We start from the raw sequence: 72089 nt of genomic DNA on the forward strand, positions 1-72089 counted from the left end.
CCACAGTGTCTGGAAGAAACCAGTGATTTTTCAGAACAGCGGAAGGTGCCCAAAATTGGCACTAGAGTATTTTTTGTCACTTCAAAGCACCTATGGACATTCCTTTGCTTTTCCAGACAAAAGTAAGCTTAGGAATGCTGTGCTTCTTTCCAAGCCAGGCTGCTTGCCTCTGCCACCTTATTGCCAGTTACATTACAGTATATGACAAGAGTTTATTAATAGTGTACTGCAGTCAACATCTGTGCAAGTGTGACGATGGCCCCCATGCAGAAAAAGGTTGAAAAGAAAGGCAATGAGAAGGAGATGATTACAGTGGAAGTTAAGAAGGAAATCATCGAGAAGTACAAACAAGATATGTGAGTGGCCAAAATTGCAAGATTTTATAAGAAGTCTACATCTGCATCACATCTGCAGAGGAGGAGGAGAAAAAGGTGGAGGAATCCCTCAACTCAAATGAGATTAAGGAGATGTCTAAAATGTGGGAGACAGTGCAAAATTTTGTAGAAAAGCACAACCCAAATAAGGCTGGAGCAGTGTGAACAATGAATTTGTTTAACGACAGGACATTGTCACATTTCCGCAAAATCCTCAAAAGGTGGCAAAAGCAAGTGTCATTGGATAGGTTCCTTGTTAACGTTGCATGAAAAGAAAAAGATTCCATTGAGCCAAGAGATAGCAGGGATTCCATTAGTGATAGAAAGTTGTCCTACACAATAACCCTCCTCTCTCTTGTCTCCCTCACACCAGCCACGAAAGTTTTCAAAGGTAAGTGCAGGTTAATTTGTTTATTTTTCTTTATATTTTGAATTTTATTTATTATTTTGTACCATATTATAGTATTGTAATCATTTTTATATGAATATTTTTGGGTTGTGGAACGAATCATCTGAGTTTCCATTATTTCTTATGGAGAAATTCGCTTTGCTACACAAGTGCTTTGGATTACAAGCATGTTTGCAGAACGAATTATGCTCACAACCAAGGTTTTACTGTATATCCAAAATAATATAATTTAAATATGAAATCAAATATTGAATATTATTAATAAGATATTTAACATTATTTTTTGCATACTAACTCTTTGAAATCAGTATACATTTTATACTCAAAGCACATCTAAAGTCAGAGCAGGCACATTTCAAATACTCAACAGCCCTATGTGACTAGTGGCTACCCAAGTGGACAACATAGCTCTAGATTGATAGATGATAATTTTGTGAAGTGATTCTTTTAATCAAGGAATCTATTTCTGGCAAAGTAAGACCAAATATGGAGACTTGCTGTTTATCACTGAAACACAATGAACATTTAATAACAACATTAAAAATGAACCACCAAACTAGCAAAGACTATTATTATGACAGCATGTTTGCAGTTTCAGTGGTTTTCTTATGAGTTTTGTAATGGTGACGGCAGTCTTAATAAAACTACTAATTATTTATGTACTATTTGTTCTATTATTTGGTTAGGTTGGTTTTACAGTCAAGCACCTTAAAAGCCTGCCAAAGTGAAACCGTATTTTTAACCTATTATTATACTCTACTTATTTAAGATGGACGGTGTTTAAATCATTTCTGGCTTTACTTTCATCACAAATGCAGAAAATTTCACTGCCATTTTTAGGATAATTGCTTTTTCATTTTATGAGTTTTACTTTCATTACATCTTATTCTAGATTCAGTTAATAAATGCTTGTTGAGCCGCTTCTGTAAGTACTGGAATACAGTGAGAAGAAATACAAGAACTCTGTTCTTCTGGAGTTTCCATTCCAGTCAGGGAGATGCTACAATGACGGTATTTTAAGACACTTTGTAAAATAAATAAGTCATGGAGATGAAAAGTACAGCATAGGGAATACAGTCAGTAATATGGTAATAATGTATGGTGACAGATGGTGACTATGCTTATCATGGTAAACATTGAATAATGTATAGAAATGTTGAATCACTATGTTGTACACCTGCAACTAATATAACATTGTAAGCCAACTATATGTCAATAATAAAAATAAGTAGAAAAATACTTCAGAGCACACACTGTGATAGTAAATGTGTATCGTTTTGTTAAACTTCAATTCTAAAAACAATCAGTTGCCTTAATCAAGATTCTATATTCCTGGAGTGGTCAGTTAGCATAATACCACAGACTATACTCCAAAGGAGGCTAAGAAATTCTACTACAAGTTCTTCTGTTACCCTATCAAGACCAACGTGCCATGCTTTGTTAATTAGCACACTGAAAGTCAAAAAACAGGATTCTGATGAAATCGGTGATCTATGAATTAACATGATGAATGTGTGAAATGAGCTTTCCCTGATAAAGGTAAAGCTACTCAAGAAATATGGACTGGATAAAAGCATTTTAGAGTCACTGTCCACATTTACATAAACAAGGTATTAGAAAGCATCAAGGCCCTGAGTTACTAGGAAGATGGCGGCATAGGAGGACACTGGGCTCACCGCGCGTCCTTCTGATCACTTAGATTCCTCCTACACCTGCCTAAATAACCCAGAAAACCGCCAGAAGACTAGCAGAACAGAGTCTCCGGAGCCAAGCGCAGACGAGAGGCCCATGGAAGAGGGTAGGAAGGGCGGCGAGGCGGTGCGTGCTCCACGGACTGGCGGGAGGGAGCCGGGGTGGAGGGGCAGCCCGCCGGCCAAGCAGAGCCCCGAGTCTGGCTGGCAAAAGCGGAGGGGCCGGACAGAGTGTGTTCCGACAGCAAGCGGGACTTGACATCTGGAAGGTCATAAGTTAACAGCTCTGCTCGGAAAGCGGGAAGGCTGGAGGACAGAGGGAGGGAGAGTTGCTGAGCCCCGGGACGACAGAGCTCAGTTTGTTGGGGAACAAAGGCGCTATCCAGCGCCATCTCCCTCGCCCACCCCCCAGCCAAAATCCCAAAGGGAACCGGTTCCTGCCAGGGAACTTGCCTGCACCGCGCAAACACCCAGCACTGTGCTTCCGCGGATCCATCCCTACGGGGCAGGTCTGACTCCCTCCTGGTGCCGCAGGGCCCTTCCAGAAGCGGATCATAGAAGGATAAGAGAGCTGAGCCTGCCCCTCCCGCCCCTGTGCACCTGGCCGATCAACCCCAGCTAATGCGCCAGATCCCCAGCACCACTAGCCAGGCAGTGTGCAAGTAGCCCAGACAGGCCACGCCACCCCACAGTGAATCCCGCCCCTAGGAGAGGGGAAGAGAAGGCACACACCAGTCTGACTGTGGCCCCAGCGGTGGGCTGGGGGCAGATATCAGGTCTGACTGCGGCCCCACCCACCAACTCCAGTTATACACCACAGCACAGGGGAACTGCCCTGCAGGTCCGCACCACTCCAGGGACTATCCAAAATGACCAAACGGAAGAATTCCCCTCAAAAGAATCTCCAGGAAATAACAACAGCTAATGAGCTGATCAAAAAGGATTTAAATGATATAACAGAAAGTGAATTGAGAATAATAGTCATAAAATTAATCGCTGGGCTTGGAAACAGTATAGAGGACAGCAGAGAATCTCTTGCTACAGAGATCAAGGGACTAAGGAACAGTCACGAGGAGCTGAAAACCGCTTTAAACGAGATGCAAAATAAAATGGAAACGTCCACGGCTCGGATTGAAGAGGCAGAGGAGAGAATAGGTGAACTAGAAGATAAAATTATGGAAAAAGAGGAAGCTGAGAAAAAGAGACATAAAAAAATCCAGGAGTATGAGGGGAAAATTAGAGAACTAAGTGATACACTAAAAAGAAATAATATACGCATAATTGGTATCCCAGAGGAGGAAGAGAGAGGGAAAGGTGCTGAAGGGGTACTTGAAGAAATAATAGCTGAGAACTTCCCTGAACTGGGGAAGGAAAAAGGCACTGAAATCCAAGAGGCACAGAGAACTCCCTTCAGACGTAACTTGAATCGATCTTCTGCACGACATATCATAGTGAAACTGGCAAAATACAAGGATAAAGAGAAAATTCTGAAAGCAGCAAGGGATAAACGTGCCCTCACATATAAAGGGAGACCTATAAGACTCGTGACTGATCTCTCTTTTGAAACTTGGCAGGCCAGAAAGGATTGGCATGATATTTTCAGTGTGCTAAACAGGAAAAATATGCAGCCGAGAATCCTTTATCCAGCAAGTCTGTCATTTAGAATAGAAGGAGAGATAAAGGTCTTCCCAAACAAACAAAAACTGAAGGAATTTGTCACCACTAAACGAGCCCTACAAGAGATCCTAAGGGGGATCCTGTGAGACAAAGTACCAGAGACATCACTACAAGCATAAAACATACAGACATCACAATGACTCTAAACCCGTATCTTTCTATAATAACACTGAATGTAAATGGACTAAATGCTCCAACCAAAAGACATAGGGTATCAGAATGGATAAAAAAACAAGACCCATCTATTTGCTGTCTACAAGGGACTCATTTTAGACCTGAGGACACCTTTAGATTCAGAGTGAGGGGATGGAGAACTATTTATCATGCTACTGGAAGTCAAAAGAAAGCTGGAGTAGCCATACTTATTTCAGACAAACTAGACTTTAAATTAAAGGATGTAACAAGAGACGAAGAAGGGCATTATATAATAATTACAGGGTCTATCCTTCAGGAAGAGCTAACAGTTATAAATGTCTATGCGCCGAATACCGGAGCCCCCAAATATATAAAACAATTACTCATAAACAGAAGCAACCTTATTGATAAGAATGTGGTAATTGCAGGGGACTTTAACACTCCACTTACAGAAATGGATAGATCATCTAGACACACAGTCAATAAAGAAACAAGGGCCCTGAATGATACATTGGATCAGATGGACTTGACAGATATATTTAGAACTCTGCATCCCAAAGCAACAGAATATACTTTCTTCTCGAGTGCACATGGAACATTCTCCAAGATAGACCACATACTGGGTCACAAAACAGCCCTTCATAAGTATACAAGAATTAAAATTATACCATGCATACTTTCAGACCACAATGCTATGAAGCTTGAAATCAACCACAGGAAAAAGTCTGGAAAACCTCCAAAAGCATGGAGGTTAAAGAACACCCTACTAAAGAATGAGTGGGTCAACCAGGCAATTAGAGAAGAAATTAAAAAATATATGGAAACAAATGAAAATGAAAATACAACAATCCAAACGCTTTGGGATGCAGCGAAGGCAGTCCTGAGAGGAAAATACATTGCAATCCAGGCCTATCTCAAGAAACAAGAAAAATCCCAAATACAAAATCTAACAGCACACCTAAAGGAAATAGAAGCAGAACAGCAAAGGCAGCCTAAACCCAGCAGAAGAAGAGAAATAATAAAGATCAGAGCAGAAATAAACAATATAGAATCTAAAAAAGCTGTAGAGCAGATCAACGAAACCAAGAGTTGGTTTTTTGAAAAAATAAACAAAATTGACAAACCTCTAGCCAGGCTTCTCAAAAAGAAAAGGGAGATGACCCAAATAGATAAAATCATGAATGAAAATGGAATGATTACAACCAATCCCTCAGAGATACAAACAATTATCAGGGAATACTATGAAATATTATGCCAACAAACTGGACAACCTGGAAGAAATGGACAAATTCCTAAACACCCACACACTTCCAAAACTCAATCAGGAGGAAATAGAAAGCTTGAACAGACCCATAACCAGCGAAGAAATTGAATCAGTTATCAAAAATCTCCCAACAGGGGCGCCTGGGTGGCGCAGTCGGTTAAGCGTCCGACTTCAGCCAGGTCACGATCTCGCGGTCCGTGAGTTCGAGCCCCGCGTCGGGCTCTGGGCTGATGGCTCAGAGCCTGGAGCCTGTTTCCGATTCTGTGTCTCCGTCTCTCTCTGCCCCTCCCCCGTTCATGCTCTGTCTCTCTCTGTCCCAAAAATAAATAAACGTTGAAAAAAAAAATTTTTTTTTTAAAATAATAAAAAAAAAAAATCTCCCAACAAATAAGAGTCCAGGACCAGATGGCTTCCCAGGGGAGTTCTACCAGACGTTTAAAGCAGAGATAATACCTATCCTTCTCAAGCTATTCCAAGAAATACAAAGGGAAGGAAAACTTCCAGACTCATTCTATGAAGCCAGTATTACTTTGATTCCCAAACCAGACAGAGACCCAGTAAAAAAAGAGAACTACAGGCCAATATCCCTGATGAATATGGATGCAAAATTCTCAATAAGATACTAGCAAATCGAATTCAACAGCATATAAAAAGAATTATTCACCATGATCAAGTGGGATTCATTCCTGGGATGCAGGGCTGGTTCAACATTGGCAAAGATGAAGTCTAGCTTTCACTTTTTGCAGATGACATGATACTATACATGGAAAATCCAATAGACTTCACCAAAAGTCTGCTAGAACTGATACATGAATTCAGCAAAGTTGCAGGATACAAAATTAATGTACAGAAATCAGTTGCATTCTTATACACTAACAATGAAGCAACAGAAAGACAAATAAAGAAACTGATCCCATTCACAATTGCACCAAGAAGCATAAAATACCTAGGAATAAATCTAACCAAAGATGTAAAAGATCTGTGTGCTGAAAACTATAGAAAGCTTATGAAGGAAATTGAAGAAGATTTAAAGAAATGGAAAGACATTCCCTGCTCATGGATTGGAAGAATAAATATTGTCAAAATGTCAATACTACCCAAAGCTATCTACACATTCAATGCAATCCCAATCAAAATTGCACCAGCATTCTTCTCGAAACTAGAACAAGCAATCCTAAAATTCATATGGAACCACAAAAGGCCCCGAATAGCCAAAGTAATTTTGAAGAAGACCAAAGCAGGAAGCATCACAATCCCAGACTTTAGCCTCTACTACAAAGCTGTCATCATCAAGACAGCATGGTATTGGCACAAAAGCAGACACATAGACCAATGGAATAGAATAGAAACCCCAGAACTACACCCACAAATGTATGGCCTACTCATCTTTGACAAAGCAGGAAAGAACATCCAATGGAAAAAAGACAGCCTCTTTAACAAATGGTGCTGCGAGAACTGGACAGCAACATGCAGAAGGTTGAAACTAGACCACTTTCTCACACCATTCACAAAAATAAACTCAAAATGGATCAAGGACCTGAATGTGAGACAGGAAACCATCAAAACCCTAGAGGAGAAAGCAGGAAAAAAACCTCTCTGACCTCAGCCGTAGCAATCTCTTACTCAACACATCCTCAAAGGCAAGGGAATTAAAAGCAAAAATGAATTACTGGGACCTTATGAAGATAAAAAGCTTCTGCACAGCAAAGGAAACAACCAACAAAACTAAAAGGCAACCGACAGAATGGGAAAAGATATTTGCAAATGACATATCGGACAAAGTGCTAGTCTCCAAAATCTATAAAGAGCTCACCAAACACCACACCCGAAAAACAAATAACCCAGTGAAGAAATGGGCAGAAAACATGAATAGACACTTCTCTAAAGAAGACATCCGGATGGCCAACAGGCACATGAAAAGATGCTCAACGTCGCTCCTCATCAGGGAAATACAAATCAAAACCACACTCAGATATCACCTCACGCCAGTCAGAGTGGCCAAAATGAACAAATCAGGAGACTATAGATGCTGGAGGGGATGTGGAGAAACGGGAACCCTCTTGCACTGTTGGTGGGAAACCAAATTGGTGCAGCCGCTCTGGAAAACAGTGCGGAGGTTCCTCCAAAAATTAAAAATAGAGCTACCCTATGACCCAGCAATAGCACTGCTAGGAATTTACCCAAGGGATACAGGAGTACTGATGCATAGGGGCACTTGTACCCCAATGTTTCTAGCAGCACTCTCAACAATAGCCAAATGATGGAAAGAGCCTAAATGTCCATCAACTGATGAATGGATAAAGAAATTGTGGTTTATATACACAATGGAGTACTACGTGGCAATGAGAAAGAACGAAATATGGCCCTTTGTAGCAACGTGGATGGAACTGGAGAGTGTGATGCTAAGTGAAATAAGCCATACAGAGAAAGACAGATACCATATGGTTTCACTCTTATGTGGATCCTGAGAAACTTAACAGAAACCCATGGGGGAGGGGAAGGAAAAAAAAAAAAAGAGGTTAGAGTGGGAGAGAGCCAAAGCATAAGAGACTGTTAAAAACTGAGAACAAACTGAGGGTTGATGGGGGGTGGGAGGGAGGGGAGGGTGGGTGATGGGTATTGAGGAGGGCACCTTTTGGGATGAGCACTGGGTGTTGTATGGAAACCATTTTGACAATAAATTTCATATATTGAAAAAAAAAAAAGAAAAGAAAGCATCAAGGCCCATTGCCTGTGCACTTAAGGATAGCACCCAAAGCTTGATCCCTGAACATTTCTGGGTCCAACTCTTCAGAGAATTTCTCATGGCCTGACCTAACCACAGGTAATAAAATCCTGCCTGTGGGATACTGTTATGCCTCTGCCAGAACAGAACCTTTCATACAAGGTGGAAGACAAAACATCTGAGAAGACAGAGGCCTGCGGCTCTAAAAAGCTTAAAGAATGGGTTGAATTAAGTGTTTTGTACCTGCTTGAGAATGAACACTTATTTAAGATCTGTATATGTGGCAGAATATGGTCTGAGACTTGCTTTCATTATGACATAGGAATGAGGCTGTAGGTGACTAGCAAGCCAACATCCACTAAAAATTTCTTCAGCAGCTACTATTTTTAAATTTTTTTATGTTCATTTATTTTTGAGAGACAAAGAGAGACAGAATGTGAGCGGGGGAGGAGCAGAGGGAGAGGGAGACACAGAATCCCCAGCAGGCTCCAGGCTCTGAGCTGGCAGCACAGAGCCCAACGTGCGGCTCAAATTCACAAGCTGTGAGATCATGACCTGAGCTAAAGTCGGATGCTCAAATGACTGAGCCACCCGGGGGCCCCTTAAGCAGCTACTATTATCCACCAAAATGAACCTTAAAATTGTACATGACTAAGTGACACAGGTAAGTACATTTAACATGAGACAGTCAATAAGCACACAGAAGAATAAGTAAATAACATAGGTTCAGATAATAATGACTATAAAAAAAATAAGGGGCAAGAATATAGAGATTGAGAAGCCAGAGAGAACCTCTCTGATAAGTTAATACTTGAGCATAAGCAACCAAAGCCAAAATTGGCTTTTATTTAAGTTTTTATTTGAATTCCAGTTCGTTAACATAGAGTGTAATATTGGTTTCAGGCACACAATATAGTGATTCAACACTTCCATACAACACCCAGTGCTCATCATAACAGGTGCACTCCTTAATCCCCATCACCTACTTCACCTATCCCCACACCCACCTCCCCACTGGTAACCGCCACTTTGTTGTCTATAATTAAGAGTCTATTTCTTGGTTTGCCTCTCTTTTTTTCCCTTTGTTTATTTGCTTTGCTTCTTTTTAAATTTTTTTTAATGTTTATTTTTGAGACAGAGAGAGACAGAGCATGAGCAGGGAAGAGGCAGAGAGAGAGGGAGACACAGAATGTGAAGCAGGCTCCAGGCTCTGAGCTGTCAGCACAGAGCCTGACGCAGGGCTAGAACTCACGAACTGTGAGATCATGACCTGAGCCGAAGTCAGACGCTTAACCGACTGAGCCACACAGGCGCCCCTGCTATGCTTCTTAAATACCACATGAGTGAAATCATATAGTATTTGTCTTTCTCTGACTTATTCCGCTTAGCATAATACTCTCTAGCTCCATCCATGTCATTGCAAATGACAAGATTTCATTCCTTTTTATGACTAATAGTCCATTGTATCTATATACCACATCTTTATTCATTCATCAGTTGATGTACATTTGGGCTGTTTCCATAACTTGGCTAATATAGACAATGCTGCTATAAACATCAGGGTGCATGTATCCCTTTGAATTAGTATTTTGGCATTCTTTGGGTAAATACACAAAAATAAATTCATAATGGATGAAAGACCTAAATGTGAGACCCGAAACCATAAAAATCCTAGAAAAAGGATACCTACAGACTAATTTACCTGATGAACATGGATGTAAAAATCCTCAACAAGATATTTGCCAACCAGATCCAACAATACATTAAAAAAATTATTCGCCATGACTAAGTGGCATTTATACCTGGGATGCAGGGCTGGCTCAATATCCGCAAAACAATCAATGTGATTCATCACATCAATTAAAGAAAGGACAAGAACCACATGATCTTCTCAATAGATCCTGAGAAAGCATTTGACAGAATACAGCATACTTTCTTGATAAAAACTCTCAAGAAAGTAGGGACAGAAGGCTCACACCTCGAGATCATAAAAGCCATATATGAAAGACCCAACATTAATATCATCCTCAATGGGGAAAAACTGAGAGCTTTCCCCCTAAGGTCAAGAACAAGACAGGGATGTCCACTCTCGCCACTGTTATTCAACAAAGTATTGGAAGTCTTAGCCTCAGCCATCAGACAACACAAAGAAATAAAAGGCATCCAAATAGGCCAGGAGGAGCTTGAACTTTCACTCTTCACAGATGACATGATACTTTATGCAGAAAACCCAAAAGATTCCACAAAAAAACTGCTAGAACCAATCTATTAATTCAGCAAAGTTGCAGGATATAAAATCAATGCACAGAAATTGGTTGCATTCCTATACACCAATAATGAAGCGACAGAAAGAGAAATCAAGGAATCGATCCCATTTGCAATTGTACCAAAAACCATAAAATACCTAGGAATACGAGGTGAAACCAAAGAGGTGAAAAATCTATACATTGAAAACTATAGAAAGCTTATGAAAGAAACGGAAGAAGACACAAAAAAAATGGAAAAATATTCCATGCTCTGGATAGGAAGAATAAATATCGTTAAAATGTCAATACTACTCAAAGCAATCTACATATTAAATGCAATAGCTATTGGGGCGCCTGGGTGGCTCAGTCGGTTGAGAGGCCGACTTTAGCTCAGGTTCATGATCTTGCGGTCCGTGAGTTCGAGCCCCGCGTCGGGCTCTGTGCTGACAGCTCAGAGCCTGGAGACCGTTTCGGATTCTGTGTCTCCCTCTCTCTGACCCTCCCCCGCTCATGCTCTGTCTCTCTCTGTCTCAAAAATAAATAAACGTTAAAAAAAATTAAAAAATAAAAAAAAATAAATAAATGCAATAGCTATCAAAATAACACCAGCATTCTTCACAGAGCTAGAACAAACAATCCTAAAATCTGTATGGAACCAGAAAAGACCCCAAACAGCCAAAGCAATCTTGAAAAAGAAAACCAAAGCAGGAAGCATCACAATCCCAGACTTCAAGCTATACTACAAAGCTGTAATCATCAAGACAGTATGGTACTGGCACAAAAACAGACACTCAGATCAATGGAATAGAATAGAGAACCCAGAAATGGACCCACAAACATATGGCCAACTAATCTGTGACAAAGCAGGAAAGAATATCCAGTGGAATAAAGACAGTCTCTTCAGCAAGTGGTGCTGGGAAAACTGGACAGCGACATGCAGAAGAATGAACCTGGACCACTTTCTTATACCATACACAAAAATAAACTCAAAATGGATGAAAGACCTAAATGGGAGACAGGAAACCATCAAAACCCTAGAGAAGAAAGCAGGCAGCAACCTCTTTGACCTCAGGTGCAGCAATTTCTTGCTTGACCCATCTCCAAAGGCAAGGGAATTAAAAGAAAAAATGAACTATTGGGACCTCATCAAGATAAAAAGCACAGTGAAGGAAACAATCAGTAAAACTAAAAGGCAACCGACGGAATGGGAGAAGATATTTGCAAATGACATATCAGATAAGGGGTTAGTATCCAAAATCTACAAAGAACTTATCAAGCTCAACACCCAAAAAACAAATAATCCAGTGAAGAAATGAGCAAAAGACATGAATAGACATGTCTCCAAAGAAGACATCCAGATGGCCAACCAACACCTGAAAAAATGCTCAACATCACTCATCATCAGGGAAATACAAATCAAAACCACAATGAGATACCACCTCACACCTGTCAAAATAGCTAACATCAACAACTCAGGCAACAACAGATGTTGGCGAGGATGCGGAGAAAGAGGATCTCTTTTGCACTGCTGGTGGGAATGCAAACTGGTGCAGCCACTCTGGAAAATAGTATGGAGGTTCCTCAAAAAATTAAAAATAGAACTACCCTACAACCCAGCAATTGCACTCCTAGGTACGAATCCAAGGGATACAGGTATGCTGTGTTGAAGGGACACATGCACCCCAATGTTTACAGAAGCACTATCAACAATAGCCAAAGTATGGAAAGAGCCCAAATGTTCATCGATGGATGAATGGATAAAGATGTGGTATATATATATATATATATATATATATATATATATATATATATACACACACAATGGAGTGTCACTCGGCAATCAAAAAGAATGAAATCTTGCCATTTGCAACTACATGGATGGAACTAGAGGGTATTAAGCTAAGAGAAATTAGTTAGAGAAAGACAAATATCATATGACTTCACTCATATGAGGACTTCAAGATACAAACAGATGAACATAAAGAAAGGGAAGCAAAAATAATATAGAAACAGGATAAGGGACAAAACATTAAAGACTCTTAAATATGGAGAACAAACTGAGGGTTACTGGGGGGGGATTGTGGGAGGGGGGTTGGGCTAAATGGGTAAGGAACATTAAGGAATCTACTCCTGAAATCAATGTTGCACTATATGCTAACTAACTTGGGTGTAAATTAAAAAAATAAATTAAATTTTAAAACATCCTAGATAAGAACACAGGCAGCAACTTCTTGGACACTGGCCATGGCAACTTCTCTCTAGCTATGTCTCCTGAGGCAAGGGAAACAAAAGCAAAAATAAACTATTAGGGCTACATCAAAATAAAAAGCTGTGGGGGTGCCTGGGCGGCTCAGTCAGTTAAGCATCCAACTTCAGCTCAGGTCATGACTTCATGGTTTGTGGGTTCAAGCCCCGCATCAGGCTCTGTGCTGAGAGCTCAGAGCCTGGAGCCTGCTTCAGATTCTGTGTATCCCTCTCTCTCTGCCCCTCCCTTGCTTGCACTCGCTCTCTCTCTCTCAAAAATGAATAAACATTTTAAAAATTTTTTAAAAATAATAAAAAGCTCTGCACAATAAAGGAAACCAATCAACAAAAGTAAAAGGCAACCTATGGAATGGGAGAAGATATTTGCATATGACATATCTGATAAAGGGTTAATATCCAAAATATATAAAGAACTTATACAACTCAACATCCAAAAAATGAATAATCCAATTAAAAATGGGCAGAAAATACGAATAGATATGTTTCTAAAGAAGACATACAGATGGCCAATAGACACATGAAAAGATACTCAACATCACTGATCATCAGAAAAATACAAATCAAAACTACAATGAGATATCACCTCACATCTGTCAAATTGGCTAAAATTAGCAACACAGGAAACAATAGGTGTTTGTGAGGATGCTGAGAAAGGGGAATCCTCTTGCACTGTTGGTGGGAAGGAAACTGGTGCAGCCACTATGGAGAACAGTATGGAGGTTCCTCAAAATAAAAATAGAGCCACCCTACCACCCAGCAACTGCACTATTGGCATTTACCCAAAGAATATGTAATTGCTTTTAAACAGCGGGTTGGTTTCCCCACATCATTCCCCCCTCCTCAAAGCAATCCCTGAATTCTTCTAACAAAATAAACCTCAACAATAAGTCTCCAATTATATTCCAAAATAAAATTTCATTGAACCTGAGCCTAAAATAATAAATCACAAGACACTACAAATACAAGCCACTGTGGGTAAGAATCAGAAAAAAGAAGCAACAGAAAATTGGCTTATAAAGATTACAGGGGCGCATGGGTGGCTCAGTCGGTTAAGCGTCTGACTTCAGCTCAGGTCATGATCTCATGGTTCTTGAGTTCGAGCCCCACATTGGGCTCTGTGCTGACAGCTCAGAGCCTGGATGAAGCCTGCTTTGGATTCTGTGTCTCCCTCTCTGCTCCTCCCCCACTCACATTCTGTCTCTCAAAAATAAACAAACATTAAAAAAAACCTTTAGGGGCGCCTGGGTGGCGCAGTCGGTTAAACGTCCGACTTCAGCCAGGTCACGATCTCGCGGTCCGTGAGTTCGAGCCCCGCGTCGGGCTCTGGGCTGATGGCTCAGAGCCTGGAGCCTGTTTCCGATTCTGTGTCTCTCTCTCTCTCTGCCCCTCCCCCATTAATGCTCTGTCTCTCTCTGTCCCAAAAAATAAACAAACGTTGAAAAAAAAAATTTAAAAAAAAAAACCTTTAAAGATTACAAATACTGGAGTTATCAAATACAAAATGCAACATAAGTAAATAAAATACATTAGAAGAAATAAAGCGTGGTATTGAAATGTTTAAGGCATAAAAGACTATCAAAAATGATCAGAAAATATACTGAAGAATAACTTCTACAACTAAAAATATTATAAAAATTAGATAGAGTAAATGGACAGGGTAAAGAACAGCATACTGGGGTGCCTGGGTGGCTCAGTCAGTCGAGTGTCTGACTTCAGCTCAGGTCATGATCTCACAGTCTGAGAGTTCGAGCCCCGTTTTGGGCTCTGTGCTGACAGCTCAGGGCCTGGAGCTTGCTTCGGATTCTGTGTCTCCCTCTCTCTTGGCCCCTCCCCCACTCACACTCCGTCTCTCTCAAAAATAAATAAACATTAAAAATTTTAATTAAAAAAGGAACATATTAGACACAGGTGAAGAAAGAATTGGTAATGATGAACTAGGTAATTAAACCTAACTCTCTAGCCAAGACCAATTAGAAAAGCTGAGAAAAACTTATTTTTATTTTGATTTTTTAAAGGCAGTGAAGACATACTACTCAGTGATGGATTTGGGGAAAGGGAGAATGGACACAGAAGAGCCAAGAAAAGAAGGAAAGAAGGATAGTGAGCAAAGGAGATGAAAGAGAGAATTGGGGAGTAGCACTATTTAAAGAGATAATGGCTGATAATTTTCCAAACTGAGGAAAGACATCAAGCCAGAGATTCTAGAAGCACCATTAATCCTTAGACGAATGCAAAGAAAACCATCTGTGATGGTTTATTTTATGTGTCAGCTTAGCCAGGCCATGGTACCCAGTTTTTGGTCAAACATCAGTCCAGATGTTGCTGTGAAGGTATTTTTTAGATGTGTTAAACATTTAAATCAGTGGATTTTGAGTAAAGCAAATTATCTTCCATAATGTGGGTGGTTCTAAATATATCATACATACATCAAATGTAAATACAAATTAAAAGATTAAAAATAAATATATGTTGTTTATAAATGATACACCTTAAATATAAGAATATAAAATGTTGAAAGAAGGTAAAAAGATGTATCATACATACACTAACCAAAAAAGGCTTCTATATCTATATTAATATCAGACAAAATAGACTAATGCTGAAAGCATTAACAGAGTTAAAGACACATATTTCATAACAATATATGATTCCGTTTACTATGAAGATATAACAATTCTAAATTGCCATACGTGTTATAACATGCCTTCAAAAATATATACAGCAAAACTTGACATAACTAAAGGATAAAAGACAAATCCACAGTCTTAGTGGGATATTTTAACTTATCTGTGTCACTAACTCATAGAAAAAAACAGATCAAAAAATCCTTAAGGAGAAGCTTTGAAAAGCATGGCTAACAAACTTGACCTAATTTATAATATGGAGAGGACTACATAGGTAACCGCAAAACTGCAAAGCACACATCCTTCTCAAGCACACTTGGAACATTTAAAAAGCTGACCATATATGAATGTATGGTCTCTGATGACAACAGAATTAAGTTAGAAATAAACTACAGAAATATAGCTAGAAAATCTTTCATATACAATATTTGGAAACTAAGCAGTACTTAAATGACCCATGCATGATTCAAAGAAGCAAACACGACAAAAATCAAAGTATTTTCAACTGAATGATAATTTCAAAAACCAATGTATCAAAACTTACGCATGTAGCTAAAGCTACATTTTAGGATGAAATTCACAGAATTAAACGCACTATTAGAAAGAAGGCCTGTAAAACAATGATCTAAGCATCTCAAGAAGTTAGAAAAAGAAGAGCAAATTAAAACAAAAAAAGGAAAGTTACGGGAAAAATTTAGGGCAGAAATAATAACAAAGAAATCAATCAATCAACACACTCCTGAAAAACAAGGTGGGGGAAGTCATTCTATGGGACATCAACCTACTCTACTGCTACAGACAGTAAGACATCAGGGTATTGGCACAGAGACAAATAGAACAGGGGAGTAGAACTGAGAGTCCAGAAACAAACTCCCACACATATGCAGACACTTGATTTATGACAAGATGGTACTACAAGGCAGAGGACAAAGGGTGGTATTTTCAATGAATGGTGCTGAGTCCAGTTAATATCTACATGGAAAATATAAAAAACTTTTTTTTACTCCTATCTCCAACAGTATACAAAAATACATTCAATAATCTGGTGTACCTAAATATGAAATAAGAAAACAATAAATCTTCTGGAAGATAAGTTAGGAGATTTCTTCATGATGTAGGCACAGGGCAATAAGATTTTTTTTAATGTTTATTTCATTTTTGAAAGGAAGGGAGCCCACAAGTAGGGGAGGGACAAAGAGAGAGGGGGGCAGAGGATGTGAAGTGGGCTCTTAACTGACAGCAGACAACCTGATGTGGGGCTTGAACCCATGAACCGTGAGATCATGACCTGAGCCGAAGTCAGATGCTCAACCGACTGAGCCACCCAGGCGTCCCAGAGCAATAAGACTTTTAAACTAGACATAAAAAGCAACAACCACTAATAACCTATGTTACATTAAAATTAAGATCAACTTTTCATCAAAAGACACCAGTAAAAGGGTGAAAAGGCAAACTTCAGACTGGGAAAGATACTTGTAATGCATACAACAAAGGGCCCATACCTAGACTATAGAAAAGATTCCAATGAATCAATAAGTGAAAGACAAATGTGTTATTTCGGGGCCTCGCAGAAGCACATGCCAAGATGGGATTCAATGTGCAAGGATTTATTAAAGAAAATGGCTGTGAGAAAAATTTTACTTAATCCACAAGATAGTGTTTTAACACTTTCAGCCCCGTAAAGGACACAGAATTTTTTTAAATACTTTTCATTTATGTACATTTCTGTAGAGAAGTAAGAGACGTGTAAACATGAAATAAATTAGGATAAAATTCTGTAAGAGAAGTAGAATAGAATTAGGAGCTCACGGAGAAAAGTGAAGAACGTAAAAGTCACAGAGCTTTGTTTTGTTTTTGAGATCAAGAGAACGCGCGTGAGTGGGGGAGAGTGGTAGAGGGGAAGAGAGAGCCAATCTTAACTATGCTCCATGGCGGGGCTCAATCCCACGACCCTGGGATCATGACCTGAGCTGAAATCAAGAGTCGGACACTCAATTGACTGAGCCACCCAAGCACCCCAAACTCAAAGAGTTTTCATTTGAAATGACATGAGAAAAAGAGGCTGGAAGGGACTGAGTTTATTGGGAACTGACTAGATTACATTTTCTGATAGAGAGTTCAAGATAGAAACTAGTTTCAGTCCTCACTCCACCTCCAGGTTTGATGCAACTGAAAATTTATCCTGTCTACATGTGTAACTGAATACATTTATACTAATATGATATTTAATCAAAATGGAAAAAAATCAGTGTATCGAACTATAATATTCAAACATATGCTTTACTTTTTATACTTAAAGCCCTCCAGGAATTACTTAAAAAATTGAAGCTTTTATAAATATGATAAACATGACATAAATATATTTTTAAATGTTTTTAAACTCTCAATTTATATCCACAAAGGAGCTTGTACACTCCACAGCATCTACTTCATTCTGTGAAGTAACTGATACTGCACCAAAAAAGAAAAGAAAAAGAAAAAAGCCTAAGGAGAGAAGTGGAGTATTAGCCCATTTAGGACTGAGCACAAATCTGAAATGGAAATGTAAGAGAATAAGTAAACAGGTTGTAGAGACAGAATGAAGGGACTCTTTCTTAAGTGAAAATGTACTCATGTCAAGTACTTATAACCACTTCAAAGATGTTTATCTATATAAGAACATGTAAATACAAACATCTGTTTAGTTAAAAGCAGGTTATAAATCCAGTGCTTTAGAACTGAAATGTATTAACTACTATTCAAGCTAAGAGTCTCTAACCACACAAAATGTACAATGGGACATACAGGTTTGGGGAGTTTTTATTTTGCTTTGTTTTGTTCTACAAAAAAATTAGTTACTTAGAAACAGCATATGTAGAATCATACTACATTCTTCATAACATTAATCCAGAATATTTGACAAATGTAGTTTGATGTTTCAGAAAAAATCAAGGGCTTTGGATTCAAAAAGAAGTGAATTCAAATCATAACTCTCTAACAGAACACTTGTGTGGCCTTAGACAAGCCACTTAACTTCTATGGGCCTCAATTTTTTTCTTCTGTAAAACTACAGAAGCCAACATCTAACATAATAGGATGGTGGAATGCAGCTCTTCGTACCCGAGATATCAAAATAATAGATGTCAGGACACAAATGTGAAACCACACTTCATCATCCACCACTCCTAGAGAGTCACTAAGGAAACAGCCCATGACTCTTTTATCAGTTAGATTTTGCTGCATGACAAACCGCCCCACAAGTTGGTGCTTAACAATACAAACATACAGTATTTCTCACATTTCTGGGAACTGTCTTGGCAGTTCTTCTGGGCCAAGACCCTCTGGGCCAGCTTGGCTGGGCTAGATGATCTACAGGTCTGGCTGTCGACCTGATGTCAGATGGAGTGATAGGAAGAGCTTGGCGACATGACTCTAAACATCCAGCGGCTTAGTCACACAGTCATAATCACGGAGTTCCCAAAAGCAGCAAGAAAGGTCAAGCCCCATGGTGCAAGCACTTTTTTTAAAGTGTCCACTTGTAGCACATTTTCTATTGTCCCACTGGCCAAAGCAAGTCGCATGGCCAAGCTACCACAACCTCTGAATCGCTCAGAAAGATAAGAGACATAAAAAGAGGTTTGAGAACATAGTCCTTAGCTGCTAGTAAGAACTCAGTAAATATATGTTGAGTAGAATAATAAATGAATGAAAGAAAAAAGTGAGAGGATGGTGGTGCCTGCCATTAACCAAAATAGGAGGTTTAGATAAAGAAGCAGGCTGAAGATTTAGGAAAAACAGTGAATTCCATTCCAAACACATAGAACCCTGAGGTACTCGCGAGACACTCAATAAAGATATCCAATAGACAATTACATATACCTTTCTGGAAAGTTGCAAAATGATTTCCTGGAGCTATTTTAGAAGTTAAAAATAATTTTTTAATTTGGGTTTGTCCTTTATTATTATCCTTTATTTACAATTGTAATTTACATTGCAGTGAGCTTGAAATATCACATTTCCTTAAATCTAAGATGTATTTTCCACATTTTAACAGTTCAATTGATGTGTGTTATATCCATGTATTCATTTAACAGGGTAGTATTCTTTATGAAAAGCTGATATAAATCAATGTAGCATTTTAAAATTCAAGGCATCTTAAAATCAAGGAACTATCATGAAGCGTAAACTCTTGGCCTGTTGTGTCCAGGAGTAGATTTTAACCCATTAGGTAAGGCTAGTTTTACTGCAGACCCAATCAATAAGTCTCCCTTGATCTTTCTGCAAAACTGGTACCACATGCTCTTTTACCTGTCTCAGAAAAAGCCAGTACCATCCAGCCCGTATTTAAACTTCAAAACCTGACAGATATTTGATCACTTCTTCCTCATCCATAATAATCAGTCCATTGCCACGCACCACTGAATCTACCTCCCAAATATGACTCAAACATGAGTCTACCACCACCACCCTATATCAAGTGCCATCACCATGCACCTGATCTATTCTGATCGACTCCGTGCTGGTGTTCTTGCTTCCAGTCTGGCCTTCCTGCTATTCACTTTCAGCGTGGCAGCCAAAGGACTTTTTTCTTTTTTAATTTTTTAAGTTTATTTATTTTGAGAGATAGACAGTGAGAGTGGGGGAAGGGCGGGGGGGAGGGAGAGAGAGAATCCCAAGCAGGGCCCGCGCTGTCATCACAGAGCCAGATGTGGGGCTTGAACCCATGAAACCGTGAGATCACAACCTAAGCTGAAACCGACAGTCAGATGCTTAACCAACTGAGCCAACCAGGCACTCCAGACAAAGGACTTGTTTTTCAATGTAACCTACATCATATTACTCTCCTACTTAAAATTCTTCAAGTTCCCATTGTTCTCAGCATAAAATCCATAATGACATCCACAGCCTTCCATAAATTTCAACCCTGTAGACAACCTCTTTAACCTCATCTTGTACCACTTTCCACTTTGTTCCATTAAAACTCATCTACTTTCAGTTTTCCTAATTTTTTAAGCTTATTTACCTTGGGGGGGGGGGGGGGGGGGGAGAGGGAGAGAGAGAGTGGGAGCACAAGTCGGGGAGAGGCAGAGAGAGAGAAAGAGAAAGAATCCCAAGCAGGCTCCACACCACCAGCACAGAGCTGGATGCGGGACTTGAAGTCACAAACCGCGAGATCATGACCTGAGCCCAGGTCAGACGCTTAACTGACTGAGCCACCAAGGTGCACCAGTTTTCCTAATTTTTATTAAGCTCTTCCCCTCCTCAGAACCTTAATCCATGCTGTTCTCTCTGCCAACACTATTCTTCTCCCCTTTCTTCAGTTCGTCCATACTTTATCTTTTAGGTCTCAGCTTAAGCATCCTATCTTCACAGAAAACTCCCCTGACCTTCCCGCCCACATACATATGTATACGTATAGGTGTGTGTACATATATATGATGTTAATTTTGTCTCTCCCATCGGACCATGAATTTCATGAGGGCAAAAACTATGCTTGTCTTGTTTGCTATCCAATTGTTCCCATACTGCCCAGAGCAGAGTAGACAATAACTATTCCTGAGGAATAAACAAAGAAATAACAAAAACACCCTCACACAAAGGAGTAAAATTGCTGGTGACACATAAACACAGTGGCTTGTGACCAGAGAAACTGGAAAATGGAAGGCTCGGGTGAATAATGGACAAAAGCTGCAGATTCTACAAACAGAATGAGAAGTAATTTTCAGTTAAAAAGTTACAGCAACCAGCACAATATGCTGGCAGGAAGCAAACCTTTGAATTTCCTTAGCAATACAAACATTACAACATTTAAAATATAAATTGGAAACAAAGACTGAGCATTTTCCACAGATACCAAGGGCCCTGATACAAGTAAGTGACTTTCTAAAGCTGATGGTTAAATGGCAATGGCAAATGATCCAGAGGAAGACCACAGAAACCCAGATTTGAAAGAGGCTGCTGGTTGTCCCCCAACATCCACCCTCCCTTTATTCTATGCAATCCAATTTTTTGACAGTGGCCATGATCGATATAGGCAAAGTTCTAGAAGCACAGAGAAGAAAGCTGTGTGTTGTAGCATGAAGAAAGGTTGCAGAGAGGTGACATGTATGTGGTGTTGCCACTGAATGTTCTAGAGTCTTGTGCCTTGAGCAGCTGTTCCACATTATACATTCAAGTGAAGGAGAAAGGTCTCTTTTCTGGGAAGAGAGGCATATGGGGTACAGTGAGGAATGGAATGAAGAGAGCCAGGATGCAGGCTCTAGCTAGCTTCTTACTCTCTGTAAAGCCTGAGCAGGGGCAGTCAGCTCACTGGGCCTCGTGTTCTCCATATGAAAATGCTGACTATGAGGACCCCGTGTAAACAGAAAGAAACCTGCTCAGGACCCCCAGAGAGATAATGAGTTGTGTCAGGCCTAGAAGGCTGGGCATGATCTTGTCAGATGGAGATTGTGCTCAACTGTGCAGTCACACAAGGATCCCAAAGGATCCCTGAGTCAGAGTCAGGAATGCTGTGGTTCTGCTGCTACCTGGTTGTGTGATGTTAGACAATTCATTCACTCTGTCTGGGCCTCCCTTTTCCCAGCATGCAAAATAAAGGAAGTGAGTAAGATGACCTCTGAGGCCACCCTGCCTCAATCTATGCCTTTTATCACCCAGTATCTTCCATTTACAGACTTGATTTATTTAAGTTTATTTATTTATTTTGAGAGAGAAAGAGCATGTGTGAACGTGCGTGGGGTGGGGGGACAGAGAGAGCGGCAGAGAGAATGGGAGGAGAAGAGTCCCAAGCAGGCTCCCCACTGCCAGCACAGAGCCCAATGCGGGGCTCGAACCTACAAACCGCGAGATCATGACCTGAGTTGAAATCAAGAGTCAGACGCTTAACCAAATGAGCCACCCAGGCACCACAACAAACTTTATTTTTTAAAGCAGTTTCTGGTTCACAACAAAATTCAGGGGAAGGTACAATGACTTCTCATACACTTCCTGCCCCCACGCATGCATCATCCCCGCTATCAATATTCCCTATCAGAGCAGGACATTTGTTACAACTGATGAACCTACACTGACGTCTCATTATCATCCAAAGTCCACAGTTCACATCCCAGTTCACTCTTGGTGTTGTACGTTCCATGGGTTTGGATAAATGTATAATGACATATACCCACCACAGTATCATAGTATCATATAGAGTTATTTTCACTGCCCGAAAAATTCTCTGTGCTCCGCCTATTCATCCCTTTCTCCTTGCTAAACCCCGTCAACCACTGTTCCTTTTACTGTCTCCATAGTGTTGCTTTTTAAAATTTTTTAATATTTAATTTTGAGAGAGAGAGAGACAGGGAATGACTGATGGAGGGGCAGAGAGACAGGGAGACACAGAATCCGAAGCAGGCTCCAGGCTCCAAGCTGCCAGCACAGAGCTCAGTGTGGAACTCGAACTCGCGAACCTTGAGATAATGACCTGAGCCGAAGCCGGACGCCCAACCGACTGAGCCACCCAGGCGCCCCACCATCGTGTTGCTTTTTATGGAATATCATATAGTTGGAATCATATAGTATGTAGTCTTTTCAGATTGGCCTCTTTCACTTGGTAGTATGCATTTAAGTTTCCCTCCATGTCCTTCTTTACATAGCTTAATAGCTCATTTCATTTTAGCACTGAATAATATTCTGTTGTCTGGATGCACCACAGTGCATTTATCCATTCACATCCTGAAGGACATCTTGGTTGCTTCCCAGGTTTTGGCAATTATGAATTAAGCTGCTATAAACATCCGTGTGCAAGTTTTTATGTGGATATTTTCAACTCATTTGAATAAATACCAAGGAATGCAATTGCTGGAATTATATGACAAAATATGTTTAGTTTTCTAAGAAACTGCCCAACTGTCATCCAAAGTGGCTGTACCATTTTGCATTCCAATTAGCACTGAATGAGAGTTCCTGTTGCTCCGCATCCTCACTAGCTTTTGATACTGTCAGTGTTCTAGATGTTGGCCATTCTAATAGGGGTGCAGTGGTATCTCATTGTTGCTTTCTTTTTGCATTTCCCTGATGACATATGATAAGGACATTTTCCCAGTATGTGGTTTGTCTTTTTTTCTCTTGACAGTATCTTCCAAAGAACAGAAATTTTTAATTTTAATGAGGTCCAGCTTACAAATTCTTTTTTTCATGGATTGTGTCTTTGGTGTTGCATCTAAAAAGTCATCATCAAAACCTATATTATCCAGATTTTCTCACATGCTATCTTCTAGGAATTTTATAGTATTGCATTTAAGTCTGTGATTCTTTTTTTTTTTTAAGAGACATGCAAGTCGGGGAGAACAGCAGAGGGGGAGAGAGAGAGAATCCCAAGCAGGCTCCACACTCAGCACAGAGCCCAATGAAGGGCTCGATCTCACGACCCCGGGATCATGACCTGAGCCAAAACCAACGGTTGAACACTCAACCGACTGAGCCACCCAGGCACCCCTGTGATCCATTCTGATGTAATCAAATTTTATGCTTATTATGATTTCCCATCTAAAGGCTGAATTCCTGGGGTACCTGGGTGGCTCAGTCAGATAAGCATCCAACTCTTGGTTTCAGCTCAGGTCAGGATCTCACAGTTTCATGAGTTCGAGCCTCACAGTGGGCTCTGCACAGACAGTACAGAGCCTGCTTGGGATTCTCTCTCTCTCCCTCTCCCTCTGTCCCTTCCCCACTTATGTTGTCTCTGTCTCTCTCAAAATAAATAAATAAACTTAAAAAAATAAATAAAGGCTGAATTCCTGAGCCTCTTTTGCTGCTATGCATGGCCACGTGATAAAGTTCTGGCCAACAGAATATGAAGTTATGTGTGCAAATGTTAGTTCTCACCCTTAAAGGGAAAAGCATATTTTCCTTCCCTCCCTCTTGTGTCTTCTTCCATCCTGCTGTCTGGAACATGAATATCATGGCCAGCCACCTTGAACTGTACAGACAAGTACAGAGGAGGGACAGAAAACAAGATAAATGGGGACCTGATCCCTGTACAACCATGTAGAGCAGGGTTGTCATACCAGCCAGGGACTACTACCTAAAAGAAAGAGGGGTGCCTGGGTGGCTCAGTTGGTTAAGCATCTGACTTCAGCTCAGATCATGATCTCACGGTTAGTGTGTTCAAGCCCCATGTCAGGCTCTGGGCTGGCAGCTTGGAGCCTGGAGCCTGCTTTGGATTCTGTGTCTCCCTCTCTCTCTCTGCCCCTCCCCCACTCATGCTTTCTCTCTCTCTCTCTCTCTCTCTCTCTCTCTCTCTCTCTCTCTCTCTCTCTCTCTCCCTCCCTCTCTCAAAAATAAATAAGCATTAAAAAACATTTTTTAAAGAAAGATAAATTCCTATCTTGTCTAAGCCATTGTTAATTTACATTTCTGTCACAGGCAAGAGAAGTTACATCCTAACTAACAGATTGAGTCATGCAAAAAGAGAAATAAAGACATTGGGAGATCAGAGACCATTCTTTTGGTCACTCCTGAGAAAGGGTTTTCATCTGGGGCACCTGGGTGCTCAGTCCGTTGAGCATCCGACTTTGGCTCAGGTCATGACCTCACGGTTCGTGAGTTTGAGCCCCGCATCGGGCTCTGTGCTGACAGCTCAGAGCCTGGAGCCTGCTTCGGATTCTGTGTCTCCCTCTCTCTCTGCCCCTCCCATGCTCATGGTCTGTCTTTCTCTGTCTCTCAATAATAAATAAACATTAAAAAAATTTTTAAATACAGTGGTTGCATATAATTATGTAATATTCATCATATATTGAAATGTTTATGGGTTCCATTAAATAAATGTATTCATCATTCTTTTGCATTCTTTACCTAAAGATCAGTTATACAGACCTTCTAGACATAGTATAAAATGAGTTTCCTGATCGGACCCTATTTAGCAATGGCAGTAAAGATTCTGGAGGTGAGAATGGGCAAAACCAAGTAAAAAGCTTCCTCATACCTATCCTCACTCTGATTCACATACTCCTCACAAAAGGTTTGCTTTAACCAATTCATGGTATACACTATACTGTGACAGAACTGCATTTGAGGTACTTTAAATGTGTATGCTGAATATTCTGTTTCCCCTCTATCTTATTCCGTCCTTCTTTGTGCCTTGTAATCTTCATGCAATGCATGAGTTGACTCCCTTATGCTCTGACTTCTGCTTGGGTTTGGCCAATCAGAGGCATAAACAGGGGACTGGAGGGTGGGAGAAAAGAGAGATCAGGATATTTATTCCCCCAGCTTCTTCCCTGCCTGGCCACAGTTGGCAAATATCTGTTTTTCTCAGTTGAAGGCCAAGAAGGGAGCATAGAGTGTCCATGTTGTACATTTGTATAATTTCTCAGACTGGGGGCTAAGTGTGGTTATGAAGCGCTGACAAACTGGAAGCTACCACCCACCTTAGGCCATGACAATCAGAAATTGAGCCCAGTGTGAAACACTGTTGGGACAGAAGTATAGTGGCATGGCAGCCTCTGCTGCCTCACATTTTAGAACCTACTTGCCGCGACACAGCCAGTAAACCTTGGACTCAACTGCATTGGGAGTGACAAAGTACGAAAAACAAGAAACCTAAATTCTCAAACTTGACATACGAATCACCTAGAGTACTTGTGAAAGATGTAGATTCCTGAGCAGCGTTTCAGGAAATTCTGACTCACCTTATCTGGAATTTGCCATGGAATCTATAACAAGTTGCCTGGGTAGTTTAGGCCCAGGTAATCAAAGGGGTACAGGTTAAGAAACACTGAATTAGAACTTTGTGGCTGAAAAAAAAAAAACCTAATATCCAAGTAGCCAGTGTTCTTTACCTGGGCAACAGAAAGTTAACCTCCAGCTGAACTCCATAATTCCTGCAGGATGTCTTTTATAGCTATAGCAGTTTCCCAAATAATCTGGAGGGGGCGGGTCTTGTTAATCACAGCCTCATTTAATCACAAAATTCAAGAAACATTTGCTAAAGATGAATGAAATCAAATTCTGCAACTCTTGAAAATTAAAATGATTACAAGAATATGTAACTGAAACTTGTGTTGATACAAATTGCTAACTATAACAACATAAGAGAAGCAATTTCTCAACTGCAAATATAGTTATATTGTTAATTTAAACATAGGTAAAATGAAATCTCTTAGCTAATGCTAAGTCATTAACTGACTTAAAATATTTCTGTTTTGCTCTGTAATTTTCTATGTTAATTTGATATCCACCACTTGATTATATTTACCTTACACTTAAGCAGAGTTATTTAATTCAGCTTGATTATTATATTATGCTTATGAAGAAATGCAACATTCAGTAAAATGTAAAAATAATTTATTTTAAAAAATTTTTTTAATGTTTATTTCTTTTTGAGAGAGAGCACACACGCGCATGCAAGCAGGGGAGGAGCAGAGAGAGAGGGAGACACAGAATCTGAAGCAGGCTCCAGGCTCTGCACTGTCAGCACAGAGCCCGATGCAGGGCTAAACTCACGAACCGCGAGATCATGACCCAAGCTGAAGTCAGATCCTCAACCCAATGAGCCACCCAAGCACCCCAAATGTATAAATATTTTAGAATAAGTTTTCATTATTTGATTATTTTTCTTCTATGCATTAATACATTTTTATAAACATTTGTTGTTTTATTCAGGTTCAAATATTTCTCAACTTGTAACTGTATAAAATGTATTTTAAAAATGGCATTGATATGGGAATGCAAGCTTGTCCAGCCACTCTGAAAAACAGTATGGAGGTTCCTCAAAAAACCAAAAATATAACTACCCTACGACCCAGCAATTGCACTACCAGGCATTTATCCAAGGGATACAGGGATGCTGTTTCAAAGGGACACATGCACCCCCATGTTTATAGCAGCACTATCAACAATAGCCAAAGTATGGAAAGACCCCAAATGTCCATCAATGGATGAATGGATAAAGAAGATGCGGTATATATATATATATACAATGGACCATTACTCGGCAATCAAAAATAATGAAATCTTGCCATTTGCAACCATGTGGATGGAACTGGAGGGTATTATGCTAAGCGAAATTAGTCAGTCAGAGAAAGACAAATATCATATGACTTCACTCATATGAGGACTTTAAGAGACAAAACAGACGAACATAAGGGAAGGGAAACAAAAATAATATAAAAACAGGGAGGGGGACAAAACAGAAGAGACTCATAAATATGGAGAACAAACAGAGGGTTGCTGGAGGGGGATGGGAGGGGGATGGGCTCAATGGGTAAGGGGCACTGAGGAATCTACTCCTGAAATCATTGTTGCACTATATGCTAACTAATTTGGATGTCAATTTTAAAAAATAAAAAATAAAATTAAAAAAATATTTTTATGGCCTAGTTGGCCTGACAAAATTTTTAAAAACATAAAAAAAAAAGATTGAAATGATATTGTATGGTGACAGATGTTGATTAGCTTATTGTGGTGAGTATGGAGTAATGTATAGGATTGTTGAATCTACATGTTGCACAACTGACATTAATATAACATTGTAGGTCGAGTATACTTCAGTTAAAAAGAAAAATGTAGGGGCGCCTGGGTGGCGCAGTCGGTTAAGCGTCCGACTTCAGCCAGGTCACGATCTCGCGGTCCGTGAGTTCGAGCCCCGCGTCGGGCTCTGGGCTGATGGCTCAGAGCCTGGAGCCTGTTTCCAATTCTGTGTCTCCCTCTCTCTCTGACCCTCCCCCGTTCATGCTCTGTCTCTCTCTGTCCCAAAAATAAATAAACGTTGAAAAAAAAAATTAAAAAAAAAAAAAAGAAAAATGTAGGCAAAGCTCCAAGTGGGAAGAAAGGACTACTGAGGTGTGTAACAGCTCTGTTTCTTACATCAAAACTAAGCCCCCTTTTCTCTCATCAAGAGAAAAAGAACCAATTTATATTTTTATAATCAAAATAATAAAGATGTGAAATTTAAAAATGGCCTTGATATAACCACCAAACTAAAAAATTTTGCACTAGATGACAGTGTACATCAATGTAATTATGACTTCTTTAGAATGTATGGTTTAAAGCAATCAAGACTTTTCATACAGTTCAATTCATCACATGGTATCTATTCAAAGACTCAACCCCAGTAGTCTGAGTCTTTATAATCTCTGTTTAAGGATTTATGGAGCTGAGGGGCGCCTGGGTGGCTCAGTCGGTCGAGCATCCGACTTCAGCTCAGGTCGTGATCTCACAGTTCGTGGGTTCAAGCCCACATCAGGCTCTGTGCTGACCGCTTACTCAGGGCCTGGAGCCTGCTTCAGATTCTGTGTCTCCTTCTCTCTGCCCCTCCCCTGCTCACGCTTTGTCTCACTCTGTTTCTCAAAAATAAATAAATGTAAAAAAAATTTTTTTTTAAAAAGGATTTATGGAGCTGAAATCCTGGTAACTCCAATAGTTACCATTTACTTACAATCTACTATGTGTCACGCACCTTACTGGGTGCCTCACAGATGTGATTTCATTTGAAACCCACGAGAAGACCATGAACTTGGTATAATTATCCAAAATGTTAGGTAAGGAAATTGAAGCTCAAGAAGTGAAATGACTCACCCAATTTTTCACTGCAGGCAAGGAGGCAAAGCCAGAATTTCAAGTCACTATTGCAAACTCTACCTCTTTACACCCTGCCATGATGGCTTGATGGAATATTAAAATATATTTGTTGAACACCTGTTCTGTGTAAGACCTTGTACCCAACTTCAAAGAGGACTCAGGATGAATGAACACAATCCTAACCCTCAAAAAAGAAATCTCAATCTAACTGAGGTAGAAGATAAAAATAAAAGATGTACAGGAGCACCTGGGCGCTCAGTCGGTTGGACACCCAACTTCAACTCAGGTTATGATCTCGCAGCCAGTGACTTTGAGCCCCGCATCAGACTCTCCACTCTCAATGTGGAGCTCACTTCGGATCCTCTCTCTCCCTCTCTCTCTCTGCCCTTCCCCTGCTTGCGTTCTTTCTCTCTCTCTAAAAAGTAAATACAAATTAAGAAAAAAGATGTGCATAGTTTTATTATTCACAAAAATATAGGTAAATTGTGCTTTTTATTAAAGTTTTTAGTCCAAAATGGGAGATGCTCATCATAAATTATATTACAATAGATCTACAATATTTGTCTTATCATGTGTTCCTTCACAAGCTAAATCTCAGATAAGAAATCTCATTAAAGAGTTTATTTGGCGAAATGGACCTCATCAAAATTAAAAACTTCTCCTATGTGAAAGAGCTGTTAAGAGGATGAAAAGACAAGGTGCAGACTGTAACAAGATATTTGAAAGCCACATGTCTGACAAACAACCAGTATGTATAATATACAAAGAGCACTAAAAACTCCACAGTGAAAAAATAAATAATTCAATGAGAAGACAGGCAAAAGGTATACAGAGACATTTCAGTGAAGAGGATATAGAGATGATGAATAAGCACATGAAAATATGTTCAATATCATTATCCAACAGGGAAAAGCAAACTGAACCTACATTGAAATATCACTTCACACCTATCAGAATGGCTAAAATATAAAATAAGGACAGCACTAAGTGCTGACTAGCATGACAAGGAACTTGATCACCCATATATTGCTGGTGGAAATGTAAAATGGTACAGCCACTCCGGAAAAATTAGATGGATTGTTTTAAAACTAAACATATAAATATCATATGACTCAGTGACTGCAAACCTGTGTATGTATTTATCCCAGAGGAATGAAAATTATGTTCATGCAAAAACCTGTAGGTGAATGTTCATAGAAGCTTTCTTTGTAAAAGCCAAAACCTGGAAACAGCCCAGATGCCTCTATATGGGTGAATCATTAAACAAACTGGTACATACATATGTGATACCACTCATTTGCTTGCTTCGATCCTCTCTCTTTTGAAATGTCTATTTTTAATCAGGTTATCCTTAATTAAACCGTGAGCCACTAGCAGACTACCTACATGAAACTCTGTTTGGCAAAACTAACGAAAGGTTTGTAGAAAATAGATCAAAAGCAGATGAAATCTTGTTTTAAAATGTTTACTTATACTATCATTCCACCGTCACATTGAACTCCTCCAAGTGTTCTCTTCATTTCAAATTTTATTGCAACACAACCAACTTCATGACCGACCATGGGAATCCAGGAAAAAGGCATTTTATTTTTTGTAAGTTAATAGTCCTTTTACTGGGGGAAAAAGACCAGGATTTACAACTTGGAATGGATATAAATTATAATTTCTTGAACAGCAATGTTGATGGTTGTGCTGAAGTCCACAGCTGCAGCCCAGTCTGCTGGCTCCAACCCATGGCTCAGAAGATTTTAAAAACAGAGTCCAAAGACGTTCCCTTGGTAAAGGTTTCTTTTGAAACATTTGTACGAATCGTGACAGCCTGACACCCCCGTTTCGTGCCAATACAACACGGACAACACCAAACCAACACACGCGGCATGCCGCAGGGATGTGTGTCCCCACCATCACAGGTGGGCGCATGGAAGTACCAGAGGGCCAGCCAGCTCAGTGGGGCTGCGCTTAGACATTCTATCCTTCACCCGTTTTTCTGCACAGCGTCCTGAGGTAAGCCAATTTTAAAGGTTTGTTTTCAGTAAACCAGGTTCGACAATTTATACTAACAAACTGAACTGGAACACATTTTGAATAGGTTTCAAATTTGATTTTTCATTTTTCGTTTTTAATATAAAAGCCTGACAGTGCTCAATTGTCAAGCTACATTCATGAAAAACTGGCCATTAGCAAATGGACACGCAAGGAGTCCACTAAGTGCTTTCCTATCATTAAGGGAGTACAAGCGTTTATATAGTAACACTGACATGTAGCTTGATCTTCAGGAGGCAGGACCACCAACGCATATGTGTGGATTTTGTGTGTGTGGACAGAAGGTACTTTCGACATTCAGTTTTGCTTTATAGAAAGAGAAAGAGTAGATGAACGGCTTGTTCTGTTTTGTTTTTTTGCTTTTGTTTTTGTTTTTTTTGCAAGAGGTAAGTAAAATATTCAGTATGATTCTTCTACAGAGTGGAAAAGGAGCTGAAAGTAGGTCTTCATTTTGCAGTCATCATCTGTATGAATTCTTCATAGTGGACTTACCCATCTCCATCAATATCTACTTCTCTGATCATTTATTTCTTCATCTGTTAGTGTTTCTCCTAAGTTTGTCATGACACGACATAGTTCTGCCACACTGATATAACCATTCCCCTTGTAAAAAAAAACTCAGAACACTTCGCAAATTTCTTCTTCGCTGCTTGTATCTTTCGTTTTTCTAGCCATTTCAGTCAAAAATTCTGCGAAGTCAATGGTGCCATTAGCATCAGCATCCACCTCATCATTGATCATCTCCTGCAATTTGGCTCCTGCTGGGTTCTGACTCCATGACCTCATGACAATTCTACGTTCCTTTGTTGTGATGGTGCCATTACCATCTTTGTCAAGTAGGGAGAAGGCTCCCTTGAACTCGGCAATCTGTTCTTCCGTCACCTCGTCAGTCATGGTGCTAGCGAAGGGAGGACGAGCAGAGGGAGCGAGGGTGGCTGCACCAGAGCAGGGGCTGTGACGGCAGGGGTGGCTCTACGGCAGCCACTACTGTTGCAGCTAAGGCGGTGTGCACTGCATGCTGGGCCCCTGCCGCTGCCCCACTCCAGGGACAGGTCATTTAAAAGCATACAAACTTCGTAACACTAGGAGAAATAGTCCATACACGACCCACGATTTTCTGCAAAATTTTATCAAAACCCACCAGAAACCAGGCTTGGAATTAATGTTTTCTTGCCACTTGAAAAGACTATTAGGAAAAGAAGTTTTATCTGCCTTTTCTTTGACAGATTTAAACTCAACTGTGTTTTACCCTCTCCAAAGGAAGCAGCATTTCAGATTCAATTTTTACTTTCCAGAATTGTTTTTCTAATTTTAGAAAAGTTAGCATTTTGGGGTGTCTGGCTGGCTCAGCTGGCAGAACATGCAACTCTTGATCCTAGGATTTTAAGTTCTAGCCCCATGTTGGGTATAGGTTTTACTCAGAAAAGTAAATAAATAAAATCTTAAAAAAGAAAGAAAGAAGGAAAAGTGATCATTTTATAAACAACACAGTCACTGTAAAGGTATAAAACAACCATTTGCTACCATCTAGTGGAAGTATTAAGTTTTGCACAGAAACATTTTTTGTTTTACCATAATCATTCTACTTCATTACCTTTATCTGATTCTCCTTGGTTACACGGAATTATGGTTGTAAAAGTAAAATTTCTTGGTATCTGATCCAAAATTCTTAAAATATAAAGATCACGTGTAAGGAAAAGATACAGAAGAAAAGTCTGCTGAAGACACATTATTGCACTTTTTCCCATTTAAAATAAAATGATTTTGATGGTCATCCATAAACTGATCAGAGGAAAAGGTCGTGAACCATACTCCACCTACATTTATGGTGAGAAGACTTGATTTTCACGCAAATCGGCACCGTATCCTCATTTCCAGCTTGCTCCTATCCTACATACTATGTCATTTTATTGCCAGACTTTTTCTCCAGTGTGCTTATGTCATGCAAAGCATGTTAAATATGTATGGTCATATTAATTACATTCTTCTTGAACATGACAAAGTAGTTCTGGTGGAATGTGAAAACTGGGAAACCAAATTACAAATGTGCCACATGGTCATTGATGGGAAGACAATGTAGAGCAAACACTATTGCCTACAGGACAGCTATTCCAGAATACAGGAGGGCTTTATCAGTATCCCTTCCTATGCTCTCAGTAGTCACAATTGTAAAGATGAGCCTCCGACCTAAAATATACCTGATTCTCTGCCTGTTATCTTTCTTAGAAACCTCAGTTATCTTAAGGTTTCCTTCAGCATGTTTGCATTCTACAAGAACATTATACCGGAGAAGTGTATGTATTGTGAAATGAGTATTTAGTCATATTTCTGACACAGGATTTATTCTCCCAGTCATCATGGTCCCCTTGAGTCTGGCTACAGAATACTACGTGGCATCTACCACATCATGGGAGTCAGGCAAAGGTTTATACTGATAAGACAGACTCCCAAAGACATTTTCACAAGGATTATTTGCATTCCAATACTACAAAAATCATTTTTTGGAGTCCTCCTCCATGTCAATCCTCCCATCCCCAGGAAACACACCAAAAAAATTTCAAGAGACGGCCCTGGTGCCATCTTGACCAGAGAGCCATATCCCCTTTCGTGCTCTGCAATGAACATTACTTCCAAATAGCTTTGAACTGAACTCACAATAACCCAAGTAGTATAAAGTTTAAATTTCCATTGAAATAACTGGAATATTTATGGGGTGCCTGGGTGGCTCAGTCAGTTGAGAGCCCGACTTCGGCTCAGGTCATGATCTCACGGGTTCGTGGGTTTGAGCCCACATGGGGCTCTGTGCTGACAGCTCAAAGCCTGGAGCCTGCTTCAGATTCTGTGTCTCCCTCTCTCTCTGCCCCTCCCCTGCTCATGCTTTGTCTGTCTCTCTCAAAAATAAATAAATATTTTAAAATTTTTTAAATAACTGGGATATTTAAAGTTATTAGTCAAGGACAACAGAAAGAAGAAAAATACAAGGAAGCCACTACTGTAATGAGATGATCCTTCAGACTAGTCTGTCCTTGAGGACATGATGTCACCTAATAGAAAGGGAGTAGCTCCAGTAATTCTCTACTCTAATACACTCCAAAATTGATTAGAATACTATTGGGGAAGTAACCTTTGCATGATCTATTGCCCCCCACCCCAGGATTGTCTGATAAGTGTCCTGGCCCTGGAACATTCCCCTAAAAACGTTGGGTACTGAGGTATCACTTGGCCCCAGATTATTCCCAGTAAGAAAACTTTTCCCTGAAGGATTCTCCCCTGCCCTGGGGAAACTGTGAACTTGTTTGTATTCCTTAAGTATGTGTCATATGGCACCTGGCCTTCCCCATCAGTGTATCTGCTCCCTCTGCTCCCACCAGCAGCAAAGGAATGGAGGTCTTCAATTGCAGCACAAGAGTGATGTGTACAGTCCATCACCCTGCATCAGTTATCAGGAGGGACCCGCTAGCCATGGGAGACTGGCATACATTACAGATGCTGATCATGTGTCTCTTCCCCTTTCCATGAGTAAAGCACTATTCTAACCAAGTGTCTTGTGTGTTAAGTCCTACTTGGTAACTCACAACCCATCGAAGATGCAGTGGGCCAAGGTCCGTGCGCTCCTTCTTCTCGTGGTTGGCATTGTTACGATCTCTGCCATCCTCCACACAATGGCCCTCCTTGGTTGGGACTGGTAGCTGGATCTTCGTACTCAACAAACACTAAGCCTCTACATGAGGAATAATAAAGCTACCTGAGCAAGAGAAGCCTAGTTATTTATCAACATTCATTACTTCCCTTCTTATACAGAACTGGAAGTTTTACCTGAGCAAACAGCCAGGACTCCAGTTACACGCCTCAGCCCCTTCTCCTTGCACCTCCTCCTATGGGCTAGACATGGTGGTGAGCAATCCCTGACCATGTAAAGGCAGGAAACACTCCAAGATGCCAAAGTAATGAGACAGCAGCACAACAACCAGCCTAAAAAATAACCAAAATTCCCACCCAGAATCGTACATAAGACTGGAATGAACAAGAGATGTTAGAGGACAATAGCCAAATTACGGAAGCAGTCCAAATGTCTATCGACTGATGAATGAATAAAGAAGATGTGGTATATATACAAAATGGAAAATTACTCAGCCATAAAATAGAACAAAATCTGGCCATTTGCAATGACACAGATGGAGCTAGATAGAGAGTATGATGCTAAGCAGAATAAGTCAGTCAGAGAAAGACAAATCCATATGATTTCATTCATAATGTGCAATTTAAGAAACAAAACAAACACGTTGGGGGAGAGAGACAAACCAAGAAATGGACTCTTAACTATAGAGAACAAACTGATGGTTACCAAAGGGGAGGCGGGTAGAGGAAATAGGGGATGGGGATTAAGGAGTGTGCTTGTCGTGATAAGCACTAGGTGTTGTATGGAAGTGCTGAATCACTGAACTCAAAACTAACATTACACTGTATGTTGGTTAACTAAGTGGAATTTCAATAAAACCTTGGAAGAAAAAAAGAGACGCTAGAGCAGGGAGCCAGAAGAAAAGTGAGAGCTCTAGAGAGAAAATATGGGTTGGAGACATCATCTTCACACTGGTAAGATTTGGCAAAGAAGGGACCAGAGACAAGGAGGAGTTTAAAGACAGATCCTTGGAAAACACTAAAACTTCGAGGATAGCAAGAGAAAGACAAGACAAAGAAGGAACAGAGAAATAGGATGAAAAGCCGGAGCACAAAAATCATAGGATAAACTCAACAAAAATGACAATAACAAAAAACAATTAAAAATGGACAAAGGACTTGAACAGGTATTTCTTCTGAGAAAGTATACGACGACAAAAAAAAAAATAATAAGCACATGAAAGATGCTCAACATCACTAATCATTAGGGAGATGCAAATCAAAAATACACTAAGATACCACTTTATACCCATTAAGATGGCTACTATCAAAAAACCCCAGAAAATAACAAGTATTGGTTAGAATGCAGAGAAACTGAACTCTTACGCACTGTTGGTGGGAAGGTGAAATGGTACCTACCATTGCTGTGAAAAACAGTATGGCATTTCTTCAGAAAAACTTTAAAAAAATTGCCGCATGATTCGGCAATTCCATCTCTGAGTATATACATCCAAAATAAATGAAAGCAGGGTCTAAAAGAGATGTATCTGCACACCCATGTCTATAGTAGCATTACTCACAACAGCTAAAATGTAAAAGCAACCCAAGTGTCCATGGACAGATGAATGGATAAGCAAAACACAACAGAAACAAAAACTAGAACGGTGGTTTCCAGGGGGTGGGAGGAAGGGGAAATGAGGAGTTCTTGTTTAATGGGTATAGAGTTTCAGTTTCTTGTTTGGTTTTTTGGGTTTTTTTTTTTAAGTTTATTTCTTTTGAGAGAGAGAGAGAGTGAGAGAGAGAGCGCGAGGGCGGGCCAGAGAGAGAGGGAGAAAGAAAATCCCAAGCAGGCTCCAGCTGTCAGCACAGAGGCCAACTCGGGGCTCGAATACACGAATACTAAGACGTGACTTGAGCTGCAATCAACAGTCGAACGCTCACCCAACCAAGCCACCCAGGTGCCCCTAGAGTTTCAGTTTTATGAGATGAAAGGGTCCCGGAGACGGATGGTAGCGCTGGTAGCACAATAATGTGAATGTATTGAATAGTACACTTAAAAATTATTAAGATGGTACATTTTGGTTCGCTGCCTCTCCCACGCTCCGGCGCGGACCCCGAGGCGGCGCAGGGCTCCGCCGCCCGCGGTCTCGGCCCCCCGCAGCGCTGCCCGCCGGCACCGCTGCGGAGAACAAGGCCTACCCTGCGGGACGGCTGGGGGACCTGGGGCTGGAGCTGCGGAAGGGGGCACGGGACCCGTGGCGGCACGGGCCGGGGAGGCGGCCGAGCGGCGCGGGGCGGCTCCGGTGTCTGTCGGGAGGGCGGCGCGGCGCCCCCAGAGGGGGCCACGTCTAAAGGCGTTTAGGTGCTGTAACGGGGTTTACGCGCGGCCAACGGAGCCGTGAGGCCGGTGGTGTCCAGCACGCCTATGGTGGACTTCCTGATGCAGCTGGAGGATTACGCGCCTACGATCCCAGATGCAGTGACTGGTTACTACCTGAACCGCGCTGGCTTTGAGGCCTCGGACCCACGCATAATTCGGCTCATCTCCCTAGCTGCCCAGAAATTCATCTCAGATACTGCCAGCGATGCCCTACAGCACTGCAAACTGAAGGGCACAGCTTCTGGCAGCTCCCAAAGCAAGAGCAAGGACCGCAAGTACACTCTAACCATGGAGGACTCGACCCCTGCCCTCAGCGAGTATGGTGGCATCAGTGTGAAGAAGCCGCACTACTTCACCTGAGCCACCCAACCTAAATGTACTTGTCTGTCCCCTTGTCCCCACACCAGCCTGCTTTCATAATAAACTTATTGTGACAGGCAAAAAAAAAAAAAAAAAAAAAGATGGTAAATTTTATGGTGCTTATTTTACCACAAAACAATTGGAAAACAGCACTCCTGGGGGAGAGGGGCCATCAGTTAGACTGAAGAAGAGGCCTGAAAAAGGACTCACAGATCCGTCCAATTATGAGATGTTGCCATAACCACTCCCTGCAGCACTTGGCCTTTTTACCACGCTCCCATTATCTTACCCACAGTTTCCCCAGACTGTCCCTATGTGGCACATCAATTCCATTCTTGTACCTTGTAACACGTTAGGACACCTACCCCCAGCCATGTTGGCCGCACTAGGAACACATTAGAAGTTATCATCTCAAAATCATGATCATCATCATACACAGAGAAAAAAAATACTTTCTCCTTACGCTCATGAAGGCAAGGTAAACAATAACATAACTGTGGACATGGTGAACAAATTACCACCTGAATATGTTCCAAAGGATTCGGACGGCCAGGTAGGCATAATGAAGACTGTAGGAGAACACTCCTCTCCGGACTATGACAGCTCAAGGTGGAGATAAAGACACTTGGTGACTTCTCAGCATAGGAATGGATGGCCTTTCAGTCCCAGAAAATCACATCCCATTAAGTGACTACTACATGAGGATAAGGCCTGCTCCACGAGCCAAATACCAGTCTGCACCACTCTGACGTTTTCAGTATTATCAAGGAAAAAACCTGCACCTGGCTACCAAGGACTACTAGACAGAGGCTTCCCAGGAAGGCCACTCTCTCTCGCTCTTCTTCCAAAATGTGAATTAAAGTGAAAATTCTATTTGAAATTTCCCCTTCCCTTCCACGACATTCACCATGTGCACAAATGATGAACTAATAAGTTTGTTCCTATTTCCCTAGGGGCTACATTCAAAGTTCAAATGTCCAAATACCCAAGCTAGAACCACCCTTTGGGACTCTCCACTGATCAACCTAAGCTCACACTTTCTTTCTATGAACTCACACTGTTTACACTCGATCTGACATTTGATTGATACAATGAATGAGAAGTTTACAGTATTAAGTATCAGGAGCTGTACTAAGGCTTTATATTTATCATCTCATTTCAGCTTCAGCATACAGGGAGGGTCATGCAATATCTATCTACAGCGTAAAAGTGAAGAAATCTAGCCTCAGAGAGATTAAATGCCTCTCCCAAGGCTACAGGTTCAAGAAGTGGCAGAGCTCAGACTAGAACTGACGGTGTGCCACTCCAAAACGTATGCTCTTACATAGGAAGAGGGTGTTTCACACCAGATTCAACTGCCACCCCCATACCCTTTTGACTTAGTAAATCTCTCTGAGGGTAACCCTGAACCCACAGCAGTGACCAGTCACTACCACTTGATGTGACAATAGCGCTATGTCCAAACACCAAGAGGAGTGTTTAAAATATATAAAGTCGTTCGAGAGAAGCACGTGCAGCGCCCACAATTAAAGATTTGGTGCATGAGGGTGCTGGGGGTCAGGAATATCCCTGAAAGGCTGCACTGAACAGGACACTGAAAGCAACATGTCCTATCAGGTAAGAGATCTGGGACTGTACCCTGACTACTCACTCACTCTGACCCCACTCCAGAATAAATCTTGGGTTCCATATACTATGAGCTCTTATAACATCCTGTGTGTGTTTTCTCCCACCAGAATATACAGAGTACTTCTTATACAACAATTTTATAGTTCTATGAGTAAACCCTAAACCACTGATAAACCCTGGAGCGTGTTAGCACGTTAAGAGCAGAAACAAGTCCCTCTGGTTAGTGCTGCCTCCCAAAGGAGTGCCTGGTCCTTCATCATGAAAAGATGAATATTCAGCACAAAGAATAAGCAGATCAATGAGGGAATATTGCACAATGCAACAGGTAACAGATAAAGACATTCAGATAAAGACTTGCAGGAGATGTTCATGGACTCACATCCCCTAAGGGACAGCCTCCATCTGGACAAGGCCTGCCCCACAAGCCACATACAAACACCATAACCTTTGCATTTTAAAAATATGGTAGAAAGATGCGTGCACTTTGCCAGTAAGGAATACTGGAGAGACAATTTCCACAAGTGGACATTCTCTCTTTTTCTGTATCCAAAATAAAAATCACTTTGAAATCTGCCCTTCTCATATTCTTCCTTCTTACCTAACTTTGACTATGTGTACAAATGTTAGACAATCAAAATTTATCCACATTCAACTAGAGGCTACTTTCAAACAGTTAGTTCAAATAGATCAACACAAACGTCTAAGATTCTCACCTGATGAGCCTTAGCTCACTGCCCTTGGTTTGAATTCCTACATTTTGACTGAAAATAACATCTGATTGCTATGATGAATAAGAATACCTACAATCCTAAATATAAAGTTGTAGACTTCTCATCTCATTTCAGTTTCAATACATAGGGAGCATCATAAAATATCTCCCGTGTAAAAGTGAAGAATCTGAGGCTCACAGACATTAAATGTCTCTCCCATGGCCACAGGGACAATAACTGGTAGAGCTCAGATTGGAAAAAAAAATAATGAATCAAAACCTGTGTGCTCAGACAAAAAGAAGAGGATGCATCACACCAGGTGACGGTGTCACCCCCTATCCTTCTGTGTAGGTAATCCTCCTCTTTCAAAGTAACTCTGTGACCATAGCAATACACTTGCTGGAACCACAAGGCTGTATACAAAGACGGAGGAGTGTTTGAAATATGTAAACTCCATTAGAAAATTACCAACAGTGCCTACAGTTAAGGATGGAACAACTGAAGATGCAGTGACTCAGACATATCCCTAAAGTCTCCGTTGAACAAGATGTTGAAAGCAACACGTCCCTTCTGTAAGAGGTATGGCAAATATCCAAAGGGCAAATCATTTAGTGCTCAGTACAATCATATTCTAAGTTGAGAAGCTAGGCCATCTCACAAAGAAACGGACCATAACTGGTTCTGCTAGAATTATCCCATGTCCCCGAGCAAAGATATAATATAGTTTAGTTGAGGGGCCCCCGGGTGGCTCAGTTGGTTGAGCGTCTGACTTCGGCTCAGGTCATGATCTCACGGTTTGTGAGTTCGAGCCCCGTGTCGGGCTCTGTGCTGACAGCTCAGAGCCTGGAGCCTGCTTTGGATTCTGTGTCTCCCTCTCTCTCTGCCTCTCCCTCACTTATTCTCTGTCTTTATCTCTCAAAAATACATAAGATGTAAAAAAATTAAAAATTTTTTAAAAAATAAAAGAGTTTAGTTGAAGAAATATAGAATTCTTTCATCAGAGTGGTCAGTATGGTAGTCATACTCTCTACCATCAAGAGTCTGGCCCACCCAATCCCAAAATACATAATTAAATGTTCTATTTAAATGAAAGCCAGCCTTCTGGGGGAACTGCTACATTAAAACCCAAACTAACTTTCTTAATCATGTGCTCCACTGGGAGTTGAACATCAATAATGTATTCCTCTTTTCCCGTATATTCCTTAAGAATCCGAGCCATCCTCCAATGGTAGCTCCCACCTGGCTATTAAACAGAGAATAAACACTCCAGGAAACATCCTAGGAAGCTGCCCAAGCTGTATACTTCATCCTGTAAAGCAAGCACCATTGTTACAGTATCCAACCATGAAGCAAAGTCGGAGAGTCCTCATATAGAATTCCTACTTGGGAGTGAACTGCACTTCCACCATCTGCAGAAGAAAAGGCTACGATCAACGATGCCCACATGCAGAAACTATGATGGTAAGTGGTCTGAGATTGTATCCAAATTAAATCACTCAAGAGGAGCCCTTAGAAAGAAAAGAGGATGCACAACAGTGGGGTGGGTCACAAAATCCTAGGGGTCAGGGACTGTCTCTCAACCAGTCCCAGCAAATGCACATTCCTAAAAGTGTGCATCGAATAGAATGAAGACAAGCTCTCTCAAGGGAAAGACTTGGCAGAAGATCTATTATGGGTTTAATTGTGCTCCCCCGCCAAAACTCATATTTGCAGTCCTATCACCCAATTCCTTGGAATGTGCTCTTATTTTTAAAAGGGTTTTACAGGGCGCCTGGGTGGCGCAGTCGGTTAAGCGTCCGACTTCAGCCAGGTCACGATCTCGCGGTCCGTGAGTTCGAGCCCCGCGTCAGGCTCTGGGCTGATGGCTCAGAGCCTGGAGCCTGTTTCCGATTCTGTGTCTCCCTCTCTCTCTGCCCCTCCCCCGTTCATGCTCTGTCTCTCTCTGTCCCAAAAATAAATAAAAAACGTTGAAAAAAAAATTAAAAAGGGTTTTACAGAGGTAATCAAGTTAGAATAATATCATTAGAGTGGCCCTAAACTAATATGACCAGTGTCCTTATGAGAACAGAAAATGTGGAAAGAGATACACATGCATGGAAAACACTACGTGAACATGTAGAAGGCAATCTACAAGCCACAGAGAAAGGCCTGGAACAGACCCTCCTGCTTCATTCGTTTCCCATATAACCAACAATGTCAACAATTTCATTTTTTACTTCGAGGCCCACATGTGTGGTACAGTAAGTTTTTGTTGTTAAAGCCACCCAGTTTTGGTTACTTTCTAAGGCAACGCTAGCAAATTAAAACACTCTCCAAAGGCGAAGACAATTTGTGTCAAATACACTCATACTCTATTTTTTTTTTAAGTTTATTTATTTTGAGAGAGCATGAGCATGGCGAGGGGCAGAGTGAGACGGAGAGAGAGTCCCAAGCAGGCCCTGCACTGTCAGCACAGAGCCCAATACAGGGTTCAAACCCACGAACCACAAGATCGTGACCTGAGCCTAAACCAAGAGTCCAACACTTAACCCACTGAGCCACCCAGGTGCCCCAAATACACTCATATTCTGAAGCGAAGCGCTGGCCACATGGCAAACAAATGATACCAAACAGGTCTGCCAATAGTACTCCATTAAACTACCAAAGAGATATAAAAGAATTAACATAGAGGAAAAAGAGAAAGAATTTTTAGAGAATTCTGTCAGTGTGCTGGGTATTTTCTAAACACTCATAGGGGCTAAGTACTGTTTCTCCCTTGCTGTGAATCACTGACCAGGAGCTTCGGAAAACAATGACTGACGCTTGTGAAGGTTGAGGGATACAGGAACAACTGTGTGACTCACACATGTATCATCAAGAAGTGAAGGCTTGAGGTGCCCCTGGAGAAAGGAAGTAAGCGTCTACCTTGTGAAAGAACAGCAGTTCCAAAGAAAGATACTGATTTCCTAGGTTGACAGGTTGTTCTGGAAAAAGAGAAGTCTGAGAATTCTTTCACAGGGAAGCCACCCAAGAGGACCGCCTAGTAAAGAAGAAAGTCAACAACAGAAGTGATGGTCATAGCAGGCCTAGGGATTGAGGTGAGGGTCTGAGAGTCAGAGAAAGGTCAGTGCATGTGACAGGGCATAAAGTCTGAGGTCCCTGAAGAAAAATGAAAATATTTCCTGAAAGCATCACATCATGGCATCCTCCACATCTCAGAGCCTATCACCACATTACAACTTTGCCAACATGTCATTTCTCTTGTCTCTCTGGGGAACACATTAGGGGGAAAAGGACGAGAAACTGGAGAATAGATAGACTGAGAACAGAAAGACAAAAAGTGTTTGCCTATTACTGACTCCATACTCATATATACATATCACCTGCAGGATTCCAGTCTGTGAACAGGTCCCATCTGGGACTGAAAAATATTCCCCAACGTTCAGGAATTGAGGCAAACCTGGATTAACACCCTGGAATAGATTTCTTACCAAAGGGAAGTGGCAACAGAACATTTATCTATATAAGAATAACAAAAAAAAACTTTGGAACCCTGCTGGGCTTTCCTCCAAGACATGGGAAGAAGTCCCCAAGTCGGTTTTTGGGGAAAAGAGCACAAATAAAGTTACTTTCTTTCTGAACTCATTAACATAAGCTCAACACTAATGCAAACAAATAGTGATCAAATTCAATTCTGCCTATGTTCTAATGTAACGCGACCATACAGAAATCGGAGTGAGAACTGTGGGAGAACCAAGCACGCCTGCATTACTGGATAGCACAAGGCAGGACATTCAGACACACTGTGACTTCTTGGCTACCCCAAAACATATACTTTTATTATTTTTAAAGGCACTTTCAAAAACACAAAAGAAAAGACATTCTCTGAGATAACGCCCTACTTAAAAGACCCCTTATTTATTTATTTCAACCAGCTTTTAAATATATTTATTGATGGCACAAAAACAGACACATAGACCAATGGAACAGAATAGAAACCCCAGAACTAGACCCACAAACATATGGCCAACTAATCTTTGACAAAGCAGGAAAGAATATCCAATGGAAAAAAGACAGTCTCTTTAACAAATGGTGCTGGGAGAACTGGACAGCAACATGCAGAAGATTGAAACTAGACCACTTTCTCACACCATTCACAAAAATAAACTCAAAATGGATCAAGGACCTGAATGTGAGAAAGGAAACCATCAAAACCCTAGAGGAGAAAGCAGGAAAAGACCTCTCTGACCTCAGCCATAGCAATGTCTTACTTGACACATCCCCAAAGGCAAGGGAATTAAAAGCAAAATGAACTCCTGGGACCTTATGAAGATAAAAAGCTTCTGCACAGCAAAGGAAACAACCAACAAAACTAAAAAGCAACCAACGGAATGGGAAAAGATATTTGCAAATGACATATCAGACAAAGGGCTAGTCTCCAAAATCTATAAAGAGCTCACCAAACTCCACACCTGAAAAACAAATAACCCAGTGAAGAAACGGGCAGAAAACATGAATAGACACTTCTCTAAAGAAGACATCCAGAGGGCCAATAGGCACATGAAAAGATGCTCAATGTCGCTCCCCATCAGGGAAATACAAATCAAAACCACACTCAGATATCACCTCACGCCAGTCAGAGTGGCCAAAATGAACACATCGGGAGACTATAGATGCTGGAGGGGATGTGGAGAAACGGGAACCCTCTTGCACTGTTGGTGGGAATGCAAATTGGTGCAGCCGCTCTGGAAAACAGTGCGGAGGTTCCTCCAAAAATTAAAAATAGAGCTACCCTATGACCCAGCAATAGCACTGCTAGGAATTTACCCAAGGGATACAGGAGTACTGATGCATAGGGGCACTTGTACCCCAATGTTTCTAGCAGCACTCTCAACAATAGCCAAATGATGGAAAGAGCCTAAATGTCCATCAACTGATGAATGGATAAAGAAATTGTGGTTTATATACACAATGGAGTACTACGTGGCAATGAGAAGGAATGAAATATGGCTCTTTGTAGCAACATGGATGGAACTGGAGAGTGTGATGCTAAGTGAAATAAGCCATACAGAGAAAGACAGATACCATATGGTTTCACTCTTACGTGGATCCTGAGAAACTTAACAGAAACCCATGGGGGAGGGGAAGGAAAAAAAAAAGAGGTTAGAGTGGAAGAGAGCCAAAGCATAAGAGACTCTTAAAAACTGAGAACAAACTGAGGGTTGATGGGGGATGGGAGGGAGGGGAGGGTGGGTGATGGGTATTGAGGAGGGCACCTTTTGGGATGAGCACTGGGTGTTGTATGGAAACCAACTTGACAATAAACTTCATATATTGAAAAAAAAAATAAACCCTAAAGGAATAAAGGAGAAAAAAAATAAAAATAAAGGATGTTTTGAGTATTCCTGAAAAAAAATAAATGTTATGTTATTGTTTAAAAAAATAAAATAAAATAAAATAAATAAATATGTTTATTGAATGGGGCGCCTGGGTGGCTCAGTCGGTTGAGCGTCCGACTTCGTCTCAGGTCATGATCTCGTGGTTTGTGAGCTCAAGCCCCATGTTGGGCTCTGTGGCTGACAGCTCAGAGCCTGGAACCTGCTTCAGTTTCTGTGTCCCCCCTCTCTCTGCCCCACCCCTGCTTGTGCTCTGTCTCTCTCTCTGTCTTTCAAAACTGAATAAACATAAAAAACAATTTTTAATATATTTATTGAAAAAGAAGCATACTATTGGTCAGTTTGAGTGCTATATCTATGATAAAACAAATTATGAAAACTATAGAATGAAACCATTATTTTATAGAACTGAATCATCTGATATGCTACCTCTTGCAATAACTTAATGGGTCCAACTATACCCTTTTTTTTTTTTAATTTTTTTTTAACGTTTATTTATTTTTGAGACAGAGAGAGACAGAGCATGAACGGGGGAGGGGCAGAGAGAGAGGGAGACACAGAATCCGAAGCGGGCTCCAGGCTCTGAGCTGTCAGCACAGAGCCCGACGCGGGGCTTGAACTCACGGACCGTGAGATCATGACCTGAGCCAAAGTCGGACGCTTAACCGACTGAGCTACCCAGGCGCCCCCCAACTATACCCTTTGAATGGACCAATTTTATAATTCTCCTAGAAAGTTTTGAGTTGGGTATAATTTCTTGCTGCTTTCTTTCTCTGATCCAAGGCTTAAGAGAAAATCCCTGGAAATCAGCAAGTGGAATCAGACCTCTCCAGGATTGAGAAGAGACAGGAATGAGAAAAAGGACATCCTGTCACATTTTAAAGACCCACAATTGCTATGCTTTGCAGGATAGAGGGGAAAAGGGATACACAATGGAGAAGGAAAAACAGTCCCAACAATTATAATGAACATTTCTAAACTGTCAATATCATGGATTAATTTCTAAAACACAAGCTTATAAACAAAAGCTAACCAGCTAGCCACTAACTAAAATGCATATGCAATATAATCAAGGAGATACTGTGCTTATAAAACCACATGTGTCTTATTTATCCCTAATTTTATTTTATTTTTTCCATCTTTTTTTCAAATTTTTATTTAAAGTCTAGTTAGTTAACATATAGCGTAATATTGGTTTCAGGAGAATTTAGTGATTCATCACTTACATATGACACCCAGTGCTCATTATAACTTATCTCTAATTCTTAAATAATTCATTCTCTTATTGGGTATGCAAGTGAGCAATGGAGAAAGTGGTACATCTGCAGTACCAGCCAGTGCTAAGAGTTTCAACACTTCCAGAAGATGCAGACTAGAGAACTTTATTAGGCACCGGAAGGGTTTCTCTCTCAGCCAAGATGTCCCCATTTAAGTTACTTTTGAATTTCATTTCAAGCTTATTTTGTACAAAGTCTACTCTTAGTTGAGGATAGTCTCCAAAAGCTTCTCTTTTTTTTTTAAGTTTATTTCTTTATTTTGAGAGAGCATGTGCATGAGCAAGGGAGGGGCGAGAGAGGAAGAGAGAGAATCCCAAACAGGCTACGTGCTGTCAACGTAAAAGCCCTATGTGGGGCTTGATCTCATGAACCAAGATCATGACCTGAGTCGAAATCAAGAATCAGATGCTTAACTGACTGAGCCACCCAGGCACCAGTCCAAAAGTTTCTTGAGTCACTCTGCGGACTCTCTCTTTTTCTACTCTGTTTTCATGAATAATCCTTGAATCCATGTTTATACCTAGCCCAAGGCTTTTTTCTTGTAGAGATGTAGTAGAGTTGCAAGTTTCAGAGGTCTGATTATACTGTTTAAAAACAGTAGCCTTGGGGCACCTAGGTGGCTCGGTTGAGTGTCTGACTTCAACTCAGGTCATGATCTCGCAGTTTGTGGGTTCAAACCTTGCATCAGGCTTGCTGCTATCAGTGCAGAGCTTGCTTGGGATCTTCTGTTCCCCCTTTTCTGTATCACTGCCCTGCTCCCACTCGCACTCTCTCTCTCTCAAAAATAAATAAAACATTAAAAAAATTTTTTAAAATAGTGGCACCTGGGTGGCTCAGTCGGTTAAGCGTCCAACTTCTGCTCAGGTCATGATCCCGTGATTTGTGGGTTCGAGCCCCACGTCAGGCTCTGTACTGACAGCTCAGAGCCTGGAGCCTGCTTCGGATTCTGCGTCACCTTCTCTCTCTGCCCCTCCCCTGCTCATGTTCTCTCTCACTCTCTCAAAAATAAACATTATAAAAAATTAAAAAATAAAATAAAAAATAAAAAAATAGCCTTAAGAGAGTCCAGATACCAGCTTCTGAACTCCATTTTCACAATGTGATGGTATCTGCTAGCAACTGTCACTGCCTGACCCAGAAAGGGTATATTGTTCTTCAACTGGGAGAAAAAAGAAGGCATACGGAGTTTGGGAATAACACACCACATAAGCAAGTTTGTGTTGGTGTGGCTTTCCATACTGCACTCCTCAGAGATTCAAATCCATACTGCATTCTCCTCAGCATCTCTGAAACTTATCAGAATTTTCTTAACTGATCTTTTGAGTTGTTCCATATAAAACAGGTCAATGTCTTCACCTGGTCCTTTATTCATTTGAAAAATATCCCAAATTTTCCGGTGCTGAGGAAATTGAGTATAAATGACGTCTACAAGGGCTGCATCATTGACACTTGCCTGCTTCTCCTCACAAAGCATAACCAAGCGCTGAACAAGCGATTCCTTTTTCTTCCAGAAGTTTGTGGTCTGCTATTGATTTTCAGACCAAAAAAAAAATCCCAGGCTTGGAGGACTGTCATCATTTCAGTTACTGGGATTTTCAAAATGGTTCTCTTGATAAACTCGGCAACAGCTCTGTCCATCTCTTTGGCACGTCCAACATGACCAGTAATGTGTCTCCTCAGCAGCTGTCGCCTGGAGGTGATCCACTTTTTTTTAATATGTATTTTTCGAGAGAGCACAAGCAGGGGAGGGGCAGGAAGAGGGAGACAGAGGATTTGAAGTGGGCTCTGTGCTGACAGGCTGACAGGCCGACAGCAATGAGCCGGACATGAGGCTCAAACTCACAAACCGCAAGATCATGACCTGAGCCAAAGTTGGACACTCAACCGACTGAGGCACCCCTGGTGCCCCTGGAGGCGATCCAATTTTAAATTTAGACCCAACAACAGTCTTTATCAGTTTATCTCCTAAAGGGGATAAACTCACCTATAAATTCACATCAGTCCTCATTTTACTGTGAATTATTTCCACACACAGTCCAAGGAAAACATTAACCATGCAGATGGGGACTTCTATGCTTCCATGGATTGTGCCCCATTTTCTCTACAGGTGAAAGCTTTGGCAATCATGGGTACCTTCAAGTCTTGACCAGTGCATAAAGCCTCTGATTCCTCACCGCACCCATCTTTGTGTTTCCGGATTTCTCCCAATTCAACCCCTTTCTCACTTCTTTCCCCTTTTCATTTTTTTCCACTATTCCCCATGTCTCCTGTGTTCCCATTCATTTTGCTGAGTGATATATATATAAAAGAACATGGACTCTCTGACTGAAGACAGGATTTCGGTCATTAAAAGAAACTTTCAGAGGGGTAGCTGTGAAAGAACCCCGATGGAATCCATTTCCACATACTCTTCTCCCATACGTATGGTTTCCGAAGTTCTCTTGGCCCAAGAATGACCAGGGAGCACATCCATCATCTCCTCCTTCCCTCTCACTAGCAACATGTCCTATTTTAACCTTCAAGGTCTCACCTATCTTTGCCCCAAAAGGGCAATGAAACCCAGATAAAGGGAATTAAAAGTCACATGGAATAAATCTGTCAAAAGGAAGTGAGGAGTTAATCACCCACACCATGTGGGAAAGAGGGCTGGGTAAAACAAGGAAATAGGGCTCCCTGAGTGCCACCACCAGCTGACACAAAAGTTGGGACCATACTTCTACTTTAGTATTTGGAGACCATATAAATCACAATCCAAATGGCAGAGGAAGTACAAAACTAGAGAATGAGATACCCTAAATTGAAAGGTTACATACATTAGTCACCAGAATCAAATTATTATCTGAACCTGGAATAAGGTCAAAAGCCAAGAAATAGCCAACTCTTTTCAGGAGGCTTTCAAAATACAAAAGAGGCTCCCAGAGAATACCAAAAGAAGCTATATACCCCGACATGACAGCTGAAGGATAAGTCTGAACTGGAGATAATCCAATATGAAATTCTAGTAAATAACAACAAGGAGGCATTTGCTCCAAAGACAGCTGGAACAGACACATATGTGGCAGTATTTGCATGCACCCTGACCATAAACGAATGAGGGGACACAGGGATACTGGCTTACTCCCATTCTGGTTCTGAGGTAAGCAAATGAATGAGGAAATACACTCAACTACCTATAATAAGAGTGTAGTTCAGGTGCTGTAGGTCTGATACATCTATAAAAACCTACCTTGAATAGGATGATATAAGTAACAGGTCCTTAAACGTAAGAGTTTTGCTTGACACTTCAAAGGCCAAAACAATAAAATCAAAGTACTCCATATTATACAGCAAAGTCCTCAGGTACGTTAGTTACCAAAAACATCCAAAAATGGTTCAGCTGCATTAACCCAGTGTACACTTCTAGGACATAAAAACTTGGGTTGAAAGGAGGAAAGGCATCTTGGAGGGAGGTGTCAATGTAGCAGGCATTTCCTTCCCAATTCTGACTCTAGGCCTGCTTCCCTTTGCTTAACTGAGCAATTTAACATTTATAGAGAAGGTATGAGCTGGGGATATGCCATAGTTAGAGCCCAAATTTATTTTCTAAATTATGTGCTCCACTAGGTCTGGAGTATTGGTTGTTTACTTATCTTAGTCTTTTCTCTGAGAATCCATGCAATTTTCCAACAGCATTAGCTGCTGGGGAATAACACGGGGCATGAATGATCCAGTGAAAGTCCCACAAAGCTGATGACTACTGTGTTTATTTTCCTGACACCATTGTCCTGTTGGATATGGTAGGAGGATAAAAATATGAAACACAGTCCAAATGAGAGTCCTTGCATACTGCCTCCATTTGTGATGCAGACAGGGAGGCCAGTGCCAATCTTTGTGAAGCTATCTACTGCATGCATGGTCAGAGATACGCTTGAGAGAAGTTAGGGTGTCAGGTCTAGTTTTTCTGGCTATGAGACATGGAAATCTCTTCTGTACTGGTGTATGGCTCTGAGGATATCTAACAGGCTACCTTGGTCTCATGTGCTGGAATTATTATGTCTTGGTTTGGGGCCAGATTCCGAATTGGAGATAGATTATCATGCCCTGTGTGAGAGTCTATGCAGGTGACCATGGCCCTAACTTGGGCAATTCAGGTCTGATGAACTTTATGATCTTGATGATTCTATTAATTTTCATCTTGGAAGGGTCCCTATCTATATATCTCCACATAGGCACAAAACTACATGTGTATCTTGGGTAATCTGATGATGATTTTTCTCTCTGCAGGGGCTGAGACATGATGATCCAGTCAGCACGCTCCCAGACACCACACTAGACTGCCAACCCATGGATGACTGCCCATGAGTGATTCGAAATGCAAAAAAATGTATAGTGGAAGATATTTTTTCCAGAGTAAGCAACACAGCCCCTATCTCTACCCACTGAACAGAATTCCATTTTCTAAGCCATAGCTGCAAGCAGTTTTCTTTGGGGTTAGACAGCTTCCACAGCCCACTACGACCCATCTGTCTTGAACTTACCAATGAGTTCACGAAGCAGACCCAGGCATCCTCAGAAACCTGGGTGTATCGAAGTCACGAGAGCCTGAGGTGCTGCCATGATCTCTGTGTCTGAGACAGCTACAATTGGAGTGTGAATGGACACTTTTTCCTGCACCTCTGAGACACCATTAGAGCCTAAGACTTCCTAAATATACCACTTTCACCTAAAATGTAGGTTTCTTATACAATACTCACTTTGTTGGTGTTCTCCTTTAAGACCAATGCCATAATATAAAAGCCAGGGTTTAACAATCCTCATTCTTGTTTTGTTACTTTCTCGATGTCCACCAGCATCAACAAGCTAACAAGAGTCTCTCAAATTGGGTATAGCATGTGTCAGATTCAAGCAAGGACCATGAACAAATAGGTATTTAGTGCCATTGCTTAGAAGATACATATTTTAGCCACAGGACCCATTCTGCTTAAATGTCGGTCACTGACAATTTCCCTAAAAACACGCCACATGGATGAGGAGCCTGAGTGAAAGGTTGTCTGTATAGCCTAATGGATCATTTCTAATGCAGGCTGTTGGTCAACTTCAGTGCTTATCTGGTGATCTTATGTAATGGGCTGAGTTGGATCCTCATGTGAAATATAAAGAGCATCCAATATTGAATGGAGTTATCAAATACTCTGCCCTCCTTTGATTTCCCAGAGATTTTAATGCCATCATTTTTGTTCATGAATAGATTCAGATTAATTCTAGGTACCAGGTCATGGTTTCCATAAAGTTAATCTTGGTAGCCGACCAACAACACTTGTCAGGATTAAGAGTCCATCCCTGGTTATGCAGATACTAGCCCATCTCTCTCAGGTAGATGGTATGCTACCCTTAGTCCTTTCGATCAGGATAATGTAATCATGTGAGGGTACCAAGACCCCTGGTGAGATGTCAGTTCCCTAGGTCTCAGCCTATCCACTGCTGAGAAATCATTAGAGGGTTCAGGCTGTCACAGGCATGCAGTGTGAACAGGTATTGTCCTCTGAGTCTCATGGAAGCAAATAAGCTCTGATCTTCTGCTTGCAGTGGGATCTAAAGAAAGAATCGACACATTCACCACTGTGTATCAGGCCCTTCAGTCTGTACAACAGACTTTATCACCATCATGATATCTACAAGTACAATGGTAAAGATAAGTGCTGTCACACTGAGCTTACGGCAACCTGCAGTGAGGTGTCAAGAACCAATGGCTTCTATCACTAGACACAGGATGATTGTAGAATGGTCTGGGCTCTTTAAACACTCCTGCCTCTAATAGTTCCTTAACAAGTGTAGGGACCTCCTTTTACCATCCCCAACACATGCCAGTATCCTACTTTGCTTTATTTACACTCCATTGCTGAAATGGGAAAACCTGGTAGCTCCCATTTTTCTACTTACTCTACCACCAGTACTATAATTGTAGCATTTCCCCATTGGGAACATTCCTTAAAATTCAAAAGAAGAATTACACATTCTTATCACAACTCTTCCGAGAATACATTCAGCAGTATCAGTTACAGCACTTTCGGTATATTGGCTCAAAAGAGCCTACCCATTAACTCACATCAGTCCATAGTGCAATCTGAGACTTACTTCCACATCAAAAGTAAACTTCTGACTGAGCCCATGGAGACTTCTAGGCACCACAGTGACTTGTGCCCCAGTGTCCCTAGGGGCTGAAAAGTGTGACAACTTCAAGTGCCAACAAGCCCTCAAAACACTTGGATGAGTGTGTCAGATATTTAGAGAAGGAAAGGCCACAACCCTGCCCTTGACCTGTTCATTCTTGAAAACAGAAAAGTCTGGGTAGAAAGGTGGTGCTGAATGTGTTACATTAACATCAATCAGAACGGTACAGATATCAGAATAGGGTCTAGGTCCTCCTGATCCTCCTATTATGAGCAATGTGGTCATGGCCAAACTGGCTTATAACATGGGGTTGGTCATAGGGAATGGGGTGATTACTCCTCATCTAAGTAACTGGCAGGGCCCCCTCACCTATGAGTCAAGAAGAAAACCTCTATAATATCACTAGGGTTTTCCCAAATCCATGCTTAATATCAGTTCTTTGCAACTCAATTTAAAAGCAGATCTTGGGCTGCCTAGGCGGCTCAGTCAGTTAAGCATCCAACTCTTGATTTCAGCTCAGTTCATGATCTCATGGTTCATGGGTTCGAGCCCCATATCAGGCTCTGTGCTGATAGCACAGAGCCTGCTTGGGATCCTCTCTCTCCCCCTCTCTCTCTGCTCCTCCTCTGCTTGCACTCACTCTCTCTTTTGCTCTCTCTCTCTCTCTCTCTCTCTCTCAAAATAAATAAATAAATATTTTTAAAAAGTAGATCTTAGTACATTTTGATGTAACCAACTATCCCTTGTCACCAAACACTTTATCCGTGAGGTTGGCTACTGGCCCACAGATCCCATTCCATATTGGATGGATCAACCTGCTGAGTGTCACCTATATTTTTACAAAAGGGCTTTGTGACCTTATCAGTTTCCAGGAGAAGAGAGTTAAACACACACACACACACACACACACACACACACACACACACACACACAAACAGACTCATAAATGGAGAGAACAAACTGGTGGTTGTCAGAGGGGTAGGGGGTAGGGAGATAGGTGAAATAGGCAAAAGGGACTAAGAGGTACAAACTTCCAGTTATAAAATAAGTAAATCATGGAGATGAAAAGTACAGCATATGGAATATAGTCAGTAATACTGTAATAACCCTGTATGGTGACAGATGGTGACTACACTTACTGCAGCGAGTATTTCATAATGTATAGAATTGCTGAATCACTATGTTCTACACCTGAAGCTAACGAAACATTGTGTATCAACTATATTTCAGAAAGAAAGGGGAGGGGAGGGCAGGGGAGGGCAGGGGAGGGCAGGAGAGGTCGGGGGAGGGCCAGGGAGGGGAGGACAAGGCAAGAAAAAACAAAATTCATGGAGTCAATCTGTCAAAATCAGGTGGGACAGAGCCCCATGTAGTGGTGCCTCATATTAAGAGACAACTTTTAGACCAATTTTGTAGTAGACACAACTATTCTCTCAGGAATATAGAACACTAGAGTGCATAAAAGACAGAAATTGTTCTTTAATGTGGGATTCTGTGTATGAAATCACTATGCCCTCAATTTTGTTGAAAATTGTAAGCCTCCTCTCTGATGGGCATCCAAGGCTATACAGAATGACACCTTCCACTTGCCAATCAACAAGATATTATTAACCTTGAAAACTTTGGACATCAGAGAAATTTTTCTGATGCAATATAAATATTCAAAATTTTAAAAATAGCACATTTTAATACCAGTTACACATAATTGGACAGCATCTCAATGGCACAATAATTTTTCATTTTTTACCTTTTCACTGCAACTTCTCCCAGCTGCACTCAGACACATTGTTCATAAACACAAATCATAAATACTTTCTCACAGACACTACAACACAAGCGTCAACAATACACGTACTTTCTCCAAGTGGAAGCCCAGGGACAAGAGGGTAGGGAACACAGGGATAAGAAATGACGCCAGTAAACACAGGTTGTTCATACTTTCATTCCATTTCAGGGCACAAGGACACTTTTATCAACAACTAGGCACCAATTAGCTGATTCTGATCTTACCTCTTGCTACCTAACCCTCCAAACTTTTTTCAACAAGTAGAATACGTTATTAGATGCCGGAGAATCTATCTTACTACCAAGCTGGCCCACACACCTTGGAAGAGGTTGGACAAAAAAAGGACCCTTATGCTTCCCCCTCACCTACCATGTTGACACAGGCAGGCTACCAGATCCAGGAGATCTATATCTCTCATAACCTGGCCTGCACTGCTCTACTTATGTGGGGGAAGTCTTCATCCCTCCTAACCCACCCTTGCTTTACGGCCAGATCAGGAAAGTTTCATGTCATCCAACAACTCAGCCAGGGTATTCTCAAGTACCACACATCCCAGATGACTTATCCATCCTAAAATGGAATATATATTGTCCCTTTCATCCATCACTTAGGTGGCACCATGTACTAAGAGATGCTAGGAAACCTAATTAGACACAAATCTGGCCAGTGCGGCCTTTTGTCTAAAAGGTGGGGCACTATAACTTTACTAGTCATAAATTCAGTCACTGAAAGCACAAAGACATGCAAGGCAAAGGAAAAGGCTCAACTATTTAACAATTAAAAGTATAAATATTCCTTTTATATTTTGACGCTTTACTATCTAAAAGCCCAGCAAAAAAAGAATGAGGCAAGAGGGCCAGCTCCCTGTGATTGCTCTCACCCGCCAAGAAGGACGACAGGATAACAAAAGGGGGCAAATGTCTTCACCGCAAGCTACAGGATACCCCCTTGTGGGCTTCTGGACTGCAGCTAAGTGGTTTCCTATTCTGCGGCTCTATACTTAAGGGAAGGCTAGGCAGAAATCTCCGTATCTTAGCAAACTATGGAAGGGATGAATACAGTACCTCATGAGGGGTGAGGACTGGAACGGCCAGCTCCCGTGCAGCGGTGCAAAAAGCTTCACTCGTGCTGCCTGGACTTAGAGTGGCACAGGGCCTAGCGTGTGACTCAAGTGAAAGAAAAGCTAGGGTTGAAGCTGTCGCGCCGAGTGAGAACAAAATAAGCCTGTTTTCAGAGGTAACTGCACTTCCATCGGCTACAGAAGAAAAAATGTCTTTTCCGAGCTCAACATGAGCTCTCTGAAACAGACTAACCGGACATTTCCTCGTCTTTCATGGAGGAGGGACAAAGGTTACCTCCCCCTGTGTTATTGACCAGGACAGTGACAAAGAGCTTCAGAAAACTGAACTGGAGTTAGGGGGACATCAGCACTAGTGTATGACACATGCAAATGAAGTCAAGAGTCTAGGACTGTAAATACATGGGCAAAAGACACAATCAACAGACTTGTTTATAAGCAAACGGCACTTTCACCACACACAGTTCTGTTTTCCATGGTCGACATGAGAACCCAATAAAACTAAGTGTACTCAGATTATTTTGAAAGGAAAGCCCAGAGAAGAAGCACAGGAGGGCTAGATGACCACCACAGAAGTGTGAGACGAAAGAAGTAAGAAGCTAAAAGGGACTCCTGTGGCAGGTCAGGAGAAAGGTGCTGAATGGGGCGGCAGCCCATAGGCTGAGAACCTTTTAGGAAGCTCCAACTGTGCCTGGGAAGCATTAGCTCAAGATCCATACTGCTAACTTCGCTGAAAACTGCACCCCACCACCTGCAGAAAAACGGGATGTGCTCTCCACGGTCCACATATGGATCCACACAAAGGGAATGCGATGGGTATTTTCTCCACGCTCACGAGGGAGGCATGAAGACTACCTGAACTTTGTTCCAAGCAAACAGCAAACAGCTGCAGGAAGCTTGTCTTTTTCTTTCCCTCAGAAAATACATTTGTGTTATCCAGTCACTTTGTAGGGTCATTTACTTTTACACACTCGAAGTCATCAGACCTACATATTTCATTCTTTGGTACTGTCTTGAAAGAAGCATACACTTGCTGAGACATGTTTCTGCCACATTCTTTGCTTCCCCCAACAGGCAAGTTCAGACTCAGGAAGCCAAAGTTCAGTGGAAAGTACCAGAACCAAGGGAAGACTATTTGCCTCATCACCCATTCCACAAAATACTTTCTTGGAATCTGCTGTGTGTATAAGATGGTATCCTGCTCCCACGCATGTAACCTTTGTCTTTCTGAAAATCAAATCTGATTCTACAAGGAAATCACAAAAACAAAAATACTGTTCTCTCAAGTTATACTGGATTTGATTTCAAAAGGAAAAAAATCTGGCACAAAAGAGACACTCAGACCAATGGCACAGAATAGAGAACCCAGAAACGGATCCACAAACATATGGCCAACTAATCTTTGACAAAGCAGGAAAGAATATCCAATGGAATAAAGACAGTCTCCTCAGCAAATGGTGCTGAGAAAACTGGACAGCGACATGCAGGAAAATGAAACTGGACCGCTTTATTACACCATACACAAAAATAAACTCAAAATGGATGAAACACCTAAATGTAAGACATCAAAATCCTGAAGAAGAAAGCAGGCAAAAACCTCTTTGACCTCGGCCCAGCAACTTCTTACTCAACACGTCTCCAGAGGCAAGGGAAACAAAAGCAAAAATGAACTATTGGGACCACATCAAAATAAAAAGCTTCTGCATAGCGAAGGAAACCATCAGCAAAACTAAAAGGTAACTGACAGAATGGGAGAAGATATTTGTAAACAACATATCAGATAAAGGGTTAGTATCCAAAATCTACAGAGAACTTATCAAACTCAACACCCAAAAAACAAATAATCCAGTGAAGAAATGGGCGAAAGACATGATATGGACACTTCTCCAAAGAAGACATCCAGATGGCCAACCGACACATGAAAAGATGTTCAACATCACTCATCATCAGGGAAATACAAATCAAAACCACAATGAGATACCACCTCACACCTGTCAGAACAGCTAACATGAACAACTCAGGCAACAACAGATGTTGGCGAGGATGCGGAGAAAGAGGATCTCTTTTGCATTGTTGGTGGCAATGCAAACTGGTGCGGCCACTCTGGAAAACAGTATAGAGGTTCCTCAAAAAATTAAAAATAGAACTACCCTACCACCCAGCAATTGCACTACTAGGTATTTATCCACGGGATACAGGTGTGCTGTTTCGAAGGGACACACGCACCCCAATGTTTATAGCAGCACTATCAATAGCCAACGTATGGAAAGAGCCCAAATGTCCATCAACAGATGAATAAAGAAGAAGTGGTGTATATATATACAATGAAGTATTACTCAGCAATCAAAAAGAATGAAATCTTGCCATTTGAAACTACATGGATGGAATTGGAGGGTATTATGCTAAGCGAAATGAGTCAGTCAGAGAAAGACAGATATCATATGACTTCACTTATACGAGGACTTTAAGAGACAAAACAGATGAACATAAGGGAAGGGAAGCAAAAATAATATACAAACAGGGAGGGGGACAAAACATAAGAGACTCTTAAATATGGAGAACAAACAGAGGGTTGCTGGAGGGGTTGTGGGAGGAGGGATGGGCTCAATGGGTAAGGGGCAGTAAGGAACCTACTCCTGAAATCGTTGTTGCACCATATGCTAACTAACTTGGATGTAAATTAAAAAATAAATAAATTATTAATTTAAAAAAGGAAAAAAATCAAGCTAGTTTAAAAAATTGTAAACTGTCCCACATCAAGTATCTAACCATTCGTGGAAGTTGGCTTTTCTATCTCAGTTTTTAACCAAAGGTAGCAGAGGCCTTACTTATAAGAAAAAAAAAGTTTAAGTACAACTAAGCTACATAAATTATACTAGTGTTTTATTTTGTTTTGTTCTAATCTATCTGGAACTTCTGTTCTTTTCAGTCCTCACTAACTTTCCTGACTATCCTGAACTGAAATTTTCTTTGCTAAGGTTATCTTTGACCTTTGACTTCCCCAACCCCAGACTTTTTATAGCACTTGTTACGTGATCCATCTATGACATTTAACCCAACCAGCTATTTTCTCTGTGGAAACTGCTGCCGCTGGCTTCTGTGACATCATTCATGGGCCCCTCTCCTGGTCTTTCTAGCTACTTTTTTCCAGTCTCCTTTAGTCTCTCTTTTTACTTTATTTATTTCTTAATTACTGGTTTTCCCTGCGGTTTCATTCTTGACCCTACTGTTTCCACACATATTCCCTGGGCAACTTGACTAAGCCATGAATCAAAGTATCACATGAACACTGATGAATCTACAATTTCAAACTCCAGCTCTGTCTACCTGCCCTGCTCAATGTTTCTCAGACATTTTGAACTTAATAGGTCCCAAGTACAGCATTTTTTTTTTACTTTCTTCCCCTGCTGCCCTTAGACCTGCTTATTCTCTTCCTGTATTTTCTATCCTACAGCACAATCATCTGTTGTGGAGCCCACTAAAATCTTTTTAAGCGAGTTTGTGCTAGACTCCCTTCCCTCCAGGATGTCACTAATGTTCTTTCTCTACCTGCAACATTCTCAGAGGGCTCCTCCCTTAGTTAACTCTTAAATATCCTACATTTTCCACGCTAGCTTCTCAAAGATGCTCTCTTAGCTTTATTTTCCAAAAGCTGTTTTAAAACTGACTTTTCCTTCTTAGATTTTAGCACAGCACAAAACAATACACACACCTGAGTGGTTATTAAATAAATGACTATGTTTTTCACTTCCCCACTATTTTCCAAAAACACAGCAGACATATTTATTTTGGTCCATCATTTTATCAAGCACAGTCACTGGCACATGGAATGCTCTTAATAAATCCTCCTGGATATTGAATAAGTGACTTCTAGGTACCTCCTAGGCAGAAGTCCTCAGCATTCCTTACCCACCATCAGCCTCACCTCCATCCACCAAACTATTAGTATGGTTACTTTTTAAATACAAATATGAATGATTCTCCCACTCTGGAATCTTCAGTGACTCCCAAATTTCTCTAGGAACAAATTTAAACTGCTAAGCCTGGTCTACAAGATTATGGACAATGTGACACGAATCTTCAGGAAGCTTGTCTTATCTCCCCTGGAGCTGGGAAACACATGAAGCAGTGTCTGACTCAGGTGAGTGAATTCCACACCTGGGGCTGGAGCTGCCTTGAGAAAGGCACAGTGAGGTGTGTGGTTGGCCAAATGAATGACACAATTGCACAAGGCCACACTGGAAAGACGGGGCCTCATTAGGACACACAAACTTGGGCACCTGCCCATCCCTGGGCTGAGCCCAGGGCAGCTGAATCCCAACATACCACATCAAAACAAGAAAACTGAATAAAAATTTGGAAACTTTTGTTTGCCAAAATGAAGGACTGCCCACACTGGCAAGCTAACGGTGACTAGATACATGAGCTACTATGCATTTGAAAGCCAACAAATGCCACATCTTTTTAAGGAGCCTACAAATACATAACACAGGCTCCCTGAGAAAACCCATAGGCTTAAGCACCCAGGTGTGAATGTTAAGGGACAAATCCACACTGGAGATGATAATCAATATAAAAAATTCCTTCTGAGGGGAGGCGCAGGAAGATGGCGGCGTAGGAGGACGCTGGGCTCACCGCGCGTCCTGCTGATCACTTAGATTCCACCTACACCTGCCTAAATAACCCAGAAAACCGCCAGAGGATTAGCAGAACGGAGTCACCGGACCCAAGTGCAGACGAGAGGCCCACGGAAGAGGGTAGGAAGGGCGGCGAGGCGGTGCGCGCTCCACGGATTGGCGGGAGGGAGCCGGGGCGGAGGGGCGGCTCGCCAGCCAAGCAGAACCCCCGAGTCCGGCTTGCAAAAGCGGAGGGGCCTGACGGACTGTGTCCGACAGCAAGCGCGACTTAGCGTCTGGGAGGTCATAAGTTAACAGCTCTGCTCGGGAAGCGGGAAGGCTGGAGGACAAAGGGAGGGTGAGCTGCGGAGCCCCCGGACGACAGAGCTCAGTTTGGCGGGGAACAAAGGCGCTCGCCAGCGCCATCTCCCCCGCCCATCCCCCAGCCAAAATCCCAAAGGGAACCGGTTCCGGCCAGGGAAATTGCTCGCTCCGCGCAAACACCCAACTCTGTGCTTCTGCGGAGCCAAACCTCCGGCAGCGGATCTGACTCCCTCCGGCTGCCACAGGGACCCTCCTGAAGTGGATCACCTAAGGAGAAGCGAGCTAAGCCTGCCCCCCCTCCCGCCGTGCACCTTGCCTTCCCACCCCAGCTAATACGCCAGATCCCCAGCATCACAAGCCTGGCAGTGTGCAAGTAGCCCAGACGGGCCACGCCACCCCACAGTGAATCCCACCCCTAGGAGAGGGGAAGAGAAGGCACACACCAGTCTGACTGTGGCCCCAGCGGTGGGCTGGGGGCAGACATCAGGTCTGACTGCGGCCCCACCCACCAACTCCAGTTATACACCACAGCACAGGGGAAGTGCCCTGCAGGTCCTCACCACACCAGGGACTATCCAAAATGACCAAGCGGAAGAATTCCCCTCAGAAGAATCTCCAGGAAATAACAACAGCTAATGAGCTGATCAAAAAGGATTTAAATAATATAACAGAAAGTGAATTTAGAATAATAGTCATAAAATTAATCGCTGGGCTGGAAAACAGTATACAGGACAGCAGAGAATCTCTTGCTACAGAGATCAAGGGACTAAGGAACAGTCACGAGGAGCTGAAAAACGCTTTAAAGGAAATGCAAAACAAAATGCAAACCACCACAGCTCGGATGGAAGAGGCAGAGGAGAGAATAGGTGAACTAGAAGATAAAGTTATGGAAAAAGAGGAAGCTGAGAAAAAGAGAGATAAAAAAATCCAGGAGTATGAGGGGAAAATTAGAGAACTAAGTGATACACTAAAAAGAAATAATATACGCATAATTGGTATCCCAGAGGAGGAAGAGAGAGGGAAAGGTGCTGAAGGGGTACTTGAAGAAATCATAGCTGAGAACTTCCCTGAACTGGGGAAGGAAAAAGGCATTGAAATCCAAGAGGCACAGAGAACTCCCTTCAGACGTAACTTGAATCGATCTTCTGCACGACATATCATAGTGAAACTGGCAAAATACAAGGATAAAGAGAAAATTCTGAAAGCAGCAAGGGGTAAACGTGCCCTCACATATAAAGGGAGACCTATAAGACTCGTGACTGATCTCTCTTTTGAAACTTGGCAGGCCAGAAAGAATTGGCACGAGATTTTCAGGGTGCTAGACAGCAAAAATATGCAGCCGAGAATCCTTTATCCAGCAAGTCTGTCATTTAGAATAGAAGGAGAGATAAAGGTCTTCCCAAACAAACAAAAACTGAAGGAATTTGTCACCACTAAACCAGCCCTACAAGAGATCCTAAGGGGGACCCTGTGAGACAAAGTACCAGAGACATCACTACAAGCATAAAACATACAGACATCACAATGACTCTAAACCCGTATCTTTCTATAATAACACTGAATGTAAACGGATTAAATGCGCCAACCAAAAGACATAGGGTATCAGAATGGATAAAAAAACAAGACCCATCTATTTGCTGTCTACAAGAGACTCATTTTAATTTTTTTTTTCAACGTTTATTTATTTTTGGGACAGAGAGAGACAGAGCATGAACGGGGGAGGGGCAGAGAGAGAGGGAGACACAGAATCGGAAACAGGCTCCAGGCTCCGAGCCATCAGCCCAGAGCCTGACGCGGGGCTCGAACTCCCGGACCGTGAGATCGTGACCTGGCTGAAGTTGGACGCTCAACCGACTGCGCCACCCAGGCGCCCCAAGAGACTCATTTTAGACCTGAGGACACCTTTAGATTCAGAGTGAGGGGATGGAGAACTATTTATCATGCTACTGGAAGCCAAAAGAAAGCTGGAGTAGCCATACTTATATCAGACAAACTAGACTTTAAATTAAAGGCTGTAACAAGAGATGAAGAAGGACATTATATAATAGTTACAGGGTCTATCCATCAGGAAGAGCTAACAATTATAAATGTCTATGCGCCGAATACCGGAGCCCCCAAGTATATAAAACAATTACTCATAAACAGAAGCAACCTTATTGATAAGAATGTGGTAATTGCAGGGGACTTTAACACCCCACTTACAGAAATGGATAGATCATCTAGACACACAGTCAATAAAGAAACAAGGGCCCTGAATGAGACATTGGATCAGATGGACTTGACAGATCTATTTAGAACTCTGCATCCCAAAGCAACAGAATATACTTTCTTCTCGAGTGCACATGGAACATTCTCCAAGATAGATCATATACTGGGTCACAAAACAGCCCTTCATAAGTTTACAAGAATTGAAATTATACCATGCATACTTTCAGACCACAATGCTATGAAGCTTGAAATCAACCACAGGAAAAAGTCTGGAAAACCTCCAAAAGCGTGGAGGTTAAAGAACACCCTACTAACGAATGAGTGGGTCAACCAGGCAATTAGAGAAGAAATCAAAAAATATTTGGAAACAAACGAAAATGAAAATACAACAATCCAAACACTTTGGGACGCAGCGAAGGCAGTCCTGAGAGGAAAATACATTGCAATCCAGGCCTATCTCAAGAAACAAGAAAAATCCCAAATACAAAATCTAACAGCACACCTAAAGGAAATAGAAGCAGAACAGCAAAGGCAGCCTAAACCCAGCAGAAGAAGAGAAATAATAAAGATCAGAGCAGAAATAAACAATATAGAATCTAAAAAAACTGTAGAGCAGATCAACGAAACCAAGAGTTGGTTTTTTGAAAAAATAAACAAAACTGACAAACCTCTAGCCAGGCTTCTCAAAAAGAAAAGGGAGATGACCCAAATAGATAAAATCATGAATGAAAATGGAATGATTACAACCAATCCCTCAGAGATACAAACAATTATCAGGGAATACTATGAAAAATTATATGCCAACAAATTGGACAACCTGGAAGAAATGGACAAATTCCTGAACACCCACACTCTTCCAAAACTCAATCAGGAGGAAATAGAAAGCTTGAACAGACCCATAACCAGCGAAGAAATTGAATCGGTTATCAAAAATCTCCCAACAAATAAGAGTCCAGGACCAGATGGCTTCCCGGGGGAGTTCTACCAGACATTTAAAGCAGAGATAATACCTATCCTTCTCAAGCTATTCCAAGAAATAGAAAGGGAAGGAAAACTTCCAGACTCATTCTATGAAGCCAGTATTACTTTGATTCCTAAACCAGACAGAGACCCAGTAAAAAAGAGAACTACAGGCCAATATCCCTGATGAATATGGATGCAAAAATTCTCAATAAGATACTAGCAAATCGAATTCAACAGCATATAAAAAGAATTATTCACCATGATCAAGTGGGATTCATTCCTGGGATGCAGGGCTGGTTCAACATTCGCAAATCAATCAACGTGATACATCACATTAACAAAAAAAAAGAGAAGAACCATATGATCCTGTCAATCGATGCAGAAAAGGCCTTTGACAAAATCCAGCACCCTTTCTTAATAAAAACTCTTGAGAAAGTCGGGATAGAAGGAACATACTTAAAGATCATAAAAGCCATTTATGAAAAGCCCACAGCTAACATCATCCTCAATGGGGAAAAACTGAGAGCTTTTTCCCTGAGATCAGGAACACGACAGGGATGCCCACTCTCACCGCTGTTGTTCAACATAGTGCTGGAAGTTCTAGCATCAGCAATCAGACAACAAAAGGAAATCAAAGGCATCAAAATTGGCAAAGATGAAGTCAAGCTTTCGCTTTTTGCAGATGACATGATATTATACATGGAAAATCCGATAGACTCCACCAAAAGTCTGCTAGAACTGATACATGAATTCAGCAAAGTTGCAGGATACAAAATCAATGTCCAGAAATCAGTTGCATTCTTATACACTAACAATGAAGCAACAGAAAGACAAATAAAGAAAATGATCCCATTCACAATTGCACCAAGAAGCATAAAATACCTAGGAATAAATCTAACCAAAGATGTAAAGGATCTGTATGCTGAAAACTATAGAAAGCTTATGAAGGTAATTGAAGAAGACTTAAAGAAATGGAAAGACATTCCCTGCTCATGGATTGGAAAAATAAATATTGTCAAAATGTCAATACTACCCAAAGCTATCTACACATTCAATGCAATCCCAATCAAAATGGCACCAGCATTCTTCTCGAAATTAGAACAAGCAATCCTAAAATTCATATGGAACCACAAAAGGCCCCGAATAGCCAAAGGAATTTTGAAGAAGAAGACCAAAGCAGGAGGCATCACAATCCCAGACTTTAGTCTCTACTACAAAGCTGTAATCATCAAGACAGCATGGTATTGGCACAAAAACAGACACACAGACCAATGGAACAGAATAGAAACCCCAGAACTAGACCCACAAACGTATGGCCAACTAATCTTTGACAAAGCAGGAAAGAACATCCAATGGAAAAAAGACAGCCTCTTTAACAAATGGTGCTGGGAGAACTGGACAGCAACATGCAGAAGGCTGAAACTAGACCACTTTCTCACACCATTTACAAAAATAAACTCAAAATGGATAAAGGACCTAAATGTGAGACAGGAAACCATCAAAACCTTAGAGGAGAAAGCAGGAAAAGATCTCTCTGACCTCAGCCGTAGCAATCTCTTACTCGACACATCCCCAAAGGCAAGGGAATTAAAAGCAAAAGTGAATTACTGGGACCTTATGAAGATAAAAAGCTTCTGCACAGCAAAGGAAACAACCAACAAAACTAAAAGGCAACCAACGGAATGGGAAAAGATATTTGCAAATGACATATCGGACAAAGGGCTAGTATCTAAAATCTATAAAGAGCTCACCAAACTCCACACCCGAAAAACAAATAACCCAGTGAAGAAATGGGCAGAAAACATGAAGAGACACTTCTCTAAAGAAGACATCCAGATGGCCAACAGGCACATGAAAAGATGTTCAGCATCGCTCCTTATCAGGGAAATACAAATCAAAACCACACTCAGGTATCACCTCACGCCAGTCAGAGTGGCCAAAATGAACAAATCAGGAGACTATAGATGCTGGAGAGGATGTGGAGAAACGGGAACCCTCTTGCACTGTTGGTGGGAATGCAAATTGGTGCAGCCGCTCTGGAAAGCAGTGTGGAGGTTCCTCCGAAAATTAAAAATAGACCTACCCTATGACCCAGCAATAGCACTGCTAGGAATTTATCCAAGGGATACAGGAGTACTGATGCATAGGGGCACTTGTACCCCAATGTTCATAGCAGCACTCTCAACAATAGCCAAATTATGGAAAGAGCCTAAATGTCCATCAACTGATGAATGGATAAAGAAATTGTGGTATATATACACAATGGAGTACTATGTGGCAATGAGAAAAAATGAAATATGGCCCTTTGTAGCAACGTGGATGGAACTGGAGAGTGTAATGCTAAGTGAAATAAGCCATACAGAGAAAGACAGATACCATATGGTTTCACTCTTATGTGGATCCTGAGAAACTTAACAGGAACCCATGGGGGAGGGGAAGGAAAAAAAAAAAAAAAGAGGTTAGAGTGGGAGAGAGCCAAAGCATAAGAGACTGTTAAAAACTGAGAACAAACTGAGGGTTGATGGGGGGTGGGAGGGAGGGGAGGGTGGGTGATGGGTATTGAGGTGGGCACCTTTTGGGATGAGCACTGGGTGTTGTATGGAAACCAAAAAAAAAAAAAAAAAAATTCCTTCTGAGAACAACCAGAAGACTTTGAGCCAGCAGACAGAAGGGAAGCAATATATGGGAGGGTTTGCACGAACCCCTACAATTCCTAGAATGACGGGATGAAGGGATACTGGCTTCCCTTCTATGTGAAATATTTAAAGTGGATGAGGAAATGCACCCACAGGGCATACAATTAAGCGTACAGTGGGAGAAGATGCTCTGGGTCAGGCATATACCTGAAAGCCTGCCTTGGGAAAAATTTTGAAAGCAAAATGACCTTGATACAAGTATATGCAGATGCCCCAAGGACCAAAGTGAAAATTGCCACAAACCTCAAATTCTAAAGTAAGTACTGTAATCCCAACGAAACCAGTTGTGATGGCATTAGCCCACTCACTACCTAAGGATGTAAAAACTGAGGTGGAAGCGGGAGGAAAGATATTTTGGACAGAACTGAGAATGTGGGGGCATTTTCTACCTGCCTGTAAATCTGTGCTCCCTCCCTTTCTACTCAACCCTATAATTACATTTTCTATTTAAATGGGAGGTACCTGCTGGGGAAATGACACATTTAGAACCCAAACTGACTTTCTTTAGTGTGTGCGCCACTGGGGGCCATACATGACGTGTGCACTTCTCTTCATGTTTTTTCTTTTTTTTTTTTTTTCAACGTTTATTTTATTTTTGGGACAGAGAGAGACAGAGCATGAACGGGGGAGGGGCAGAGAGAGAGGGAGACACAGAATCGGAAACAGGCTCCAGGCTCCGAGCCATCAGCCCAGAGCCTGACGCGGGGCTCGAACTCACGGACCGCGAGATCGTGACCTGGCTGAAGTCGGACGCTTAACCGACTGCGCCACCCAGGCGCCCCTCTTCATGTTTTTTCTTTAAGAACCCAAGCCATCCTTCAATGGCACCTGCTTCTGGGAAATGACAATGGATATGAATAGTCCATCAAATGTCCCATGGAGTTCCCCACTGCTGGATATTTTGCCACAAATGTGGCACCATTATTTGATTGCTGCCCCAGGCAAATGCAAATTTAAAACACAGTCCAATTAACAGTACTTGCATGTGATGTTCACGGGGGGTTCACAATAATACTCAGAAAATGGATCTACCACTCTCCATGCCCAGTGGTAATCTTGAGAGGAGAGCAGAGCGCTTGGTCTGCCACATCTGTTCTGGAAACTGGAGATCCCCTACTAGATGGTGCAGCTAACATTCTAGGCATGTCTGCCAGGCTTCCTTAGCCTGATGTGCTGGAATCACTAGGACTTGTTTTCGGGACAAGGCCTAACTTATAGATGTATTACCATTTTGGGGTTTTTTTTGTTTTTTTGGTTTTTTGGTTTTTTTGGCCAATTCTATCCAGGTAAGCATGGTCTTAAGCTGGGCAGTGCAGGTATCATGAGCTTGTTGATTCCATTGATTTTTGTCTTCAAAAAGTTGTTATCTGTGCTCCACATGGAGCATGAAAAAGAGGTGTTTATCTCATGCAATCAGAAGATCATGTTTGCCATGACAGAGGCTGAGACATGAGAACCTGGGCATGGCCTTAACAGGCACCAGTCCACACTGAGAGCACATGAGCACAAACCCTAACTTGGTCAAAAATGAACAATGTGTGAAGTACCTGGGTGGCTAAGCTGGTTAAGCATCTGACTCTTAACCTCAAGGTCGTGAATTTGAGCCCCACGCTGGGAATGAAGCCTACATTAAAAAAAATTAACAATGTGCATTTTGGGAAAGTGGGTGTTCAAGGCAAGCCACCACAGCCCAGACCCCACCCAATGAGCAGTATTCCCTTTTTTCTTTTCTTTTTTAAAACATGTCTATTTAGGGGCGCCTGGGTGGCTCAGTCGGTTGAGCGACCAACTTCGGCTCAGGTCATGATCTCACGGTCTGTGAGTTCGAGCCCCGCGTCAGGCTCTGTGCTGCCAGCTCAGAGCCTGGAGCCTGCTTCTGATTCTGTGTCTCCCTCTCTCTCTGACCCTCCCCCACTTATGCTCTGTCTCTCTCTGCCTCAGAAATAAACATTAAAAAAAATTAAAAAAAATAAAATAAAACATGTCTATTTATCTTGAGAGAGAGAGAGAGCGGGAGCAAGAGAGGGGGCAGAGGGAGAGAGAGAGAATCTTAATAGATCTAAAAGAAAGACAGATACCATATGTTTTCACTCTTATGTGGATCCTGAGAAACTTACCAGAAGACCATGGGGGAGGGGAAGGGAAAAAAAAAGGTGAGGGAGGGAGCCAAAACATAAGAGACTCTTAAAAACTGAGAACAAACTGAGGGTTGATGGGGGGGGGAGGGGAAGGGGGGTGATGGGTATTGAGGAGGGCACCTGTTGGGATGAGCACTGGGTGTTGTATGGAAACCAATTTCACAATAAATTTCATATTTTAAAATTTTTTTTAAAAATTAAAAAATAGATCTAAGAGAGATCTCTAAGAGAGATCTTAAGAGAGAATATATATATTATATATATCATTACCATGTCCACCACAGTGAAAGCTGCCTCCAGTCTACAGAACGAACTCTTTGATTACTATGATATATGGATGTTCAAGTTCAAAGAGGACTAAAAAAAAAAGAAACACACACAAAAAAGTACTCCCCCATTCAGCTATGATACAGCACAGTGAGGCATCTAACACTAATGCCTTTTCACAGACCTCACAGGGTGGTTGTAGAGTGGTATAATCTAAGCACTCTCTCTCCATTAGTTCTTTGCTCATTATAGAGTCATCCTTTCACCCATATGCTCCCTTCCCCTAACATCCCAGTATCCTACACTACTTTAATGGTACCTACTACGTGGCATAATACCCTCTAGTTCCATCCAAGTTGTTGAAAATGGCAAAATGTCATTCTTTTTCATCGCCAAGTAGTATTCCATTGTATATATAAAAGACATCTTCTTTATCCATTCATTGGTTGATGGACATTTGGGCTCTTTCCATAATTTGGCTATTGATAGTACTGCTATAAACTCTGGGGTGCAGAGTTTGAATCAGCACTTTTGTATCCTTTGGATAAATACCTAGTAGTACAATTGCTGGGTCATTGGGTAGTTCTATTTTTAATTTTTTGAGGAACCTCCACACTGTTTTCCAGAGTGGCTGTAGCAATTTGCATTCTCTCCAAAAGTGCAAGAAGGTTCCCCTTTCTCTGCATCCTCACCAACATTTTTTGTTTCCTGAGTTGTTAATGTTAGCAATTCTGACAGATGTGAAGTGGTATCTCATTATGGGTTTGATTTGTATTTCCCTGATGAGGAGCAACATTGAGCATCTTTTCATGTGTCTGTTAGCCATCTGGATGTCTTCTTTGGAAAAGTGTCTATTCATGTCTTCAGCCCATTTCTTCACTGGATTATTTGTTTTTTGGGGTGTTGAGCTAGGTAAGTTCTTAATAGCCTTTGGATACTAACCCTTTATCCAATATGTCATTTGCAAATATCTTCTCCCATTCTGTCAGTTGCCTTTTAGCTTTGTAGATTGTTTCTTTTGCTGTGCAGAAGCTTTTTATCTTGATGAGGTGCCAATAGTTCATTTTTGCTTTTATTTCCCTTGCCTGCAGAGCCATGTCAAGTAAGAAGTCGTTGTGACCGAGGTCAAAGAGGTTGCTGCCTGTTTTCTCCTCTAGGAATTTGATGGTTTCCTGTCTCACATTTAGGTCTTTCACCATTTTGAACTTATTTTTGTATATGGTGTAAGAAAGTGGTCCAGTTTCATTCTTCTGCATGTTGCTTCCAGTTCTCCCACTACCATTTGCTAAAGAGACTTTTTTCCACTGAATATTCTTTCCTGCTTTGTCAAAGATTAGTTGGCCATACGTTTGTGGGTCCATATCTGGGTTCTCTGTTCTATTGCATTGATGTTATGTGTCTCTTTTTGCCAATACCATACTGCCTTGGTGATTACAGCTTTGTAATACATGTTCAAGTCCCGAACTGTGATGCCTTCAGCTTTGGTTTTCTTTTTCAACATGACTTCGGCTATTTAGGGTCTTTTGTGGTTCCATACAAATTTTAGGATTGTTTGTTCTAGCTCTGGGGGAAATGCTGGTGTTATTTTGATAGGGATTGCATTGAATGTATAGACTGCTTTGGGTAGTATCAACATTTTAACAATATCTGTACTTCAATTCATGAGCATGGCTGGGGAAGCCTGGTGGGATCCTGGCTGTGTACTCATTCCACTATCATTGTTCTAATAGTAGCATTTCCCCCACTGGAACATCCCTTACAGTCAAGAAAGAATTACATGCACATAACAAAACTCTTCCCACAATACACTCAGCAGTATCACTTACAACATTTTGTGTATATAATGGCTGAAAGGGCCCAGCTTTAAAATCACATCAGTCTCCATTCCAAAGTAAGAATAACAAAGAAATGGAAAGACATTACATGGTCATAGATTAAAAGAACAAATATTGTTAAAATGTCTATATTACTCAAATCAATCTACACATTTAATGCAATCTCTATCAAAATACCAATGGCATTTTTCACAGAGCTAGAACCAAAAATCCTAAAATTTGTATGGAACCAGAGAAGACCCCCAAAATAGCCAAAGTAACCTTGAAAAAAAGGAGGAAAGTTGAAGGCATCACAATTGCAGACTTCAAGGTATATTGCAAAGCTGTAGTGATCAAGACAGTATGCTACTGACACAAAAATAGACACATAGATCAATGGAACAGAACAGAAAACCCAAAAATGAACCCACAACTATAGGTCAATTAATCATTGACAAAGCAGGGCAGAATATCCTATGAGAAAAATAATGTCTCTGCAACAAATGGTGTTGGGAAAACTGGACAGGAACATGCAACAGAATGAAACTGGACTACTTGACTACCATACACAAAAATAAATTCAAAATGGATGAATGACCTAAATGTGAGACCTGAAACCATAAAAATCCCAGAAGAGAACACAGGCAGCAATGTCTCTGACATCAGCCATAGCAACTTCTCTCTAGATATGTCTCCGGAGGCAAGGGAAACAAAGCAAAAATAAACTAGTAGGACTATATCAAAATAAAAAGCTTCTGCACAGCAAAGAAAATAATCAACAAAACTCAAAGGCAACCTATGTAATGGGAAAAGATATTTGCAAATGACATATCTGATCAAGGGTTAATATCCAAAATATATAAAGAACTTCTAAAACTCAACACCCAGAGGGGCGCCTGGGTGGCGCAGTCGGTTAAGCGTCCGACTTCGGCCAGGTCACGATCTCGCGGTCCGTGAGTTCGAGCCCCGCGTCAGGGTCTGGGCTGATGGCTCAGAGCCTGGAGCCTGTTTCCCATTCTGTGTCTCCCTCTCTCTCTGCCCCTCCCCCATTCATGCTCTGTCTCTCTCTGTCCCAAAAATAAATAAAAAACGTTGAAAAAAAAATTTTTTTTAAAAAATAAAACTCAACACCCAGAAAATAAATAATCCAATTAAAACATGGGCAGAAAACATTAATAGATATTGTTCAAAGAAGACATACAGATGGCCAACAGACACATGAAAAGATGTTCAACATTAATGATCATCAAGGAAATGCAAATCAAAACTACAATGAGATATCACCTCACACCTGTCAAAATGGCTAAAATAAACAACACAAGAAACAACAGGTGCTTGCGAGGATGGGGAGAAAGGGGAACCCTCTTGCACTGTTGGTGGGAATGCAAACTGGTGCAGCCACTCAGGAAAAACAGTATGGAGGTTCCTCAAAACGTTAAAAATAAAACTACTCTATGATCCTGCAACTGCACTACTGGATATTTACCCAAAGAATACAAATATACTAATTCAAAGGGATACATGCACCCCAATGTTTATACATAAAGCAGATTATCTACAATATTTCTACATTATTTCCAAATCTATATTATTTCCAAATTATGGAAACAGGCCAAGTATCCATCGACTGATGAATGAATAAAGAGGATGTGGTGGGTACACACACACACACAAACACACAAGAATATTACTCAACCATAAAAAGGAA

At 41.3% G+C, this 72089-nt stretch overlaps 3 pseudogenes; 1 reads left to right on the forward strand and 2 right to left on the reverse strand.

The window, feature by feature from the left end:
* Nucleotides 1-31349: 31349 nt before the first annotated feature.
* Nucleotides 31350-31990, reverse strand: LOC115507169 (annotated as a pseudogene).
* A 2589-nt stretch (nucleotides 31991-34579) lies between these two features.
* Nucleotides 34580-37450, forward strand: LOC115507754 (annotated as a pseudogene).
* A 72-nt stretch (nucleotides 37451-37522) lies between these two features.
* On the reverse strand, nucleotides 37523-47979 carry LOC115506728 (annotated as a pseudogene).
* Nucleotides 47980-72089: the final 24110 nt, after the last annotated feature.

Source organism: Lynx canadensis, chromosome X, assembly GCF_007474595.2.
Source record: "Lynx canadensis isolate LIC74 chromosome X, mLynCan4.pri.v2, whole genome shotgun sequence".
In the NCBI taxonomy this organism is placed as follows: Eukaryota; Metazoa; Chordata; class Mammalia; order Carnivora; family Felidae; genus Lynx; species Lynx canadensis.